At 41.2% G+C, this 71,165-nt stretch overlaps 4 protein-coding genes across 8 annotated transcripts in view; 1 reads left to right on the forward strand and 3 right to left on the reverse strand.

Annotated features, from left to right (window-relative positions):
* The window catches only part of ddx46 (DEAD (Asp-Glu-Ala-Asp) box polypeptide 46), a 15,770-nt gene extending 7,313 nt beyond the window's left edge, over nt 1-8,457 (reverse strand). For 2 of the 4 annotated variants that reach the window (XM_071543073.1, XM_071543074.1), the window contains exons 1-15: nt 8,342-8,457; nt 7,897-8,079; nt 7,589-7,711; nt 6,994-7,081; nt 6,495-6,666; nt 6,322-6,371; nt 6,127-6,228; nt 5,283-5,393; nt 4,603-4,768; nt 4,391-4,511; nt 3,613-3,788; nt 2,970-3,091; nt 2,110-2,188; nt 868-950; nt 198-362 (exon numbers count right to left, since the gene is read on the reverse strand). In XM_071543073.1, coding sequence (XP_071399174.1) covers nt 198-362; nt 868-950; nt 2,110-2,188; nt 2,970-3,091; nt 3,613-3,788; nt 4,391-4,511; nt 4,603-4,768; nt 5,283-5,393; nt 6,127-6,228; nt 6,322-6,371; nt 6,495-6,666; nt 6,994-7,081; nt 7,589-7,711; nt 7,897-8,079; nt 8,342-8,358 — 1,758 coding nt within the window. In that variant the 5' untranslated portion in view covers nt 8,359-8,457. Of the gene's footprint in view, nt 1-197; nt 363-867; nt 951-2,109; nt 2,189-2,969; nt 3,092-3,612; nt 3,789-4,390; nt 4,512-4,602; nt 4,769-5,282; nt 5,394-6,126; nt 6,372-6,494; nt 6,667-6,993; nt 7,082-7,588; nt 7,712-7,896; nt 8,080-8,341 lie in introns of all 4 variants that reach the window. The other 2 variants (XM_071543072.1, XM_071543071.1) reach the window with 2 other exon arrangements.
* A 1,502-nt stretch (nt 8,458-9,959) lies between these two features.
* On the reverse strand, nt 9,960-16,197 carry camlg (calcium modulating ligand). The gene is made up of 4 exons (XM_071543084.1): nt 15,930-16,197; nt 14,282-14,745; nt 13,609-13,674; nt 9,960-13,412 (listed from the first exon to the last, which is right to left on the reverse strand). Exons 1-4 carry the CDS (start codon nt 16,090-16,092, stop codon nt 13,221-13,223), a joined length of 885 nt encoding a protein of 294 aa, XP_071399185.1. The 5' UTR covers nt 16,093-16,197; the 3' UTR covers nt 9,960-13,220.
* Nucleotides 16,198-19,879: 3,682 nt separating this feature from the next.
* On the reverse strand, nt 19,880-45,170 carry sec24a (SEC24 homolog A, COPII coat complex component). Its single transcript, XM_071543075.1, has 23 exons — nt 44,830-45,170; nt 41,356-41,958; nt 38,050-38,229; nt 36,548-36,610; nt 35,841-36,010; nt 34,667-34,854; nt 33,700-33,802; nt 33,032-33,158; nt 31,681-31,790; nt 31,002-31,114; nt 30,095-30,213; nt 29,601-29,656; nt 29,100-29,306; nt 28,748-28,871; nt 27,531-27,689; nt 26,628-26,801; nt 25,436-25,546; nt 23,867-24,042; nt 22,901-23,038; nt 22,562-22,666; nt 22,064-22,156; nt 21,839-21,942; nt 19,880-20,888 (listed from the first exon to the last, which is right to left on the reverse strand). The coding sequence occupies exons 1-23, from the start codon at nt 44,888-44,890 to the stop codon at nt 20,774-20,776; spliced, it is 3,399 nt and encodes a 1,132-aa protein (XP_071399176.1). The 5' UTR covers nt 44,891-45,170; the 3' UTR covers nt 19,880-20,773.
* A 577-nt stretch (nt 45,171-45,747) lies between these two features.
* Nucleotides 45,748-55,882, forward strand: sar1b (secretion associated, Ras related GTPase 1B). Of its 2 annotated transcripts, XM_071543082.1 has the most exons (8): nt 45,748-45,903; nt 48,312-48,351; nt 49,497-49,572; nt 51,827-51,946; nt 52,849-52,914; nt 53,292-53,395; nt 54,060-54,191; nt 55,179-55,882. In XM_071543082.1, exons 3-8 carry the CDS (start codon nt 49,515-49,517, stop codon nt 55,293-55,295), a joined length of 597 nt encoding a protein of 198 aa, XP_071399183.1. In that variant the 5' UTR covers nt 45,748-45,903; nt 48,312-48,351; nt 49,497-49,514; the 3' UTR covers nt 55,296-55,882. The 2 variants fall into 2 exon arrangements, with proteins under 2 accessions (XP_071399183.1, XP_071399184.1); XM_071543083.1 differs by lacking the exon at nt 48,312-48,351.
* The last annotated feature ends 15,283 nt before the right edge of the window (nt 55,883-71,165 follow it).

Raw genomic sequence — 71,165 nt, forward strand, 5'->3', positions numbered from 1 at the left:
TATTCTTTTCTAGGCTAATTTCGATTGGAAAAACTAAATACTGTCAAAAATAGGGCAATGTAATATTTTGGGGGTCAAACATTAGACAAAAAGGCCCTAGAGTTCACAAACTCACCACCCTGGGCACCAGACCACCAGACAAAATGCAACCTTCCTAACAAATCCTTGTCAGTGAGAGAGAGATGAAGACTGTTTACCACGTGTTGTTCCACGTCGGAGCAGACCACGCTGCGGCCTCCCACCTGCACCTCGATGGGCTTGGACAGGATCCTGCGGGCGAGAGCCTCCATGGCTCTGGGGAAGGTGGCCGAGAACATGACCGTCTGCCGGTCCGGACGCACGTTGTCCACGATACGCATCACCTGGTGCAGGAAACAGACGACACTCGGAGGTTAGTTTATCTTGTTTACTCATACACAGTTCTAATCTTTTAATGTTAAATGTATCGTTTTTTCTTAAATCTTTGTTTCTTGGCAATGTAAACACCATGTAAACATGATATTCTGGGTTTGAATCCAACCTGGGATGTCACGTCATCCCCTCCCTCTCACATAATCTTTCCTGTCTCTCTAAACTTTGAGGCAGAAGGCAAAAATGGCAAAAATGGCCCAAAAATAATCTTAAAAAAATCTTTCATCCCTTTGGCATCCTTCGGCAAAAGCGATAATAGCCGAGTCGGGTTGGTAAACATGAGTGTGCTGTGCGTAGTTTACCGATTTCACATTACACATTGAAGTCCTTAAATTTCACATTGTTACCTTGCTGCCTTTTGGAGCTGCCAATGTGCAAAACTGCCTAGTGCAGCTTTAAGCATCGAGAATAACGAAAACCTGTCTGTGCTGATGTATGGATCAAGGCGACACCCACCTGCGGCTCGAAGCCCATGTCGAACATCCTGTCTGCTTCATCCACCACCACATATGTCACTCTGCGCAGGTTGGTGACGCGACCTACACACCAAGGGAGAGGAGCAGAGGGAAAACCGTTCACCTCAAGAAGGGTTGGGTCCTCAAACAGATCCTAGCTACTTTAAAACAACAATCAACTAATCTGAAGAACACAGAAAACCCTTTCCAAGATTAGACTATGTAACACTACTTTAGAGCAAAACAAGGCATCCTAAATTCAGCATATTCTTTTGTGGACTACATTTAAGTGGCCAGGTTTTTTTATTTTTAAAAATGTTTTTCTTTTTTGCTTCTCTGGTCTTGCGTACCATCTCAGGCGCATGTGGGACCTGTAAAGTCAGAAAACAGCCTCAAGATACAATACAAGAGATGGAGCCACATCAAGCATTATCTGACCAAGCGCCTTTTCACCTACAAGGGAAACATATTAGAGATTACCTCGCATGTGTGGAAAGAACAAAACCCCTTTTTATGATTATAACTGTGCAGAATCAAGAATTACCATTATGCAGCATAAAAATGTCAGATATAACAGCTATTATTTAATAAAAACATCTCAAGTGCACGTATTTATGTAAACGCTCCAAGTTGTGCAGGGCTCTACAGTGATATTCATTCAAAAAGGAGCCACATGAGCTCCATAATCAAAGATAATTAAGACCACAGGAAAGGTATTAAGGAGCGTGATCCGTGAAAATAACTGGAAAATGCCTGTTCGTGCTTTGACTCTCAAGTTGCACATGTGCTCCTTTTTAGCCTTCTAGGCAGCATGACTATATTTACAAGAAACAGCATATGCTACTAAAACAGAAACACTGTAGAACCCTGGTTGAGCTTATTCTCTCATTTTATGATACCAACAAATGCTGACCGACCTACTTCCACGTTTCATTACAGCTATTGGACATTTTCACCGACTCTGGCCTGGAGAAGCAGGATCCACGGAGGCAGAACCAGTTCCACCTACCTGTACTTGCCCTTATCTTCAGGGACCGCATCACTGTCTTGTAGATATGACTGATCCCCAAGGCGGTCAAATAATGTCAACAGTTTAGTAAGTGGTACTGACTTGGTTCATTATGTACTATATCACATTGTAATATTTATTCCATGCAAAGGCAATTAGCAAAACGAGCGCGTATTTTTACACTGACATCCTGACAGACTAATGAAGCGGGAAGGTCGGGTGTTTGAAACTCACCGCTGTTGGCACCTAACATGTCAATCATCCTTCCAGGCGTGCACACGATGATCTCAGCTCCTCTCTTCAGCTCAGCAATCTGCACCGCAAAGATGACACCCAACACTATAAATCCATACAGTCATTCATTCAGAGCAATTCTTCTCTAGACAGCGTTATTCCTTGTGATCCAATTCACTGTATTAGCAAGCTAATCATTCCTCAACAATATCACAGGGTTTCAGAAAGCCAAATTTAAGACTATTTAATGCTACCTGGAATTGAATTTAAGACCCATTTAAACACCAAAAAGAGAAACAAAGTTGGCAAAATCAGCCTATTTCTGTTTTAACATATGAAACTTCTTAAACTATAAATGGGCAGTATAAGAAAAATTACATCAGGGAATTAATTGTGTTTAGTAAAGCAGATACAATGCATATTGGTACTAGTAATCCTGTTCTGTATGAATCTAAGAGTAGACATAAAGAGCAGAGAAACTTGTCATTACATGGTGGAAAAAATAGACCTCTAATTTAAATTTTAATACTTTTATTGCCATTACATTTAGATAATTTCTTATAAGCCTTTCAGACATTTTAAAGCACCTGTAGATACCTTGTATCACAGATATGAGTCAAATTTCTCTTGTTTTTGGCTTTGGGAGAGAGTTATCCCAGTTTGCAAATATAGATTGGACTGACCTACACCATAAGAGTGGCTTTATGCGTACTTGAGCAGTATTCACCTTCACCCAATGCATTGCTCTGCTGTGTTAGATGGATTGCAGTCTAATGATTGGACCACAATTCGGCAAAAACAACTCTTTAGATATAACATGAACAGGGAAGGCTAGTGTGTGTGTGTGTGTGTGTGTGTACCTGTTCGCTGATACCCGTGCCTCCGTAAACACACACCACTCTGAGCCCCAGCGGTTTGGAGAACTTCTTACACTCTTTGGTGATCTGCAGAGCCAGCTCTCTGGTGGGAGTCATGATCACAGCTGTGGGAAGGGAGGAAAAGAGACGATAAGATTAGAGTCGGGGCTTTCTGTCTTTTCATTATTCTGTGGAAACACATTTTCAATTTTTCTTTTTTTAAATCAGAAACAACTTATTGGCCAAGTACATTAACTGATTCAAAATTGACTTTAAAGGCTTTTGGCTTGGCTGAACAAGATGATTTCACCTGTTTTAGGTTACTAAATTACAGTGTTTTATGCATCATTACCCTGCACTGCAGTAGAAATGCTTTGGAAGCTTTAAGAGCCAGTCGGTTATTATTCCAAAATAAAGTTGGGCCCATTTTAATCTTCCTTTGACCTACATTTGGGTCCTAAACCCGTTCTTCAAAAAGCACTGGATTAGGACACCCCAACCCCTCCTCCCACCACCCAAGCTCATCCTTTCTGTCTTTATCCCACTTGAATTATTTCAGTCTTCCGTTTGTATATACCCAAGAGAAAATGTTTCAGTAACTGCTAGAGGGAAGCCTAAAGGAAGTATGAAAGGAACAGGCCCTTACTGATGGGTCCCTCGGCCTCCTCCAGGGGCCGCTGGTCCATGATGTGCCGGAACATGGGCAGCAGGAAGGCTATGGTCTTCCCGCTGCCGGTCTTAGCGATGCCGATGAGGTCACGGCCTGACATGATGGCGGGGATGGCCTGGCTCTGGATGGGGGTCGGCTTCTCATAGCTGTGCCTGGGTCGGGTTGGGAGAAAACAGTTAAAAGATGTTCACCAGTACAATGTGTTGCTCACTGGATGTACTGAGCAACCCAGTCTAAGCATCTGCCAGTGTCAATTGCAATCTGAAAACTTTTTTTGACAGAACTAGGAGAGGGGAAATACATTCAAATTTTATGTTTGAATGTCAAAGAGCAGACTGAGTAAGACATGAGTGCCGATGCCTTCATAGTGCATCAAAGCAGATCTTTAGAAATCTACAAAATCCCCTCTCACTAGTGAAATTTAACAATAAGGCTGATGCAACACAGGGAAATTCTTCCAGTAATATCGCCAGGGAATATTTGACATAGACACACCCTGGTACTTTTCTTGGTTGTCAGGAGTAGAGCTCAAATAAGGGTACCAAAGCAAACTGAGCGATAAAATGGGTATTTATTGAGCTGTTCATAGCCGTTTTATAATCAAGCTGAATGCCTTGCTATCCTTTCATTAAATTTACCAATGCCTCTCTTCATTTCCCATTTTCAGGATTATTGTCCAATGACTACATTGCCCAAACAGGTTGCCCAGTCCCTCACAACCACCTCAAAGATCAATATCATCAGTCAGACTCACTTCTTCAGAGCGTTGAGGATCTTCATAGAAGTACCACACTGCACCCAGGTCTTGATGGGTTTGGGACAGCCCTTCCCTTTGACTGTGATGCCCTCCAGTTCCAACCGGTACACGTTCACCTCTGGATGGGTTCAAAGCAACCAGATGGAGAGGGGTTAGAAGGCTGTAAATCATTAACAAAACTCACCATGTCCAGAGTTTTGTTCACATACCTTCCACAGTCATCTTGGCCAGTTCAGGCACTTCCACGTAGAAGTTCTTGCGGTATGACTCGTACTGGATCTTCTGGTGGTCGACGGGCTCCAGGACCTTCCTCTGTTTGGTCTGGTATCCTGTCAGAGCCGTCTGCAGATCCACCTCCTCCTCCTCTGACGAGTACTGACGGACATATCATTTATGTTTTAGTTCAATTAGCAGATGCAGTTATCGGGAGAAAATTACAGTAAGTGTAACAGCAGAGGAAGTTAGGTGTGGGGGGGTGGGGGTATCAAGAACAGGATCAGCAATAAGAAGGTAGCAAGGAAAGAAGGGAGGAAGTGGGAGGTGAGATCATACCAATTAACCAGAATTTAGTGAGTTTTCCCCTGGCACAAAAAAATCTGTATCTGACATCTTCCACTATTGCTAAAGTTAATTCAGGACTGAAATGTGTGTACATCTCATTCCGGAGAAAATGGAAATATTCCATTATAGACACTTGATAAGCACACATTTAAAAAACAAATAAATTAGAGGGAAAAAAAAGAGAAAAATGTTTGAGCAATTTTCGTAAGTGAGGCGCACTGTTCATGAATGAAGAACAAAACTCTCAGTATAAGGGAAATGCATGTTCATCATCTGAAGTTGCGCCCTCCTTCACAAACAAAACATTGAGGGGGAAAAAAACACTCACCTCCATAGCATCCTGGTCATTCTCCATCAGCTCGCCCTTCTTCTTGTGAGTGTGCGGTCCTTTCTTGGTTTTAACAACTGTCACCACTTTGGTTACCGTCATTGCTCCTTTCTGTTGAGGTTGAAGGAAAAAATATATATAAGACAATATATCATTTGGAGTAAAACAGCCAAAAAGACAGTATTTACTAGGACCTGCGCCGGTAAGACAAATGGATGGTGAAGCTAAAAACTGACACTGGACAATAAAAGTGATAAGATGTGGCCAGTGCAGAAAGATGGTGTAGTGGTTAAGTAAGTAAGTAAGTAAGTAAATCTTTATTTAAGACTCCTGCCTCTGAATTCACAGTTCACCCTGCCGTCTGAGCATCAAACCCAGCAGAATCTCTTCTTCTGTGCTGTACTTCTCAGCTTTTCTACTATCTAAAAAATACCAAGGGGTTGGACTACCCATTCTGCATAAAAAACACAAGGGTAACTTCTTAAAGTCAACGTAGATGGTCGATTAACAATGTGGGCCAATAAGGAACAAAAGCTTAAAAGGGGCAATAACTAGGATTTTTTACCCCATAGCCCAAAATGACCATAATACATCTGTGGGGGTTTGATAGGGTTATTGATCAATACTTGACTCAACAATTACTTCACTAAGTGCTGAGATTTCTAGCTTTCAAAACTGTGCAGCACTTTGTTTTCAAGACACTCCCAATGTCCCTTTAATGACAAACTGCTGGTTATGGCTGTAAGTGAAATTGCCCATCTATGTCTAAAAACGTTAACTGTTTATCATAGCCTTGAAGACTGTAAAATTTAATCTGAGGGCATGGTTCCAGGCTCACACTCACCTTGTCGTTTCCTTTCATGGCTCCCATGTTGAACTTCTTCACCTCCTCTTTCACCTCCTCCATGTAGGCGTCCAGAGGATCCACGTCGTCCTCCTCGGCCTCCTGCTCCATGGGAGTCTCCTTCTCCTCCTCCTCCCCCTCCTCCTTCTTCTCCTCCTTTATCTCCTTCTCCTTCCTCTCCCCCTTCCCCTCCACCTCTTCGTCATCCTCTGCCTCCAGTGGAGCCGGCCCTTCCTCGTCATCATCTGAAACAGAGAGTTAATGAAGAGACTGAGGACAGAATACATAATACAGTTTAATGATGGCCTGGGCAGGTCTGAAGGAAAGTAATACTGGTTATTTCTAAGATTTATTTCTAATTCCCTCACCGTCATCATCCTCCAGGCTCCACTTCTTGCCCTGCTTCATCTCCTCCAGCTCTCTCTTGATCTCTCCGATGTTCTCGATGGCTTTCTTCCTCTGCTCCTCCCTCCATTTCTCCACCCGCTCCTTCCTCTTCCTCATCTCCTCCTCCAGCTTGTTCTGGTCAAAATCTTGCTGCTTGGACGAAAAAGAGAATATATTAAAGATCTAAATTCAAAACACAGTATTTTTTTTTTGGGGGGGGGGGGGAATTTACCGTGGTATATACTTTAAAAATACACACAGTTCAAGAAACACAATAATATCTCCATACATTTCCATGATATGTTTTGATGTCAGCAAACATTTTTAAAGAATGTACTGTGTACACATCGTGGAATTATTATTTCGGTACAAACAAGAATGTGAAGAACAAAAAGATTTGATTATTTTAAGTGACAACTTTTTTTATATTTGTTATATTCTTGGCCACTCCAAGACATTGTCCAGCTATGTGAAACTTACATCCTCAACCTTCTCATCCTCCTTCTCTTCTTTAACCTTTTTCTTGTCAGACGAGGTATCGGGGCAGTCCTTCTCCTTGCTCTTAGACCTGTTAAGAGGACAACAGAAAACAGAGTAAGAGAAACAGCAGCATTGGGAAATTACGCATCACGGTTATGCAAGATGTTGAGAAGGATCTAAAAGTTACCCTCAGAAAAAAATGGAGCAAGATCAATGACTATTCATGGCAAGTGCATCAGAAACGGATTTCATGCATTTGGCCTCTCTGCAAGAATGACACTATTAATCACTGAGGGCATCTGAACATGCATCAGAACAGTCATAACCACTACTCATATCAGTAGTTAGTTTTCGTGGGTGTACACATAACCTACACAGGCCGCTTCTGTGATCTATGCATACCCACAATCCACTTTGTCTGGCCCTACACAGGGCCGTTTTGGCATGCAAAATCAACCTTAAATTGTTATCCTATGTGTCAGTATGTACTGTTAAAGTCTGTAAGCTGCACCTACATTGGTGATTAAAGGGATTCTGGTTATCAGAGATGTCTTCGTCTTGAGATGATTTTTGTGTAGTGTATAAGAATTCTCACTTTTCATCCGTTTTCCTGCTCTTGCCGGGGCTGGGGGAGCGGGACCTGCGGCCGCGGCTCCTGCTCTTTGACCTCCTCCTGTCTCGGCTCCTGGACCTCCTCCTTTCCCTGCTGCGGGACCTCCTGGAGCACACACACACATACATACATACACACACACACACACACATACATATACAGGGCGTTTCAGACAGCACTGGACTACAGACCGGTCTCTTTCACTGCTTCTTGCCGTCCCAGTCTCTCTCTCTCTCTTTCACACACACACACACACTCACACACACAGGTTCTCCTCCACTTGCACCCACCTGGGTCTCTTTCTGTCTCTGGACCGTGATCTGCGACGCTCCCGGCTCCGTGACCGCTCCCTCCTGTTTCGGTCCCGGTCCCGGTTTCCGGCCCGGTCATCTTTCTTGGACCGTTTGTCCGGGGAGCGACTCTTTGACCGACTGCCGGACCGGCCCCGGGACGCAGACCGTTTCCTGTAATGTCTAAATAGATAATAAACATCAGAATAGCTACGTAAGCAAACAAACTGAAGATGAAAACACACTAGAATATGAAGAAGTTGTTTGCTAGCCGTCATTCAGCGACCAAAGCCCGTTCAAACGAATAGTTGGTTTGATGTTAGCATCGGCAGCTAAACGTGTTAGCTTGCTAGTGTTAGCTATCAAAATTGATTTGAGAAGTAGCTGCAGAGTTGGTGAAAATCACACAGAGATACACCAAATGCAAATAATAATCCTTACATACCTTGACTCCCGTCCCATTGTTATTCTGACTGCACACAGGTAATAAAAAAACAGTCAATTAGCTTATAACGAAACTTGTACGCTTGTTGCCATGGGTCTTTGAACCTGCTACGTCATCAAACAGCGACCGGTCAAGGCTCAAACGCAGTTGATATAGACCGATCCAGGACGGCAGAGTGCGTCTCCTAGTGCTGGGAGGTCAACACGACAACTGTAAAAATACAATCAAACGTTTTCATGTCTCGGACCTCAAATAGAAACACACCAAAAAAAAAGCCCTAGCCCTTTAAGTTATTATTGTTATTATTATTATTTTTTCTTTTTGTACTATTATTGTAATCTCTTTTCTGTTTTGATTTGTCTTTTTTCTGTCTTTGGTAAGCACCTGATCCTATTGATTTATTGTGATGGTTTCAAAGCCATGAGGTTTGTACATGGATTTGTTCAATAAAAAAAATAAAAAAAAATAGAAACACACCAGTGCGGAAGAGGATTAGGACCACACGTGAGTTCTGAGATTAATCTCAGAATTTAATTTAACTGAATTTCATTTATTCGGAGAACTTTAGTTTAAAGTCAAAATTCTGCGAATAAAGTCAGACCTCAGAATAGTGACTGAATCTCAGAGCTCAAATAAAATTTTCACGTGGACCTAATCCTCTTCCGTACATTCGGTCCACAGACCCCCATTTAATAAAATGTTTACCCCATAGGCGAAGATTTTTGTTGGTGATTTAGTATTGAATCGTATAGCTGTCTCCACTGTACCTGTAGGGAGGTAATAGTGGTGAGAGTGAAACCTATGATACTATACCTGATAGGACTTTTTATACATTGTCTAATTGGGATAATTTATAGTAAATTAAATCATAGTGAAATTAAACTATTCCACATTTTGCTGGTGACCCCCTGGAACCCTCCTCAAGGACCCTTGGGCGTCCCCCGGGCCCCAGTTTCAGAACCACTGCATTACATAAAGTTATAAGGAATGACCTGACCTCAAGACAGAGGTCTGACCAAGTCAACTTTGCTCAAGTCTTAAGTCGGTCCCAGGTGTTGAGGCTCAAGTCTCAAGTCAAGTTTCAAGTCTAAATGTAGATTAAGTCAAGTCCATGTAATTAATGTCAAGTCTCAAGTCTAAAGGTCAAGTCAGAACAAATCGAGAGTCCAGTATCAATTTAATATCTTAAAGAAAATGTTCAATGCAATATGGTTTTAATAGGATAAAAACTTGGTAAGAGCATCATGGGTTTGATTTCTATAATCAGTTTCAACTTCAATAAATTCAATCATTCCATACAAATTCAGAAAACAGAATTTAAATTCAGTCGTCTGGTGGAACAAATCTCATCACTTTCAATCTCATTTACACAAACACAAGATCTTTAGTCAAGACTTTAGAAACTTTTTCAAATCATCAAAGTACAAGTCAAGTCCCAAGTCACCAGAACCCAAGTCAAGTCTCGAGTCTTCTCTTCATGCATCAAGTCAAGTCTCAAGCAATTAAAAGAGCCAAGCCATCATGGGACTCAAGTGTTGAAGTAGTCAGCTCTGATAAAGGAGTAAAAGAGTAAAAACAGAGTAAATATAAAGTGAAGTCTTAAAACAGAGGCACCATGAAACGTTACACAAGTATTTATTTGGTTTGAATTGTCCTGGGTTATTCATTCCGGTATATGTTTTTTCTAAGCAGAGACTGTTACATTATGTGGACACCGATTTAATATTGAATTTTAAATTGCAATATAAGACCCATTAAAAACATTTCAATAACTCAGCACAATTAATTCTGTAAACATTATCAAAAAAAAAACAATCAAGTAAGTCCAACGAGTAGTAAATCACACCAACGCATTTACAGGAACAAAAAAACATTCACCGACAAACTTTTTAATAAATTAATTTGGATGAAATGACGAGTATGGAAAGAGGACGTAACACACCACAGGAGCAGAGAGTATATAATATATGAGAGTATGAGTGAGGCTGAGGACAGGGCAAAGCAAGACGGGACGTTTCATCAGAGATACCCCAGCGCAAATACGAGAGAGAGACATACAAGCATACGAAAAATCCCACTGCCTCACACCGAACAGCAGCGATAACACACACACAACTTTCCAGTACGCCCCGAAACGTTCCCCTCTCCCATCCATCACACACTTCAATATGGGGATATGAATGTATAAAGTTGACTTTTTTTTTTTAAGCTCACAGATGGTGCAAAGTAATTTTACTCCACATTCACGGTGTGTCCCGAAAGACAAAAATGCTTCTTCTAACTTTTCCTATAATGCAGGTGGACCCTTCTGAACACTGTATGAGAGAGAGCGCAAATGGAAAATATAACTTTAAAGCATTGTCTATGAAAAGATCTATCACAATACAAACGCATGTCAGCAGCATCCACCTGTTAAAGGGATAGTTTGGGTTTTTAAGATGCCAATCAGATTCATTAGGAGCTGACCTCTAGTCTAGAGAAAAAAGCTGTTTGCCTCAGTGTTTTAGTTTCTGAGATAATGGATGAAGCCGTGCTACTGCTAGACAAAAAAAAAACCTTCTCAAATACTTAAATACTTGAACTATCCTTTTTAAACTCTACCTCAATCTCCGTAGAAGAGATTAAAGGCCTGTAGTGACTTCCATCAGTATCCCAATGGAGAGATTAAAAACTCTTAATCCTGTATTTATTTTTAGTAATCAGGATGTTCTACCACACTCAAGGCAGGGGTTTCTAGACCTGAAGGGTTTGGACCCAAATTGATCCATAATTAGAGCGCTATAGTGTGTTTTAATGAGGCTGATTGCCGGGGTGACACTGTTTTTCACAGCTAAATATGATGGAGAACTCCTCCCCTAGACTCCCTCCCCCTTACTCTCTATAGACGGCTTTCAGGTGATGTAACTCCCCCTCTGGCGGCCATGTTGGAGGTCCTCAGCTCTTGGGGCAACAGTGGCTGTGAACAGCTGATTGTGTGTCTAAATGTACAGTTTGGCTGTCTCAACAGAATTCAGTAGACATGGTTGATTTCCATTTGTTTTTGACTGGGAACTGATCATTTCACCACAGGTAAATCTGACTGATTTTGTGTTTAGATAATGTCAGCTTGTGAGCTTGTAAATCACAGTATCTGGTCAGCAAACCATCACTGTTTTGTTGTCAACATCTGATTCATACACTAGCTGACATATCTAGTAGAAGCTAGTTCGTAGTGGCTAGTACCTGCATGTTAGCTTTAGCATTGTTTGTTTTGCTAAATGAGCCTGCTGGCTAGTTAGCTAGCTAACAGTTTGTTCAGGTTAACTGAGCTGACTCTTCTCAAGCTATAACTCAAGAGTTTTACAATAGAGACTAGTGCTAGTACAGTTTACTGTGTCACAGTAACCTACATTTAGACACAAACCAACCTTATCAGACTACTCACTTCTACTTAAAATGTTAATGAATGGATCTACACTCACATCACAACAATCTTTTTCCAGTAGCTCTCTTTTTCTAGCCTGGTTGTTCAACATTTAGCCATTATTTGTGTACAGTAAAGTCTCCACTGAAACTCCATGATGACACCAGATGTGGTTTCTCTTTGTAACACAACTGCAAAGCCTCTATAATCTCTATATAGCCTTCTGCTTGAGATTCGGACATGGCAAGAAGTCAGCACAGGTAATAAGGTGATAATGTGTGTATTTCTGCATCAGGGAACAGAAGACCACCTGCTCCTGTCAGTCATAACGGTATTCAGTCTTAAACCCTCTGCTTAACTCAAACATCGACTGCTTCTGTCAGTCATAACAGATACAGAACCTCAGTAACCTCTTCACTGCAGGGTTGTGGTCAAGTCTCTTACAACTCAGTTCAGGAGGACGATCATCTCCAAAATTTCATGAACGGGAAAAGTTTAAACTTGAAATGCTTCTTCTATCCAATAAATAAAGGGAAGGAAGGAAGGAATCAGTATTATGTGGACTGCAGTTTGGATTCAGGTTTTGAATGGCATGAATTGAAAATGTTTTGACCCCAACCCTGCATCACACACTACAGGGCTGACTGAGCATGTTTACAAAAAGGCATTAATAGTGTTGTATACTGGGTTGGAAATCAACTTATTTGCCCACTGGCTATAGAGGCAGATAGATTACAAATTTTACAAGCCACCACCTTTCACCATTTTACCAGCAGAATTGGTTCACAACAGAACAGACCCACAAAACAACAGTTGGATACCTACCAAGGTGTTCGGCAGATTAAGCAAACTTTCCAGCCATAGCCCAAATATACCAGCATTTGTCTGGTGGCTGCAGTTACTTTCCCACCCTGGTTGATATCAGTTCATAATATGACACCCAGCCCCAGCTTATGTACTATCTTTGGAGGTATAAGGAAAATGTAGAGGGCCTCCAGTGTTTCCCATTCGTGTGGCTGCAACTGATAAAATGCGATTAAAAAGTGCTAACTGTTGTGTATGACGCACACGGTTTTCTGTACTGGCCCTGAAGACTGAATTTCCTCTCAGCACAATAAATGGCATTGTATCTTCTTTCCACACACCAACACTTTCTTTCTGTAACTTAACTCCCGCACGGAGCTGCCACCGCCGCCACAAATAACTCGGGGGCCCGGCAGGAAACACTGGACTCTCTGGTCACATTTAGTTTTGCTTTAGTGGAAGCTGAAGCACTGAAGTAATGAGCACTAGTCCGGCTGACGCATGACCCTGATAGCAAGGCAGTGAGGTTTGTTTTCCTCCCTGTCGACCACAAAACTCACGTCAGCCAGCATAAACGAGCATGCCTTGTTTGTAATGGGAGACGGGGGGGGGAGGGTGGGGGGGGGGAAGAGACGACAAGGAGGCGGGGCTAACTGAGGTCCTCCCTGCCAATCAGGGAGTCTCTGAGCCGACGAGCTGCAGGATCTCGTGCGAGAAGATGAAGGTGAAGAAGTAGACGCAGAGGTCAGCGAAGACGTCGCCCATCCTCCTGTAGGTGTCCATGGAGCGGTTGATGACCTCGGCGGGGATGCCGGACAGCAGCAGGGCGGCGGTCAGCACAGTGGTCTTGGTCTTCTTCTCTACCTGCAAAGATGGTAGAACATGCAAAGAGACTGTGAGGAATTAAGACATACGATTTATTAAAGCACTATTCAGTTTTAGCAGGACATTTTTTAAAGCTGCAATATGCAACTTCTCTCACATTAGAATAACAATAAATACATAAAATTCAATTATCAATGGGAAAGGGATCAAAAACAAACATCTAGTGCCAACTCACCTTTGGAAAGTATTTGTATAACCCCATGTAGGCCAGTTCCAGGGTGAGAAATGGAGCAAATATTGACTAGAATGGAAGAATATGAGAGGATCACAATATTAAAACAATTTCATGTTTACACTATAGTCTGTTATCAGCTGACAACAATAGTGAGTAGGGATGCACCAATACTGATACTGGCATTGGATAATGGGCCAAAACAGTGTGTCATATGTGTGATACCAAACCAAAAGCAGGGATTGTATATCTCTAAGGGAAAAAATGGATTACGTCATTAATGTTTGTATAATGACTCATAACTTTTTGTTCGGTGAGAAGTAACTGATTAGAAATGAATATGAGCTGATACTTAAAGTGTAGTGCTTGGAATCAATATTGGCAGTGAAAACATGGCGTTGGTGCTTCCTTAAAGGAAAACATGTTTTCGGAGACCGGCCCATTGGTCAACCTGCCACTGAGTGATGAGAACATAGAAATCAAATGATCATCCATATGTCTCCGGTACATCATTCGCTTCATGCTGCTAGCATGGATCATTTGGTAGATCATATGCTGCAGGTGTCTTTGTTGTGATCACTTCACAGGAAGTTGACCAACGGGCCGATCTCCCAAAAACACAGTGTGTTCCTTTCAGTTTCCACATCAACAACGCTCCTACAGCGACCAGGCTCACCAGATACTTGCAGACAAAAACCCTGACGAAAACGGCGAGGAGGATGCTGCCGATGAGCCTGAAGATTCTGAACGGATCAAATTCCTCTGAGTCAGAGCCTCCATCCTGTGCCGGCTTCTCATTGGCCAGCTGACCTCGGAGTTTCATGGCGTCGTCGAAACGAGACAGGTACTTCTGTAGGCCTCGGCGCGGGGAGCCGCTGGGGTCGTCCGACGCCCGCTCCCCCCTGGGTCTCTGTCGGAGTCCCGCGGCCTCGTCCTCCAGAGCGCCGCCCAGCTGCTCGCTGCAGTCGGGCAGCGGCGAGCCCCTCCTCTCCGGGGTGGCGCTGTGGGAGCGGCTGCCGAGACCCGCGGCCTCCGGCAGGAAGGGAGACGGTCTGGGAGAGGCCGAAGACGACGACGGCCACGTTTCCGTCCTGTCGAGGTCGAGGTGGAAGCGAGGCTCTGAGGGACGCCGGGACGCTCCTGCTGGGCGGAGAGGAGAAGGGAACAGCAGGGAGGGAAGTGAGACGAAGTCAGTGATGTTATGTCTAACTAGAGCTAGGTTTCAGTATGGTAAAGTAATAAGGGAGGTGGGAGTAGCCTAAGCATGCAGTCAACTTTTGCTGGATGAAATAAAGGTAATGGTAATAATAATAGTGATATGTACAGTATATGATACAGTACATATGTATGTTTATATGTTTCAGTATATATTGATATAATGGTATAGGCCTATATGTTACACATATGTTGTTGGTACATTCTCTGCGTAGGAGTTGATTCAGTATGTCCAGATATTTTTCCTGTACAATATGTAACCCTCCATCCACAAGTTCTGACTATGATGGCGATGACAACAGACAATGAGTCAATGCACATTTGCCTTGCATAATTGTAATTTTTTCTTTACATATTATGTTATGAGATGGACAGACAATAATACACTACCCAAATCTGTGTGCACTGTACATTATTTACATCTGTAAGTAAATATATTTGAATGGGGTAGTTTACATTGAATGGACATATACTGAGACACCTTTTATACACATGTATGGCCCTCTGGTTTTCTAATATGAAAATCATTTTTGCACATTCTGTATATTTTAACATAATACTTTCCTTTGCATTCTCATTTTCCTCTGATTTGTTCTATTTTTACATTTTGTCTGTCTCTAAATTCTGCTGCTACTTTGCACTCTCTTAATGCTGTAACTCATACTTTTTTTTCGTAATTTCATTCATACATTTCTACTTAATATGTTCTAGTGTTGTAGTCACCAGTTGCATTTTGCATTTGCATCTGTGATGTATCCTATTATTATTTGCTGCTGCAGTGGCCCAGTTGTCCCATGGGGATACTTAAAATTTCATCTTATCTTGTGCCATGTGGTGTGAACTTTTAGTCAGCGGCCTTCTAGTGTTGCAGCCTGAGCAAGCAACGGCTGTTATTAAGATTTGAATGACGGTGTAAATATGTGGAAGTTGGATGCGATGAAAAAAAACAACGTGCTGACGAACAGGAATAAGATGCTGATGACAGTCACGACAACAGGCGTTTGCTAATTTACAGGCAGCTACGAGCTTATATTAGCCAAGTCATTTTAGCAGGAAAACACTCGCAAAGCTATATGACGGTGTAAGTTTCGCCAGTTATCGTTACGTACCGTTGTTTTCAGATTCATTTTTGGCGAAACCCACGATTCTGTTCATTCTGTCTTCTGAATTCATGAGCAGTTTTCTCCTCCGGATCTCGGCTCTCCTCTGCGCCGCCGACAGAGAGCTCTTCTCCTCGGGGCTCCTCTGGCCGTTGGCCTCCGCGGACTCCATGTTGAAATAAATAAAATACCTATAAAGTCTTTTTCACAGTGGATGCGGAACAACGGTCCTCTCGCTCGGTTAGTGTTGACAGCACAAAGCCCTCAGATCATTGCTTGCTAGTATGGACCTAGCGTTGTCTGAAGTGATGACGCGCACTGATGATGTCATCTCTGAGCGTTCTTCTGATCCGAGGATTAAAAAAAAAGAAAAAAAAAAGCGGGTTAAAGGTGTTTCAGCCCTCAGCGCTGACTTACAGACGAAGGGCGGCGCCATATAGCAACTTGCTAACTCATCTCCTTAAAACACAGAAACATGAAGCCTACGAAAAGAAAATGTAAAGTTTTTTCAACTTTTTATTTATTTATTAACAAACAGCATGGTAAACAAATGGAAAAAAAACATAAACAGATAATGCCAGGGGATCAGAACACTGACAGAAATCATAAATCAGTTCACAAAAATGTTATGCAGGGTACATAAATTCATGGTTTGAATAGCTTTCCTATTTTTAGAATATAGGATTGTTGTAATGTATTGTTTGATTTCATTTTCAAAAATTAAAAAAGATGGTTTATGATTGGAAAACTTAGATTTATGAATATGTGATTTTGCAAGTAATAGAATCAAATTGATGATATAGTATTGATTTGCTTTGGTAGAAGTGTACGTAAAAAAGCCAAACAATACATTTTCATAGCAAAGGGAAAATTCAGAATCAATATATTGGGAAATGAATGTACAGACATCTTGCCAAAAAAATACAAGAGTGGGGACAAGACCAAGTCCAAGAACTCCAAGTCAGTTCATAGTATTCTGTTACATCACCACACAGCCATCTTGATAGGAAAATAACAGGTGATTGTAATAAATTAACAGGTGATCACAATCAAATGACAAAAACACAGCCAATGAGCTGTGTGTATTGTAAAGCGCCATATTGGTAGGAAATGCATGTGACATCATGGGAATACAATGAATATGTGTCCTTGTGGAGAATTTTCTTCCAATTTAGGAAGAATGTCTTGGGAAAAACAAACTTTGTAACGCAAGAAAAGAAAATTCATCTTTACAATGGGCCTTGTGTTTGATGTCACCCTGTCAATTAAGATTCAATTATTAAAATTCATTTTCCTATAGCTTTATCAACCAGCTACTTTAGTATAGATTATTACACTGTTTATTTTTGCCAGCTATAGTTTGGACATAATGTGTCGTTGTAGCAGTGAATCTTGGGGCTTTCCATTTGTTCTCACTGGGTGCTCCAAAAGTCATGTGGGATAAATGTTAAAAGTTAAAAGTTATACTAACGTTGAATACCCAAAGGTAAAAAGGTAGCACACACACAGATCTTCAGGACAAAGTTGACTAATCTCAATTTCACCAATTTATTATGGCCATGTCAACAAACATGCTAACGTTTCAGCCTAGTGGCCTTCATCAGAGCATACTGTATGGTATAGTATTCTAAATTTTAGCTTGGCTGGAAAAATTCCAATTCCTCACTTGGTTTCCTATTCATTTACAGTGAGGATCATATTTGACAATTTACATAAAATATAGGCCTAAACTTTAGACATTCGGGAATAAAATGAAAATGAACAGTCACACAATACTATTTCACAATGCAGGGTCAGTTTTAGGCTTTTATTTCGGCCACAGTGTGAACACAGCGTTGTCTTTCTTTGTTAGTGGGGAAGTTAGCAGGTGTCGCCGCCTCGCCTGTCAGACAGCGCTGAGGGCTGAAACACCCTCTGAACATTAAAAACAGGCACGTCACAAACAGGTCCAGTCATGGGTTACAAAATAAGTTATTTAATAACAATAAACTATTATTTTCTATAGAACTGGAATGAACTCATTTAGCAATTCACTTTGGAGTAGAATGTGTAGTTCTACCTCAGATGTGTCAAAGCATTCAATTAATGAAAGAGCAAAGAAGGAACTTTAAAATCAATAGCATATTGATAAGTCTGATGTTGCCGCTTGTATAACGCTTTGTCGCCACACCGCGGAGATGCTTGGACTGTCATTATTTGTCTATTAATCATCATCTTAATAAAAATGCACAGCTGTTTTTGTGCAATAAATTATTTTTTAAAGAAGGAAAAATATATTTTTCAAAAAGTATTTGCAACACCTTGTCCTTTTTAATGAAACGTGCTGCGGATTTTGATGTGTTGCTGTAGCTATAATATTCACTTTGATCTATGACAGGCTGCAGATCTAAGAAGCAACCTGCCTTCTTTTATTAGATTCATCTGATAAAAAAAAAATGTGTCTAAGAGTGAAAAAACAAAGTTTGGTCGCTGTGCTCACATCTGCAATACAGGAAGCTTTTTAAGGTCACATGAAAACAAACTCTCACTCTTTCACTTTTATATGGACTCACTCCCTCCATGGGACCAGTGATGATCCTACCTTGGGCTGGACGATATTTCAATATTATCTTTAATCATATCGTGATGATATGGTGATTCTGGGATACCGTGACACAATTCTGCTGTCTAAACCAGTGGTTCTCAACGTGGGGTCCGGGGACCACCAAGGGTCCTTCAGGGGGTCCCCAGCAAATTGATGAATTGTTAAACTTCACCATTATTTCATTTACAAGAAGTTAACACAATTAGAGAATGTAGAAGAATGATGATGTTTTGATCATAGTTTCACTGTCATCTCTCTACCTACAATACAGATACTCATGGAATTCTGCACATAATCATATCTAACAATAAAAATATTCTCAGATTTGAGACAAAATCTTATCAAATGGGGGTCCGGGGCCCAAATGTGGACAAAATTAGGAGCCCTTGATATGAAAAAGGTTGAGAACCACTGGTCTAAACTAATGGTAACAAGCAAATCTTATTTAAAAACTCTGACAAAATGAGGTATGGTAGGAATATTATTTGAAAATTTAATTTTTGTTTGACATCACACCTAACATTACCATTAGGTTTAATGGGATAAAAATAAATTTGATTATTTAACCAGATTTTACATACGTGAGCCATATCATGATATGTATCGTTATTGAAAAAAAATCCTTATGATTATCATGTTGATTTCAACCATATTGCCGAATCCTAATTGGGTAAGTAGTATATAATTAACATGCTAGTACTGTTAACTACATCTAATTATTCAACTCTTGTTTTTCCCATTGGTCATTCTCTATGTGGAACAGGGACTATTTCTAATCCTCATCAGTTTCTATTATGGATGTAGAACTTCATGCATGACAATTCAGCAATATCTGTGTCTGTTTATAGATGCCTTTTTGCTTTTTCATTCATAATCTTTCAGACTGGATGAAATCAGTTGCCTACCAGAGTTTTGCCATGAGAAATATTGACTATACTGATCAATATTCCTTTTTGTTAGCTTTGTTCTCACAACCCAAACACTGTTTATCCACAACACAAACTACGATTAAAAAGTCCCAAACATTTTATTTTCTTAGCGTCATTTCACCTTAATATGTTCATACTAAAATCATCAGCATTTCTTTACCTTTATATAATGTAGTATTTTCAATATACAAGTATCAATAAGCATGATTAAAAGATCAACAATGGCTTTGTTATGTCTGTGTTAAAGAATTTCCCATATCCTATTATATTAAAATATTTCATATATAGAGTCTGTATTTAAACAGAGGCTTAATAATAAAAAGTGAGTTCCCATACAAGGCAATTACAGAATTTAATCAGATTGGGAGTCTCATAAATTAAACAAACAAAAGAAAGAAAAAAAAAAAAACACAAACAGAACGGCGACATCGTCAGAGGTGTTGAAGGACAGATGAGACCGTGACAGGATGAAAAAAAGGTTTCCATTGCTGAGTCGACACATTCAAGGCAGCGAATTACAGCGAGGTCGGTCCGCCTTCAAACATCTTCAACGTTTCCGCCATTTACAACAAAGTCTACGGATTTGTTCGACACACGATTATAATGACTTGAGAAATAAAAAGCACACGTTCTGTCCTTCACTACTATGTTAGAGAGTATTGTTAGAGCTCAGGTGTTCTGTGTACAAATGCTCCAGGTGACACCCAATAACAGTCTTTGAGCGTGGACACATTAATCATCCTCATAAACCTAGCCTTAAGCATACATACATTATTTTACTTCTATTAGTAAGGACAACTGTGCTTTTTGAACAAAAAGACTTCACACATCCATTGCCTGTACTGTATCTGAACGATACCTCTGTTAGACAGCATTGTTCTATGAGAATAAACACTGATTCATTCGATCATTGACATATATAATCATCATCATCATCATCATCACCGCCATGGATTTCTTGCTTCTTCTTTTTTTTTTATTTTCATTTTCCAACAGTTTGCTCCAGCTGGGTGGGGGGGGTGGGGAAAGTGCCAAATCAGCATCAGAATCGAGATTTTTCGTCTCTCCGTCCTCGGTCAGTCCGTCAAATAGTTCGATTTGTGACGTTTCACATCAGTTCAGTTCAGCTCCATCGAGGCTTTTTTCAGAGAGATGCTGGACCACAGCTGGAGGTGGAGCGAGAGGCATCCCTGAACATGCCTCCCGCTGTTCTCACACACACACACACACACATTCACGCACGCGCTCACACACACACACACACACAGAGACACATACATACAACACCGATGCGTGTCCTCGCATCGGTGTTCCCTCGTCTCCGCGGTCCGACGGACTTATTATTTGGAGACTTGCTGTTGGAGGTGGAGGAGAAACTCGTAGTAAGACAAGGCCGACTCCGTTCGGTCCTCGATCATGTTCTGCACAAAGTTGGATTTCAGCTGGCTCTCATCCCTGAAAGTCACACAAAAAAGCTTCATCAGTATCTGTCTGGGTGATAATTCAATATTATCCTTCCTTCCTTCCATCCTATCGTCTTTCAGTGGAATCATATTGTGATGTTATGGTGATTTTGGGATATTGTAACACAATTCTACTGTCTAAATTGATGATAAGCAAATTTTATTTAAAAACTCTCACAAAATGAGGTATGGTATATTATTATACGGTATAATAATATATATTAATCAGAATAATCATATTATTACATGGTATATTATTTGAAAAATTCAGTTTGGTTTGACATCACACCGAACATTACCATTTGGTTCAGTGAGATGAACATTAAGTTGATTTAACTTGATTCGTTAACGTGATTCGGCGTATGTGAGCCATATTGTGATATATATCGATATAACAAAAACAAATTGTGATCATGATTATTGTGGTTTAGTAGTAGTAGTTCCAAGTGTCAATTCAAAGTGCTAATAAAGGAACTTGGACTTTTTTAAGACTTTGTAACAGCAGTTGACAAGATCAATAAGTTCAACCTCAATGTCACTCTGTTTTGCTGTTATTGTGCTGAAGTCATAGGAGTTTGGGAATTTTCTTGGAATCAAGTTCAAGCAGTGGTTGTTGAGATGCAAAATAGGAAGAACAGGGCAGGAGTGTCTTCGTCCATTGCCACAGTGTCTGGTAAATCCCTGAACTCACCAACAACTATTCACTATTTTACCAGCCAGCAAGGTTTTTTTCTCCCCTTGAATGGAACAGAATCAGACCTTCAGATGACGGTGGGTTACCTGCCAAAGCGGCTGGAAGAGGAGACAAACTTCCCAGCCAAACTCAAACTTTACCAGCACTGGTGGCTGGTTTTAATTTCTCCACACAGAGCTAGAGACAACTAACACTAGATGCACTTTCTACTTGATTCTACTCTCTCTTCTATGTGGTCTAACGCCCACCTGATGACATGCAGGGTGGGGTAGAAAGGCCTCTGATCCCTCAGCCAGCCAACGAAAGCCCTGGTTCTCTGGGACTCGGCAGTGTCCAGCTCTGGGAGCACGTACTGTTGGAGAAGAATAACAGTATTAGTACAGTACAAGTATTCATCTAGTTTCATTTGACAATTCAGGTGAGGGTGTAATGTAGTTGTATGTGGTGGATTGGTGCAACATGAGGTTTCCTACCAGGTTCTGAGGCACGGCAGTGTAGTTGGGAACTCCCAGGACTTGCGTGAGGAAGTTGGGGTTGCAATTCCTTCCAATCCACAGATACATAACCTTTTGGAATAAGGGGCAGAGTCAATGGTAAAGAAACATGCAAATATTCAGTACAAATTTGACAAAATTGAGCGCTATGGCTCTGACACTTGTACTCCTTCCTATTGGTTGTTTGTAATGTTATAGATGTAGGAATTGAAGCCTCTACTGCTGCACTCATTCTGAATCATTCTGGATAAAAAGTGTGCGTGTAAGATGAAAATTTAAGTGTAGATACTCTTCTAGAGCTTGTACATTCCAATCCAAGCGCTTTAAAAGGAAAAATACACGCTGGTAGTACATTTGTGGTATAATGTAGGAAATCACTAACTGAAGTAGAAGCAGACAAGGGAGTAGCATCCTTTTCGTATCTCTGTTAGTGTGTTATGAGAGCTAATTTCAAAGCCAGGACTGAATCCTCCTCACCATTCCAGCGTCCATGAGGAAGGCTCCCTCCCTGCAGAGCTTCTCCACAGACAGCTGCTGTATCCGGGGCTGAGGGATGGTCCGCTCACTGATGTTCAAAGCCCCCTGAGGATGGAGGAGAGAGAAGAAAGAAGAGAACATTTAGTAACGGAGGGACACTTCAAAATCTCTGTGGGAGATATTGAAATGGAGCAACAAAAGCAGACATGCACTAGGCAAGACTTTATGTAAAAATACACCCATCTTATCAGTTGAAATCACAAAGTGGGGCTGCAACCGCAATAACTGACAATATATCTACAGCTAGAACATGTGGGAATAAGCATTTCATCCCCTCACCTCGTCGGTCAGGTCGTCCACGCGGTAGAGAGCAGGGTGGATCATCAGCATCACGTAGGCCAGCGGCTGGTACTTGAGCTGACACATGGCAAACACCCGGTCATCCAGCCTGGTGCTGGTCCCCGTCCTGAAGGCTATCTGCAGGTGCACACACACACAGGAAGAGAGATCAGTAAAGGGTTAACAGAGGGGTTTCCACAGCTGGGTCCAGAGAATCCACAGGTTCCTGAGAAGGATCCAGTGGGGTCCACAGCAAAATGTGGAATAGTTCCGATTTCAGTGTTATTTCATTCACTAGGTGTGACAAAGTCAACTTTGCTCGAGTCCCAAGTCAGTCCCAAGTCTCAATGTAGATTACCAAGTCAAGTGCATGTCATAAATGTAAAGTCTCAAGTCTAAATGTAGAACACAGAGTCAAGTCAGAGCAAATCAAGCGTCCTGTATAAATTTTATATCTTAAAGAAAAGATCTACAACTTTTCAAAGCAATATGGTTTTAATAGGATAAAAACTTAAAGTGCATCATGAGTTTGACATCTATAACCAGTTTAAACTTCAATAAATTCTGAATTTAAATTCAGTTGTCTAGTGGAACAAATCTCATAACTTTCAAGTAATTTACACAAACAAGTCAAGTCTCAATATTCTCTTCATGCATCAAGTCAAGTCTCAAGTAATTCAAATTCATCCCAAGTCATGTGACTTGAGTTCCCACCTCTGCAGTGAAAATAAACAAAAATGACTCAAAAATCTTAACAAGTGTAGCTCTAATTGAGTATCAAGTTTGGGATCCCCTGGTTCAAGGATAACGGACAAATTTAGAAAAATACAGTGGAAGGACAAGAAGAAATAGAGATAGAGGCTTAGCATGCATAAAATTGGCTGACAGTGCAGTAGATGTTTTTATTTTTCCATGTTCTTTTCAAAGCTGCCGTGTCATGTGCTGGTGTGGTGTGGAGAGGCAGACCTGTTTGAGCAGGGCGAGGATGTAGAGAGGGAACAGTCTGAGGCAGGCGGGGGCCAGCAGGCCGGGCTGCTGGATGGTCAACACGGCCTGGCGGTATGACGCCAGCGAGTCGATGGCCGCATTGGTCATCGCGTCTCTGGCATCGCTGAGGCTGGCCGACACCGAACGGTCCACAGCTACAGAGAGAGAGAGAGAGAGGAAGGACACGTGTCAAGTTGTCAGTTGTCTCCCATTAATTGAAACAGCATTTCAGCTGTGTCTTTTTCCGTAATTTGACACATTTCTGACTGAAACAGGATGTTGGGGGGAGGGACTTGAATCTTGATTTGTCAAAAATTTTGGATTCTTTAAAATGAATAAATCCAGGGCTGAACACCCAAAAATACCATAACATACTATGTTGCCATTTATGTCATGTTGAAAATTGTGAAGTTACAAGTTATATATGATCGATGGGGCGGAGAGGGGATTGTCCAAAAATCTGTTACGGTTGAATTGTTATGAGCACCACTAAAAGTAAGCCATTTTGTGGGAAGTAACAGTAGTGGGATTTTGATATAAAAATTTTCGGTGTACATAACATGTAGAATTTGCTTAAAAGGTGAATCCATTCTTCATTTCATTGTGACAGTAACTGTTTATTTCAGTATTATGTAGTGAATATTCATATTAAATGGTAGAGGCTGTGTACTTTCATTAACAACATTCACACTGGGATTGCCTATACATTTACAGTAGTCGTGCAGTGACTAATGTTCCAGCTGAGAAGTGTGGTGAGAGATTCGACTGAACTAAATGTCAAACTCCTGGTGTTCCATATTTTGAAGGAAGGGAAACAGCAGTGTCTGTTCTATAAGTAGTGGTTGAGTGTCAGAAAAGCCCAGGCTCATCTGACTGCTCTGCATGTGACGGTTACTAGGCAACCAGAGCCGCCGTCACTCATCACCGCCATCTGTCAGAGCTAATAACAGAGAAGTGGGGGAAAAGCCTGCTATGATTATAGCATCCAGCCAGGCAAAGACCATTTACCATAACAATAAAGACTAATGGAGAGCTATCATTTATTCACGTTTTAGTCACACACACCAAACTCATGCTGTATATGGAAGAAAATATTCTTGTTGAAAACATACTATTGGAGTGAGGCTCTGATCCATCAGAAACAGCCTGGTATTAGTATAAATTTGAACTGTGATGAAATGATGACTGGCATAAAGTTAAAACTTAAAGCTGATGTTTTCGGTATACTTGCACAACTTTGCTTGAAATTAGTCAGACATTTGAGGAACTAAGGCTGTGCAATATTCACAAAACATTATGCAATTGTTACACGTGGGCAATCTTATCTTATCAATCTTACATATAAAATGTAATAGTAAGGGGGAAGAGGAAATGTGATGCCAATGCTTCAGGTTTGGTCAGTTTCTCCAACATGCAGTTTGATTTGCAGGCCAGGTATTCTGCACAGCACCAGAATATCTTGTTTCAAAAGTTGCCTAAAACAACTTTATTCTAAGAAAAAATAAAAAATAAAAAATAAGTCCGCCTGTTTGCAAGTGCGGTACGTACCCATACTAGCCAGCAGTCCGGTGACGGCTTGAACATCAGCACCGGCAAAGATATCTGACAGAGAGTTGACCACAGGGAGACACATGGTGTGGACACGGATCCTCCGCTCTCCTGAAGACAAGAAACAGGACAAACTTTCATTATTTCTCCTTTTTACATTTGGATTTGAAGAATCCTCTAGCTACAGAGACAGTTCACGTTTAAGATTTTTAACTTACAGATGTCTTTTTAGTTTAAAGATTTTAAACATGGAGGCTTTCCCCGCAAAAAATATTTTCAGTTTTTAAAAATCTTAGACATGTTTTCAAGGTCAAAGCTAACATTTAATCAGCTTAAATTCAAAGTTTGATTAGATTACCTGTTTAATTACCTGTTCCACTAGCATAACCCTATTAGATGACATAGAAAAAAAAAGTAACAATACTGTTCCATATTAATGCCTATATTACAGTTGAAACGTAGATAAGCTTCATTCCCCAAAACAAATCCCTGCAGTAATTTCCAGGAAATACTCTGGAAAAGCCTCACAGTAGATCTGATCCGACAATCAGTCCAACTACATTTCTATTATAAATCAAATATGTGAATAAGTGTGTGGGCTTATAATATCTGTGTATGTACAATTGTGCATGCGTAGTCTCATGTAGCATATTGGGTTAAGCATAGCACCAACACTGCCACAGTTACGGGTTCGATCCATATGAACATCCATATGAACATCCATATTAAATCCATACAAATGTATGGCAGCCAAATAAAAAATGCATGCAGTCATGGTATTGCAAGTCACTTCGGATAAAAGCATCCACTAAAAGGTGTGTGCACGTTATACAAGGTTCCAACTATGGCCCTGATTTGAAAACCCAGGACTTTTCCCATTACTTTCCATAACTAAGTCGGAGCTTTTCAATGACCTAAAAATGTTCTTCCTTCCTGGTTTATTAATGTCGTTTTTCAAAGGGGTGAACAGTCTGGTTTCCACTCCAGCTGGTCTGCTGTGGAGAAAAACAGCTGAAAACCACTATCTGGTGCAATAAATGTGTGAAGCTGTAAAATACATTCTGGTAAATTCCTGTACAGTGAATTTAGCAAATTCCCTGACTTTCCCTGTCTGGAATACAACCTCTCAAAATTTCATGATATTCCAGAAATTCCATGACCAGTGTGTGTGTGTGTCTCTGTGTGTGTGTACCTTTACTGGACGTGTACAGCAGCGCGGCCTGGAAGGAGACAACCTGCATGTCCAACAGGTTTTCCTCGATGGACATCTGCACAGCGAAGCCGGCGTCCGGGTTTACGTTGGGAAGCGACAACAGATCGGTGGAGCGCACAAAGAAGTTTCCGTGGAACGTGTGGATGGACAGACCTGCAGAGAGAAACTGGAGTTACCAATCTATAATACTCTCATATGCACAAAGGTAGCCCCAAAAAAATCAATGTGTCTGGGGTCTGGAGACGTTTTGTCTTTCAGATTGATTGACAGAGCTTTTACTGCAAGGACTAACAGCCATCAGTCACATTTTAATGTATTCAGAAGCTGAGCAGGCTGTACTGCTGGTACATACTGCAGTAAAAGTGTCCTATATTATTATTTATTAATGTGTTAAGAAAGTTAGAAAGAGCATATGAGGATGGCGTCTTCTACAAGTCATACATTTCAGAATGCATGAGCATTCTGAGCAGAGAGGCTATAAAAAGTACAAACTTTTGATATGGACTTTTTGACAGACACACAAGTAGCTTTCCATATAATTATCACACCAGGCAGCCGCTGTCATTCTTCACAGGGAAGAATACATAATCCAATCATGTGATTTTTCATGATTAAAATAACACTGCAGAAATGTGATCGGGACAAGATAAATAAAAGAGAATAGTAGAAAAGCAGGGGAAAATGAAAACACCTCAGGGATGTGACAAGGAACACAAAAAAGCATTAAAAAATATTTTTTAGAAATTAATGGGAGTTAAATGTCCAAAAAACTGTAACTCAGAAAAATCACACCTCTGCTCACTGAAAATAAATGTGAGATTATGTCAAATCATCTAAAATCTAAAAAAGTTAATAAGTTCCCCATTTTGGACTCCACCTGACCTTTGGTGCAGCGTATCCTCATGACGGCCTCGAAGCCGATCTTCCTGGTCAGGTATCTCTTCAGATCCTTCTGGAAGCGCTCCACCTGCGAGGGGCTGTGCTGCTGGTGGTAGGAGGGGTAGTAGTACACGCTCCCCGCAGAGTATCTGGATATGCAACCTGGGAGGAGAGGAGAGGAGAGGAGAGGAGAGGAGAGGAAGGAATGAGATGTTGATCGTCTTCTTTTCAACATGATAAAAATAGATTTACACCTGACTCTCCTGCTCGCACCTGGTCTTGTTGAAAGAAAAAACCCTTTCTGCTTGCCTCTTATTTCTGTATCTAGCTTTTTTCAATTACTGATGACACATGGATGTTGTAGACAAATTAATGTTAAATTAATTTTAACTGTCTGGGGACTGTTGTTTTGACTCTTGCACTCATTATTGGTTGCTTGCAATGTTGGCAATACAGGAATCTAAGCCAATTCTACTGTTGCACTGTCTGCATAAAACTTTCTTCAAACTTTCCCTGTGACTGTGCCGGGCGATGGCAGACTGTGTACAGATAGAAATCACTGCACAGTGGATGAATATGTGGTTTCTCAGCTGAAAAGGTTCCAAAAATAATCCTGGCAAAATCAGCAAAACTGAGTTCATGATATTTCATTTTTTAAGAATCTACAGGCCATATAATAAAAACTACTAACAACTTTTATTACTAAAAGGTTAGTGTTCTTACTTTGAAGATGCTGCTAGTCGCCTACTATCACTCAACAGAGTGTTTGCTAAAGTGTTACTATGGAGCGCTGCAGCAAATGATCTATTGGGGACTCATGGATGATTTTGGTGTCTATATTCTCACTGCTTAATGGGAGTTGAGTTGACCAGCCGGCCAATCTCCCCAAAAAAAAAGTATTTATTTAAGTTTAATTATTAGATTTTTAATTTTAAACCTTTAAAGGAATAGAGGCATCCGAAAATAAAAGTACTGATTAATAATTATTATTAATGAATCTCACCTCTGTCTAATATTATTTTGACTTTTATTATATATAGAACAAAGTTAACAACAGGCCAGCACAATGTTAACAACAGGCCAGTAAATCATGACTCATGAATCTGATGGCAAACTTTAACTAGCAATGCCAGGTCACAGTAGTGTATTGAGCAGTAACAAGTGGACCAGAAACCCCACTCCCCCCTTTCCCTCCATCTCCCCGTCCCATCTGAACTCACCTAGCGATGCCAGGTCGCAGTACTGAGCGCTGAGCAGGAACAGGTCGACCGCCACCTGCTGGCCGGAGCAGTCCAGAGCCAGCTTCTTGTAGAAGTCTGTGGCCGGAGATAAGTGCTGGATGTCCTGGGAGGAAGACAAGACAATGAGGTCAAAAGACAGTCACTCTAAGAAAATGTGTCAAATTTTCTCACTGGTGGTGGGTAAAGACGGTAGAATTTCATAGGAGCCCCCGCACATACCATTACTGCCATACCGAACTTGAATTTTTTCCTGGTTATTTTTCATATTGAGTACTTTTAATGAGCCTTGGATCTACGAAACCTGTTAAGACTCTTTGTCTAGAGCTCTTACCTTGGCAGATGCCCTCTGGTTGGGATCCTCTCTGGACTTGAGTGCCCCCACCCCCAGGTTGGGCAGCTGGGTCTGAAAGACAGACATGCGCCCCCCGGTGGGCGACAGCAGCTTGAAGGCGGCCTGCAGAGCCGGACCGAGGGCGGACTGGGTCTCCATGGTCTTCTCAAACAGATGTGGAAGGCTCTTCAGCAGATCCTGCACAAGCTGGGAAACAAACACAAGGTTTGAAACTCATTTTTGTGAAATTTGAGAATGATTCAAGTTCTCCAACAGTCGGTCCAAAATGTTCTGAGTGAAATGACATCTTCTATCTAGTTAATGTTTTTCTTGAGAAATAGAAAACACATGGCAGTGCAAATGCTTATGGATTTGTGAGTTGGATAAATGTAGTGAGACAGGCCGCACCCCCCATCCATGCCTGTAGCACATGAAGATGCTGTAGTATAATTTTAGAAAACTTGACATACAATTAGCTTGAACCAAGGTGAAGTTTCTCACCTCTTTGCATTCGTTGAGGTTTACTAGAAGGCTGTCTGGTGTTGGTAAAAATATATCTGTGAAGTGAAAAAAAAATGCCATTAAAAATGCAGTTACAAACACTCCAACATTACCATCTTGATGGGATTGATTCAGACCACACAAACGCAATAAAGAAAAAAAACATTTAAGCCTTTGCTCATGATGCAACAAACTGACTTGAGGTAAAGTGGGTAACTAATAATCTAATAAATACAAAAATAAATCTGATGTTGTATTTCCCACCAGTGATCATATGCAACACCAAAATTTAATTTGGGCAAATAGGGAAAATCCAGCGGGGTCCAACTAGCAGAGACGGGAGGCTTTTCTCTGTTGCTGCCCCACTTTGTGACTTTAAAGGACAGAAAATGGGCCACTTTCTGATTATTTATTGGTTGTGAATTTCGGCACGCAGTTAGTGTCAAGCGGCTGTAATAATGAAAGCAAAGCCCTTGCTGTCGGCCACTTCTCACCTTCAATGTCAGACACAATGAGCATCTGTGGCTGAGAAAGCCCCTCCTGCAGGTTGTAGAAGTGGATGGTGCTGTCAAAGGTGATGAAGCCTACTTTGGTCCGCGAGTCTCCAGGAAGCCTAGAGCACCCACACACACACACACACACATATATATATATAAATAAATAAGCTGGCAGTCAAGTGACAGGGATGACCTTCTTTCAGCTGCATCTAACAAGCGTGAGCCCCATTTTTACACTGCAGCAATCAGTTAAGATTACTACTACTGAACGTATGTTGAAGAATATAGAACAGAACAGCTGGTCAATAATTATTGACACAAAGCTACAGTATATACTGTATCTATCTCAGGGAGTGAAGGAATATTCCACAGCCAGAAAAAAAAAGAGTAAAATATGGGGAACTTCATGGGGATCAAAACAGTGTTTTTGGTTTTTGCTCCTCGCTCCAGCCAGTCCATTAGTCCTCATTCTGGTACCAGTTTAGGTTCAAATGTAGTTTGTGGCACCAACACTGTTCTTACTTGTGTACTTTATTGTGATAAAGCAGTGATTCCTAATATTAAAAGATTCTGAAGAAAATCTAGCTCAAATATGTTTTGTTTCATTTAATTTTTTTTGTTTGTGTGGTGGCCCTCTGCTGCTGAATGAATTAAGGAAACATAACATCCATTAAACAAGTGCATGTATAAATAATAACATATACTCATAATCTGCCAAGGATAAGTGATTGCAAATAACCATATGTCTGTATATCTACACATATAATAAGTGACATCTCAAACATCTGAGCCAGGTTTCTACAATGCCCCCCTGCCATTAGTATAAAAGCACAAGGGGCAGATACATCAGATCCTGGTGTCTTCTCAAAATAGACAATAACTGAGAATATAATGATGTACATACGCATTAATGTTGTCCAGCAGTGACTGGCAGACCACATTCAGGTACCCCGTCTCCACTGCATTGTGGGATACGTCCAGAACGAAGAGGTAAACAGCAGGCTGTGGCGGTCTCAGCTGAGGGCCAGAGGTTTCATAAGGTAAGTCAATGAAACACACACCATCACAGGCAATCAGTCACACATACACATACACACACACAGCTCACCACATAATTTGCAAGATGCATGCAAACACTTGGACAATAAACAACTTTGGCTCATCGGACCCGAGGGCATCAAATATTTCACACAAACGGCAACAATGAGGACATTTAATTTAATGCCCAGTTTCCATTTAAATAGTTTGTTAAAAAATAAATATTCTACCATTTGAAAGAAGTGAAACCTACTATTACAAAATGATTGATGGCACAAAATGAAAACAAACTGAGGTACTTTTAATAATAATAATAATAATAATAATAATTGATTACATTTATATAGCGCTTTTCTAGGTACTCAAAGATAGCAGGTAATTAAATGACAAAATACCACTTTTACAGAGTAGTTCCTCTATATTTTAGAGATTCTGAATGATGATGAGCTTCAAGTAATTATTTTGATGCATATGTTTGGAAATTAACTAATTTATATTTATATGCTGAATGTCAGTGTAACAGTATAATCCCTGCTAAATCCTACCATGTATTCTGAGGGAGCGATGAACTCGATGGTGGCGTTCTGGACCTCAGGTCTTTTGTGTGGCTCTCCATACGATCTGCTGACTGGGTTGTACATGAACTCCTCAGGAACTGCAGCGACACACACACACACACACACACACACACACACACACACACACAAGTCAGGTTATTCTAACAGTCAGATCACAGTACTAGAGAAGGGCAAAGGGTTCCCACGAAAGCAAGATACTAGAAAAATAAGGTGTGGGGAATCACTTATAATGCAAAGAGAAAATCATTTATTGAAACTAACAGTCGCAAAGATGAAAATGTGTACAAAGGCTGTGGAACAGTAAATATGGCTACATAATAATATACAGTATATGGCTAATAATACATGTACAATTTAAGGCGACACATTTCAAATGGATACAATCCTTGCTGACGGAGGAAGAACGTATCAACATGAAACATGTGTGTGGACATAGTATAATGTACAGTATATTGTGTATTTACTGCTCCATGGTCAAATGTACACATTTTTTATCTTTGTGACGGTTACCTTCTTTTTGCATAAATAGTGGTTTCTCCTCCCTTATATTTTCTCACATCTTAACACAAACACTTCCAGGATTAGGATGCTTGATTCCCACTGAAGCCGTCAATACTAAAAATATATGTACACATGGCACTGGATAAAGGTGTCTGCCTGCCAAATGGCTTATATATTGTATATGAACGGCATATACAGACATACATATTGCAGCTTCTAGTCTGTGTGGAATGATTAAACAAAACTAACTCCTGTTATAGATTGCCTGTCTCTCCTGAACCTGAGGGTCAGGTTACAAGAAACAGATCTACAATACTGAACACTGAATCTTAGGGAGCGATCACGTCTACAGTTTCTTTTCTTTGGTATGAACCAGAGTGGAAAGGTCCTGTAACTTTAGCTGAGCATCATGGACTCCGGTGTCCATACCAGTTAAGAACTCATGAAGAAACAGCTGAATATAAGCATCAGTTCAGACTGCAGTTTGCCCTCCCTTCATTGTGTTATGGTAGGCTTTCAAAGCCTGAGGAACTGCTGGCTGTCAGATGTCAACACCAGCCTCCAAACTTGCTTTATGTGAACGCTCCCTTACGTGACAGAACTGTTTTACAATCTATTCCAAATTCAGATCAAAACCAGCACCTTCAAAATAAAAGGAATTTTGACTATGATGGAGTTTGTTATTTTTTCCACTTGTTACTTTATGAAAATGCATTTTGTTGCCACGCCAATTGGGAACTGTTAAGGGCCTCCAGTGTTTTCCAATGACAATAGCCCTTTCAGATGATCGTCTTTCCTTTCCATTTCCCCTCCTCACCATCATTGACTCGGTAGCACAGGTTGCATTTCCACCTCCTCTGGTCCAGGAAGGAAACGAAGGGGTTGATGTAGGTTCTGCAGGAGCGACACCTGACGATGGTGCTGGACGTCACCACAGGAAGTTGCTGCACAGGAAGAAACACAGTGCAACCGCCGTGTGACATTTCAGCATAAACGCCTCGAGGCAAACTCATTTTCTTGGCTGCAAAGTCGTCGCAAATGGCATCCAAATAAAGGGTTTCATTTAGCTCTACATCTTCATCTCAAGTTCCTTCTGTGTCACAGATAGCACAAGAATGAAATCATTCTGACAGCGAGATTTAACTCCGAGACATATTTAGTCAAATCCTATACTGAGAAGAATCGTCAAAATCGACCCTTAATATTAAGCCATTTCTAGTCTGGTCTAGGCGTTTTATCTACAGGATGCAGGCTTTTTTTTTTTAACTATTACTCATTCAGGGAAGAGCTGAAGCACATACTCAGAAGTTTTCTGGCACTACCTTGCTTCACATTCATACAGTAAAACCTATTCACACCTAGGAGCTTTATTCACTTTTCTCAGCTAGTGTTTAGGACTCAACAACCTTCCTGTCACAAGTTACTGCTGTGTGCGAACAATGTGCTTAGGGCTGGTTTGAGTGTGGAGAGCGCTTGCTGTGGTACCGAGAGGTCTTTGAAGGGGTGGAGCAGCAGGCCCAGCGGCAGCTTGGCTTTGTTCAGCAGAGACTGGGTCTGAGGGATGCTGGTCAGGGTGCAGCGGAAAACCCTGGAGAGACACAAACACAGAAGTACTTTAGTGCTGCATGTGGACGTCCTGCTGTTCTTGCTATTCTACACGTGTCAGCACTGTACGACATTTGGGCGACTGGATCAAATACATCAGGGATCGGCGTTGGATTGGATCCATTGTTGGCTAGAAATTCCCTTGCTGATTTTTTGCCAATTTAATTTTTTTACCTTGACTGTTAGCAATTTAAAAACGTAAATGTAGCCAGTGCAAAAACACTCAAATGGGGAAGCAATTGCAAGGACAAAAATTATGCTCAAGCTAATTTGAAATGTGTTTAGAGGCAGAACATAAGGAAGCCTAAACACAGCCGACATTTCACAAAGCCTTTCTCAGTGTGCTGGTTTAGTCCCATTTGAGTTTTTGTGTTACTGCTTTCTCTCGGGAATGCACCACTACCTGATACTTAGTAGTTTTTTTTTCTTGACTGCAAGGACTTGTACAATAGTTTAGAATGTAAAAACGCCCCCGAAGACAGTTAGTTTTAACATTCTTAAAAATAGCTTTCACATTCAGCACCATGAAATTCAAGAAAAAATAATAATTTCACAGAAATTCACACCAAATCTACTATATCTCGGTTTAAAAAAAATAAAATCCTGATCCAAATCACAAAAGTTACTTGTATTTAAATTACTCGTTACTAGTATAATAACAATAATGATGAACTACTTCATTATTAGTAATTTTATTTTCAGATGTAATAATATAATATTCAAAACAAAATTAAGAGTTAACACATAACAACTACAATAATACAAATATTACTAAAATAACAGTGATAAAACATAATCAAATAAAAGACAGAATCAATATAAAGCCATGCAGTCCATCCTGACTCACTCTGGGTTGCAGTTGATCTTCTGCAGGTCCTGGGGCAGGCAGGGTGTCGGGGCAGGGATGGGGCCGGCCGGCAGCAGGTTCCTCTCCTGCAGCAGGTTCACCACCCGCAGGGCCTCGGGGGTGCTGGACTGGAGGCTCAGGGCGGCCAGGGAGGGACTGAGCTGGGCCGGGCCCGGGCCACCAGGAGGCTGGGAGAGGGGGGAAGAGTCAGTCGGGGAGAAGAGGCACAGGTGCTATTTGGTGGACCCATTTACCAAATTTGTGAGAGCCACAATATTTAGCATGGGTGACCCTGGCAGTGCTATTGCTATGTATTGAGGGTAGGATTTGACCGGTAGATATCTGCTAATATTCAATATCTTAAAATTTGACCAATGATGCCGAAAGATCACACTCACCCAAGAATTGTATTCTTGGCAGGGTGGAAAAGCCTCTGAATAAGTTAGACCAAGGGATGGTGAATTTTTCCATTTACAAAGATATTAATGAAATTGCTTTTGGGGTCAACAGCTCCTTAAGGGCAGGCTGACCCACTGCACCTATTCAATGATGAGGGGAAACTCTGGGATACATTACCGTCTTTAAAAAGGAAAATTTACAAAAAAACATAACTGAACATTTAAATGAACACATAAGAAGTGCAAACAAAATAAAATTTCACTACAGATTTTACAGATGTAGCTGTGGTCAGGAAGGAAACTCCATTGTATCGGTGGTTGACAACACTGGCTGGCTGATATCTGATGTGTAATAAAAGGGCAATATCGGGCCATATGTAATAAAAGCTGTATCGGCAAACTGATACATTGATATAACTGTATAAAAAAGAATCATATGCAGGCGTGAATGCAGGCATCAAAGCATCAGTTCACTAGCTGAATTTCAGTAAGCTGTGAAAGCTTATTATAGCTGCCAACGTGTCAATTCAAATTATTCTGGTCTGCTTTCCATCTGTGAATAACGCACACCAGCTCCTTATAAAAAAGCAGCAACTTTAGCTTCCTCTAGAGGCCTGCATAGACTAAAGGGTTTTGCATGTGTGCTAAAAGAAAAGGCAAATGCATGACAGACGTAGCAGAGCATGTCACTCCACAAACAAAGAGACCCGGCACACTGTTTATGCAAAATGCTCCAACAGTACAGTGTCAGAGCGCTGCTGTGTGATCCAGCTCACCTGCTGGTACGGCTGAGGTGCTTGGGTGTAAGGCTGCGTGGCGGTCTGCATCGCAGGGTGCATGGGGGGGGCGCCGGCGCTGGGGGGCGCCGAGGTGTTCTGGTACCCGGGGGGGAGGGAGGGGTAGTGGCCCAAGTGCCGGCCGGGGGGGCCAGGCTGGGGCGGGCCAGCTGGAAAGGAGACAGGAACAGAAACTAACTTAGAGTCATATCAGTAGGAAGAAAAATGAATCAAAGCTGTTCAGTAGACAAAGCATTGATTATTAGTAGGGTTAGTTATCAAAAAGAAATTCTGAATCCATAAGAAAATAAAAGAATTGTAATTGATAACAGCATGCCATGGCTTTGGGATGCTCCACTCCTCAATTAGTTATATTTTTGTGAAGACAAATCTCTGCTACAGGTGCTGATTTTTCAGTGTTAAAAAAAGCACTAAAGAAGGAATTTACTGTGCTCATTTTAAAAAGAGAAGGAAAAGAAAGGTGTTTATTGGAAACCCTTAATTTCCTCTAGTAATTAGCATAAGAATTGGTATTGACAGCTGAAATTGAATCAATGAGCAGAACCAGAGACAATGTCCATTTACCAATACACAGCATCTGCTTTAACTGTCCCTTGTGCCATTAAACCAAACCTTAATGAGTGAGTTTAGACTTTACATGCAGTCAGTGTCAAAGCAATTCAATACGTGACAGAAACCGGCCTTACCCATTTTGTTGTCAACATGATTGTAGCTGTTTGGGGCTTGAGGGCCATTGCCAGCCACGGGTCCTGTGTCAGTGTAAACAGACGTGATATGAATATTTCCAGTGGCACAACCCGAACGCTACTTCCATCACAGTGTGCTAACCACAGACGATGGAGATGGAAGGAATTAAGCTACAAGAAATGTGACAGAAATGGATACAAGGGGTACTAATACACTATCGACAGCGCTGGAAAAAACTTGGAGAAAAAGGTCATGATGGAAAGTGGTGTAGCTTAGGTTGTATCAAAGAACTAGATTCTCTAGACACATGAAACATCTAGTTCTTTGGCAGCTATAAGTATATTTATGGGTCATATGGGAGATGTGGTGAGAATGAACGAGAGAAAGAGAGGTGATCAAACTACAAACCTAAGAAGGGATGCACTGATACTGAGGAATAACCAAGCAAAAATAGGATATTACAAATTAATGTCTGATAACATAAACCACAAGTAACATTTCAGAAATCAAAGCAAAGCCGCTTGATTTCCTGCCTTTTACACACATAGAACTATGTTAGAGTTCTCCTCCAGAAAAACTGATTCTCTCTCAACCATTTTTGTCCAGTGAATTTTGTAACATTCTACATGGACTGCAGCTTTGTATGAGCCAGTACTTAAGAGCTTTGTATTTGGAATCAGTTTGAGGAATCAGTGCATCCCTGGACACAATGAACAACAGCACGGAAAGGACAGGATGAGCACCACGGCACTGACATAACAGCTAATAGCTATTGACAGACTCGGCCACACCTGGACATTCAATATCCCCCTCCTGGCAATCGGGCTCAGTGGGGGACAGAGTGCTGTTAACTGCCCCCCCACACTGAGCTGGCATGGAGAGGAAGGAGGGAGGGAGGGAGGGAAACAAGCAGGCGATCAGAACAAAAAGGGCTGGTTTGTACATGGACATACTGTTCCTGCCCCAAAGTGACACAACACAATGGTTATTACTGATAGCACTCTCATCTTACAATCAGCACAGAGCCATGATACGCTTGTACTTCAAACATGTGGTATACTTGTTGCAGAAACACATTTCAGCAGGTTTGTATGAAAAGTAAGACACACAGGCTTGCTGTCTGAACTGGTTTAACTCTTCACACACTGTGTGACCATCTGCAATTGGTCTAAAATATCATGTGATTGGTTGTGTAGTCTTTCCAGTTTACTGTCTTTGTTTACATCTTTGTGCTAACATCTCGCGGTCAACTCTTTCAAAATGAATCGTTTGGAGGCTGGGTTTGTTGAACTTGTTAGAGGCCATCTGCCTCTTTATGATCACTCAACTGGCTCAACCGGTGTGAAATGTAAATAAATGTACAATGCAAAGCTGCAGCAAGTAGCCTATACAAAAATGTGTATGTGGCGTTGAAAGTATACCGCAGCCTTTACAGGCCATCACACCTGAGGAGAAAGCAGGTAAACAAAAAGATGCCAAGAGCCAGATTTCAGAAACTTACCATCTGCCTTGGGGGGTGGAGGGGTGGCATTGCCCATGGGGGGTCCAGTGGGGGGCGGGGTGGGTTTCATGGTTGGTGGGGGGCCTGTGGGTGGGAGGCCTGTGGGTGGGGGTCCGTAGGGAGCCCTGCCTGGTTGGTATGTGTTGGGAGCCATGGGATTCATTGGTGGGGGAGCAGTGCCTGGTAAATAACACCAACAACAAAAAAGAACAATCTTAAAACAGTCATTCTAGCAGTAACACAAGTAACATAACTTTCACCAACAACCTCCTCTCATCTCAGGTGAAATTCCATTTTTAGTCGCATCATTTAGGCTGGATCACAACCTATCAACATTACTGCATCATGTAAAACAAGACCACTTAGCACGGCTGCTGCATGTCATGTAGAAGCCAGTTAGGAGGCATCGCTAAGTGTCTGTAACACTATAAGCTCTGAGCGGAGGTGAAGACAACTGGTGGTGCCACTGACCCACAGCTAGCTAATGTCAGAGAAGAGCAACTGAGACACATCCACCTCTATGGCCAAACAGAGGCAAGGCTGGACTGAAGGGTAAGATCAGGAGTGTCTAGCACTAGAAATCCTATGTTTCATATGGCTTTGGCTTTTATAAAACCTTTTTAAGACAGAACAACTGACTAGAGAGCTACTTCCCATCCTCCAGTCCTAACCTTAAAGGGGCCCTGTAATAGGAATTCCATTTTTCTTCTATTTATGTACATATGTGATCAAAGATGTTTGATGAAGGCATCGTAAAAGTTTTATTTTGTTTGAGTTGTAAAGTTGTTGCTTTTTACAGGCAGTTTCAGACTAACTATAGTCAACACATCACGACTGGACTTGATTGTCTGTGTCATTAAACAATTACTAAAATCCTTCCAATCAGGCAGGTTTGCAGCAGTTGAACTCTTGAGTTCTCATACTCATCCTCTGGGAACCCATGTATGGTAAAGCCACACATGGTGCTAGGAGGATAACATACGTGGATGTGCTGAAGAAGGACACTGGCTATGCCAGCGCTGATGAACTGCGCTCTAGCATGCTGGACCGGGATGTGTGGAGAGGAGTCATCTCAAGAGCCCGAGTTGCCCCAGTGGACTCGACATGATGATGAACTCTCCTTTCAATAGCTTTAAAGGAGCTGGTGTTTTAGACCAATCAGTATCCAGTACTTTGATTGGTATGCCTGTGAGATCTTAGTCTTCAAATTCATTCAATAAAAACCCATTTCCCTAACCTACATTTATTTGCAAAACGTCATAAAGAACATCACAATCAAAATCATAAAAACTGAAAAATATTGGACCTTTAACGGGATCATCTGTACGGCATAGAAGCTCCTTGATCAACTTACTGATGTACAGCGAATGGTAACACCTCTTTCACCTCTGTATATTTGGTGTATATGCAAATGCTTTTTGAAATTATACAAAGCCAGTTTGCATAGTCCGCTAAAAATACAATGTACAAAAACATTACCATGCTCCGTAGCAAACTAAATAAATACTGGAACCTTTTACCTACCTTCTCGTCGCACAACAGCAAGTTAATCCAAGATCTTAGGCTATTTGTAAAATAAACATATTCCTTTGACCATAAGTAAGTAAATCATTTAAATATACCCAGAGGGAAACTTCATCCTACTCACAAGGCTGGACAAGACTTGACCAGACCTGACAAATTGTCCCCCAACTGAAATGACAGTTGGGGACAATTTGTCAGGTTGGTTATTTATTCTTAGGAATACCTAGCAGTAACAGAAAAGGGTAATTTCCAATTATGAGGAAACAGGAAAAGTGTACAGTGTTTTTAAAGAGGTAAGGAGGAACAGACTTCATTAGACTAGTGAATTAAACTGGGGCTGCACGATTATGGCTAAAATGAAAATCCTGATTGTTTTGCAACAGATTCTGATGATGATGATGACTATCAATTTTGTGACAACTTTGTGATATGAAGAACAAAATTTTACTTTAACTCATTTTTGCATCTCATATCAGCATTGTGACGTTTTGCAGTGAATATTCCAAATGAAATGTATCAATGAGAAATTATTTTATGATAATTTTAGAAAATAAAATCACCATATATAATTGCACAAAAATGTTCAACTGAGTAATGTGGCCTCTGCTCTAAAAAAATCCAAAAATACTTCAAATACTCCTCAATGAAGACAGCTGTTGCTAAACTCTCCCCTTCCCCTTGTCACTGAAATCACAGTGTTTCCTCTGTATTAACTCAGTAATGGTTCGCCATCACAACAAGAAATTTACCACTACTGCCAGAGAAAATCTGAAATGAAACAGCGAGCATAATGTATCCAAATTTTCCATCTGAACCACAATGAGATATAGTCCTAGAATGAATGTGTGCATTCTGCCAACATCACTACAATCAACACTAGAAGCACAACAGGAAGGGACGTGGAATCAAAGCTAAAATTACCCCCCAAACACCACCGCATTGCTACATAGAAATTACAGAGGCAACTATAAAATTCTTGTTTGGCCTTTGTACAAACGGAGAGTAAATTAGTCTCTCTGCCTAGAAGTGAGACAGAGGGAGCAGCCAGCCAACCGGCTCAGCGTGGGAGCAGAGGGCAATGTCCAGCTCCAACACATCACTGCTAGATACGCATATCAGTAGCACATGGCAGTCAATGAAGGACATTAACAGGAAAGAGAAAAGACAGAATAAAAGTGCTATGGAATGGTTATTGTTCCCTATGAAATGAAATTTGGGAGGGGTGGGGCACTATGGGACTGAGATTTTGATGAAACTTGGAGGGATGATGCATCTTGGCACTGTGTTCTGCCGTTTTCAATGACACAGATAGGATGGATGTGGCTGCTATAATTAAAAGGTCAAAATTTCAAACTCCGACAGGCCGCAACTCCTTCACTGGCCTGACTGGCCGAACCTGGAGGGATGATCCATCTTGTTACTGATTGGCCCAAAGGGGACCGGCATCGTTCATGGGGGACAACATGTTTCACGCGTTATAATTGGGACGTTGTTTCTTCTTCGTATGATTATTATTTTGATACTGTAGCGTACAATTTTCATTTAACATTCACACTTTCACTACTGTGCTCTTTTGATACTGTTTGTTTACTATAACCTGTTGTGGTTACTGTTTCTCTGTTGCCATGCCATGTGTGTTTCTTACTGCAAAGAAATTTTCCCTACGGGACAATAAAGTCTGTAAGTATTTTTACTGAGTTTGACAGTACATAGGCTGGTAACAGTCTTCTGGCCTATAGTTTTACACATAACCTTCGCCCCATGCCCCAGTGGCGTTCCTACCTGGCTGTGTGTATCCATGGAGGGAGGTGGGGGGCATCCCTGGCACCAGGGGTTGTGTGGCATTATGGGAGACAGGACCTGGAGGTACAGAGCTGAAAGCCGCTGACGACTGTGGTGGCGCTGGCGAGCTCGGCGCCGGGTTCACATGATTAGCCATGGGGCCGCGGGGGGGCGCACTCATGGGAGCGGGCGCCCCCATCGGTGGAGGGACGGTGCCGTACTGCCAGGCAGGAGCCGCGGGCTGCTGCTGGGGGTTTGGGTAGTAGCTGTTAGAAGACACAGCAGGCGGTGGAGGGGTGGCCTGAGCAGGGGGCATCCTGGGACCGGGGCTGGGACTGGCCGACTGAGGGGGGGTGTGGGGCGGTGGACCCCCCATCGGAGGCCTGGTCAACAGGTTCTGGCCGGGAGGAGCCTGGTAGGAACTGACGGGGGGGACAGGTTGGTAGGAGTTGGCTGGGGGAACGGGCTGGTAGGGCCCAGGGTGGTAGAGTCCGGGGCCAGGGGGCATGGGAGCCTTGGCCTGCATTGGGTTGTATGGAGCAGGGTGAACCATGTAGCCGACCCCCGGTGGCTGCTGCAGCGCAACTGGGTTCTGTGACGGACCTGGAGGACAGAGCAAGAATAATAAAGGCATGTTAATGTCAGGTCAAAGGTTCATGATAATTAAAGAGAATGGACTGGAATATTGAAACACATTTCAACAACTATGTTTGAACAGTGATTCAATATTTACCCAAAAAAAACACACAGCCACTGTAAAATGCTGACGGATAAAAAAAAATATCATCTAAATTTACTTTTCATTGGCCTACTTTTTGATGATTCAATTTGAAGCTGAGGCACAGGTCAAAAAGTTGAATTTGAAAAGCAGATGGCACAGTAATGGTAGAGGGGGCAGTGAGTGAAATGACTTAAATCCTCCAAATGACCAGTGAACTGACACAGCTCAGGATATAATCTCTTTACCTGGATTTAATGCACCATGATCTGCCTGTAGTGACAGTGAGTAAGGGGCTCTGAGCCGTGTCTGACCTACCTTGTCTGAACACAGCAGACAGACACCACAGATGCAAAAGAGTGCTTTGCTTTTTCTAATCAGATATATCAACTTCCCTATGCTGATTAGCATAAGTAGAAACAACTTTCAATTAAGAACACTAGGATTGGATATTGTGCAGATATCATGCTAAAATGGGGCACTGGTTTAGCAATTTCCCAAAAACCAAGTATCAGTACAAACAGTCTAGCATATCATGCCATATATAAAAGCAAAACAACTTTTTTTCCTTTCACACATAGATGGATGCAAGATCTTGCCAACAGAAAAAAAGGATCTCAAATATTTGTTATCCATTGGCCCAAATCAGTAAAACAAATGGATCGTAGGGCTGGGCGATATGGTTGAAATCAATAATCAATCAATTTTCAAATAATATTCCTACCATACCTCATTTTATCAGAGTTTTTAAGTAAAATTTGTTTGTGATCATCAATTTAGCCAGCAGAAATGCGTGTCACGGTATCAAAATATCTTCATATCATCACGATATGATTCCACTGAAAGACGATAAACGATAATATTGAATTATCGCCCAGCCCTAATGGATCGGACTGGCACTTCATATGGACCAATACATAAATTATAATACTCTGAACTGGAATCCGCCTTAAATCCACAGCATCAGTGCATCCCTGCTTGCAACCTAGGTGATTACATAATGGCAACAGATTCACTACTATCCACTTAGCCTTGCACTACATAACAGGAGAGCTAGGATAAGTCGATAGAAGGGATTAGAAAACAACTCTTCTCAATGAGCAAAGAGGGACGAAGGCATATAATCCACTTCAAATCTTTGTCCTTCCTGAGACCAGGGGAAACCTCAAGAACTAAAGCTCCTGCTCAGCCGCAGCTCTCGGCCAATCAAACAGAGACTGGGACCAGGAAGACCTCAGAGTCAATCATAAATCAGCTCATTAAAAGGTAAACCGAAATGAAACGTAAAGGAAAATAGTTCAAAATCAATGACTAGAAATCAAGAAACAAGGAGCCAATCAGCATTAGATCAGTCAAAGCCATCAGTGGAACAGAAGGAAGTTTAAAGACTAATTCATATTAATCAAATCATTTGTTATAAACCTGATGACAGGGAAGGTTTGGAACGGTAAGCACTCTGTTAATGTATGTGATTTGTTGGATGCTTATCCAAAACATTTTACAATACGGTTTAGAAGGGGCCCCAGAAGCCTCAGTGGGAATTTAACCTCAAACCCTGACAGCGTTAGTGGGTTTGTTTCTGTCATCTACCACACTGTTTTCAGATTGATCGGCGCTCAAGGAACACAGCTGGATTAAAAGCCTTAAATGACCTGTCTGATTCAAGGGAGATAAGAAAAAGATTAAGGGAGAATGTGGTGAATGAACTATTAGAAGTTCTGAATGGAGTTATCTACAGCTTTGATGAACAACTTGAGGCGTTATAAACTCGAGCTGCAATTGCTTCACCCTCAAGGACAAGAAAATGCCTCTACAAGCATCAATAAGAAAAAGCCCTTTGAGGCTGCCCATGGTCACACTTTTGTCAGCTCTGAAGTGAGTGAATTCAGATTGTCTCCTTTCCCTCGCATTCTTGGAAACCCAATAGACATGTGTCAGCAGTCTGACACTGAGGTAGATTATGGGCTGAGTCTGAAGAAAGTTCTTCGGATCATATCTGGATCATCCCCAATGTGCCACATGTACAGTTAAACGTAGGATACAAACACGCCAGGACTCCTTAGCCTGCTGGAAATCCGTATTGCACAACAGTGAGGGAACATAATAGTCTTGACTATGTGATTACTCACTGACAACGAAAGTGCCCACGAAAAACCCTCAGCAGGCAAATGTCACGGGACCCAAGCCAAAGCTGGATAGATGTTTAGACATGACAGGAAAAGTTCCCTCAGTTGAATGCGGGGTAACAGAGTAGCTAACGGGATGAACTTAGTATCAGCTAACGTTGTGCTAATTGGGTATTGGTGGGGCCACCTAATACCTGGCGTTAACGGTAATTATCCTCGCTATCAATGCGTTGTTTTGCCAACCTGTTGGTTTGTCATCTTGACAAGCGAAAGTTCTCGCTAGCTAGTTGGATAGCAATGTAGCTAGCGTTAGCTTTTCGACCGCCCCTCTGTCCTCACTGACTACTGCCTTGGCCGTGCCTTAACGTCACTAGCATCTTAAGCTAATTATCAATAGCTAAAGATGTAGCTGACATAAACTAACTATATCTGACATACCAATCTTACTTGGTAACGTTAACCAACGACGTTAATAAGATAGTCAGTTAGCAAATGGACATGTAGACAGCTCAATCAGAGCCAACTGTTGCTAGTGTGTTAGCTTATTACTAGCTAATTTAACTGGCTAACGTTACCTACCTAGCTCAGCCAGGTAACGTTACGAATTGATGTGAATTTACTATTGCTCACCATTCGCGTATGTCTGTCCTCCTCCTGCCCCATTCTGAGAGTTGAACCCCGTAGTTGACATCTTGAAATAGACACCGTGATCTAATTTTGAGATGCCTGGTTGGCGAATAGCTAGCTGCGTCTTTAGCTAACTAGCTAACGTTAACTAGCTGGCTGGCGCGGGTTAACGTAACCTGGCGACGCGATGAGATGTTCGATTAAACAGCGACTATATCGCCGTCTCGAACTTTCTTAAAAGTTAATTAACTGACTTGTTGACTATCACAGGACCATGGCTATAGCCGATCCCCGTTCAACTACCTACGGGTGTAGGCCTTGTCAAGATAATCGTGTGAGACACTTCTGTTCTTCCACAGGAAGTTGGGATCACCCAGCAGGATCAACGTAAACCCCGTCGGGCATGCGCAGTGTGTACACGTGGCATTTCCTCTTGTGCTCTGGAATTTCAGTGTACTGGAAACAAATATGAGTGAATGGAATCCCCGATGTGTAATGTCTGTGCCGTTTCTTTTTTTTTTTTAGCATTTTCTTGTGTTATCAGTTGTGGCTGAACCAGTAAAATATACACTAATATACACATAAGTGGACTTAATGAAAATCAGAATAATGAGAATAATGATTAACAGCAGAGCAAACTGAATATAAGTGACTGTGTAGAAAAGATCATTCACATGGCTTTCCATGATAGACAGCAAAATGTCATAATCCATCAAGTTGGAAATAATGATTTATGTACTTCAGATGGTCCGTCATATATTTTAACCAGTCTATCCCAGTAAAATATTTTAGCGAAAAGTGCCAGTTAATATTAGTGTGGTATTTACTAAATGAAACCACCGTCTCAATTCATTTTTGTTCACCTACCGGAAAGATGACTGTGAAACATAAACAGGAAGCGGCTAGGCAGAATTTGGGAGTTGTTGGACAGCCATTGCAGTGTCGTGGCTCAGTCAGTAACAAAACACGAAAGCAGAAGAAGACCTGAATTTGCAGGCTGTCTTTTGACCGGGGGACCAATTTTCATGGTTATAAAAGCGAACACACTTAGTGAATTCATCTACACGTAACTAACGGGTAAGTTTTCGGATAAATTATCTCACGAAAGATCGGAAAAGAGTGCGTGTGAAAGCTCGGCATCTCTGTTAGCTTGTGCGGTTAGCAAGTTATCATGGCTGCTAACGATGCTACGCTAGCATTGCTAACACCAAGTTGGCTAACTCGATAGCTAAAAGGAAGCCTCAAACTGTATATAAACTGGAGCTAGCTCGCTGATATGTTTTTTTTACATTTATATCTGCGAATGAGAGAAAACGTGCTCTCGTTTTCACTAGTTCCCGATGTTTTGAGCGCCATCGTTAAGTATTTTCTAGCTAGCGGCTGGCTAGCTAATGTAGCTACCCCTTTTCTCCCTTCGCTACTGGAGCCTGTTGATGCAACGTCGCCTCCTGGAGAACATGACACGTAGCTACTGGCTTCCAGCTAGCCAACCTGTTAGCCCGGCCTCACCCTAACATTAAGAGATAAACGCTAAACCTCTATGTTTTACTATGATCTCACCATCATCATTCTGAAAATTTGACATTTTAGATTTTTAGCCAGTGCGGAATGTGCTGGCGATCATCAATGTAATGTCGCTGCTAGGTTAAATGTTAGCTAGCTAACGTTGAATGTGATTATTATAACAAGACTGGTTTGACAGCCGGATCGGACCGCATCCATTCCTTTTATTTTTTCACATACACATCTGTATTTGGTCTCTTTAGAGTAGTTTGGTACTTGGCTTTTACGCTTTTGTGTGGAAATTATTATTGATTCATATTACTTGGCTGAAATAATGGAATAGGTAGAATCTGTGCCTCTCTGGAAAACTTGGAACCCCACTATTCAGATTATCTTAATTTGTTATTAAATGTTTTAGATGTAATTATGTAATGGTTCCTTATTATTCCAATATCTGCATAAGTACGTTATTTTCAAACTGTGAGGAAACTGTTTGCTTCAGAGATTGAATTCAAAGGTAGAATGCTTTAGAAAACTAGCAGTGATTGAAGTGACTACTGTATGTTAATGAGGGCAAACTGTCAGAACCTGCAGCTTAGGTGATTTGTTTGAATTAACAAATGCGGCTCCTGTCTCCCCCTCTGTAAACTTTTGTTGCTGAAAATGTTTACCTGAGGTAATTGTCCTTAACCTGACTGACAGATATTTGTTTTGCAGAGGCCAAAGTGTTCAAGTCAGTTATATCTGAAGGCATTACTAGCGTGACCACCTTCATTTAACAACAACATATCCTTTAAAACCGGTCTTTGTTGCTGTCTGTTGGTGAACATTTTCATTGCCACGGGCTGGTTAATGCACACTTTTTTGGTTTGCTGAACTCTCAAGCTTTGATAGGGTTAGGGTTGTGTGTGAGCTAGGCATGCGGCTGTATTTTACTGTGGTTGTTGTAGGTTGTAGGTCTGTCAAACCGTTTCACCGGCATCCACAGCTGTATCACGCCACACGTGGGAGCCGGCTTCCAGTGCCAACCCACAGTGTCGTAGCAGCCAGCTGGTGCGAGCGGAGGGAGCAAAGGGGACTGGAGCGTAGTTGCTGACGTGTAATTCAGCTGTATTTGCATGGTCTTGACCTTTGGCTACCATATACTTTAGCCCTGGACTTGTTTGCATGTTATGCAACGAGGACTACAGGTCGGCCCCGGCTTACCTTGTTCTGATGCCATTCTAGCTGTCACAGAGATGAAGAAGCAGAGATAGTGTGTGTCTACTATGGCAAACATATTGGTGTCGTGGAAAAAAAGCTTTCCTGTATCCAAAAGCCTCTCCTTTGGTCACAGAGGAAGTTTCTTTTCCCTCTGCCTTCTTTTTTTTTCCTTCTCCTTTTTCACGAACAAGAGACACTTATGTCTGAAACGTTTGATCACATGTCTCTCGGATGAGTGAAAAGGAAGCTCGAAAGTGAATGAGAAGAGAGCGTTTCCACACAGAAGCACCAAGCTGTTGCATCTAGCCAGACAGCAGGCTGTTGATTTTATGTGGCTAGAACAGGCCCTGTTTCAATTCCATTTTGTTTTGATTGAAACACAATCTGGTTAGGTTATCTTGAGTCAGGATCTAGTGGATCTCGGGTCTAGTCAGGATAATAGGCTGCACTCTCAAGGCCCTCGCAGATAGGCTGTGTCGAACAGAACGCATGTCTTGGCTGTTAAGAATCTGTCAGACTGTGTGTGATCATTGCTCTGAACCGCCTGTCCTTCTGTCCAAAGAGTCCTACAGGAACAAGATAATCATGACTGTAGAAACCCAGCCACTTACTGTCATTGTTCTTATCACAAGTTGCTAAAATCTCTGATAGGTTGAGGCAGATTGCTTCTCCTCACAACTGAGAGACCTCACGTTTATGAGGTCTGTGGGGAGCGGCGCCTTACTGATTTCCCTTTGTTCTGTAGTCTGATACTTAAACTTGTCATTTTGTTCTCTCAGTCTCTTAGGTTTTCCAGGAACATTCAGCAGTAAGCCATAGGCAAGTAACAATATATTATCAAACATGAGGGATATGTAGTCGTTATTTAGGCCTAGATTGTGTAGCTGAAAAAAATATTGTGATATCAGTCATCGTCAGATCTGGATATCAATCCAGTGAATAATAATTACAAGTGGCTGTTGAAATCCCACCATTAAGACCATATAAAGTAGCCTCACCGAAACACGTTTGATTATGGGATAATTTGTCTAATTGTTTTTGGTCAGATTCTTATCATTATTATTATTATTCCCCTATTGTAAATGGCTCTAGCTCCTAGTCTGATTGGTCAAAAGTTTTCAAATTTGGCGCACACATCGCAATTCCTGGTAAGCAGGTCTCCAAGCAGTTTTGTCGTTTTTGTCATTTGGCATGCTGAACAAATTTCAAATTGGGACCCATAAGGTCCGTCTGGGTAGATTTTCCGCCATCTTGGAAACTTTGAAAAACCTTTGACAGTCTTTTCCTCCTGAACCGTATGTCCAAATGACACCAAATTTGGTATACATGGTTCATGGACATGCCCGAACAAAAATAAAACTTTTCGGAATGATCGGGTAAAAAATGGCTAATAAAAGTTATTAGCCAATCAGATTCTGAATTCAATCTATCAGAAGTCCACTTCACAGTGGCCTATGACCTTGAAACTCAGTGGGCACATCGCTGACTGCACCTTTAGGGACTGCACCAAGTTGTGTTGGTGTTGATAGCCCAAAGAACGACCACACGGTACTGATTTCAATTTGTGCTAAGCTAACCGCTAACACCAGAAATCACACATTAACAGCATCTACTCATAAACGGTGACTTGCATTCACTCCCGATCGCTTGTCGACACCTCTCGCACCGGTCCTGAGTGATTTTCAGAGGCGGTTGCTGTACTGGGCGGTCACACGCTGTGAATACCTTTCGAGGCTGCTTGCAGCTTTAATTTTTACTTGATTCCCAAGATTTTGAACCCCGCTATTAGGTATACGTCACATCATGTCACAAGATAGGTTTGTCCTCACAGCCAAAATAAAATGTCCTGGCTGACGTTCATTATTATCATTGTTTTGTTTAAGTGTTTGTCCCTGTGTTTGGTCTTCTGTATGAATTCATGTCTTCTTACCTCTGTGTTTTTTTTGTTTTGTTTTGTTTCTCAGGATTCAACAGCTCCGGATATGTCATTCCTATTTGATTGGTTTTATACTAGTTTCACTGGCGTACTGCAGTTTCTAGGTGAGTACTGGTGACCAGACACACTAACACACAATTAACATCATTTCACTGTTAAGAACTGTAAATAGGTGATTGCATACAAGGCTGACTGCTTTGTTATTTAAGTGGAAATTGTAGAACCCATGTCTAACCAGAATGGTGGAACCGTACAAAGCTTTTGCTAAAGTTATTATGTAACTCTGTGGATGAGGTTGTAATTCTAGAGGCCTTTATGTGAGTATGTCCTGATTAATGTCTTCAGTGATCACAAGAGCAGCTTCAATTGTTACAACTGCTGGTCTCTCCTACATCTTGCCCGGGTGTTCAGTGAAAAGGTGGGCCGATAGTGTTGTACACAATAGTAGGCTTTGTTCCTAGAAACCCATGTTGTCCCTCTTGTGGTAGAAGGCAGTAAGAAGCAGAGTTTCTACAGGTGTTGGTTTACTTTGTGCCTCACTGCCAAGCTAATCTGAAACACAAATACCCAGATAAAGAGGCAGGCACCACTCCTTAAAGGCTGATGCACACTACTAGATTTCATGGAAACAAACAAACAGCTAAAGCCCTTGTCAAGATGAGGGTATTTCAGCAGTACCTTAAACACATGCTGTTTACAAACGTATGCTAGAAAATAAGCAAAGATGTCACAAGAGAGTTTTTGGCCTGTTTCCAGTCTGGTCCATTTGGATAAAAGAAGCACAATGGTGCAATCAACCATGGTCACCATTCCTTTAAATGCTTCTGTATAGTTTGAAATGGCTCTGTGTAGCTGATTGGTTAGAGCACTAATGCTGCCGGGCTTATGGGTTCGATTCCCACTGGGGCCACCCATGCTACAGATGTATGCACTCATGTTACTGCAAAGTGCCTCGGCTAAAAGCATCGACCAAATGACATATGCTGTGTGGATACGAAAAGGCACCCAAAGGAAATTCCTCTGAGAAACGTGACATCGTGTGATTTTTCACTCCAGTCTTCTAAATTGGTCTGTGACGGACTGATCAGATTGAAATGTGGTGGAAAATCTCGTAGTGTCTACCAGCTGCTCTCCTCCCCAGAGTCTCCTGCTCTAGTTTCTCTGTCAAGCGCTGCTGTAGTGAAGTGGTTGCTCCTGCTCACCCTGTCAGACAGGTAGTGTGGTGCTGCTGTTTTTTTTGCTCCTGTGAGTAATAATGACGTCCAGGAGAGCTGAGTCAGTCAGTTCGACATAAATACACTGGTATCACTACACTGACTCAGAGAATGGTGAATGCGTTACGTAGCCCAGTCGTGACTCGTGACCTCGTTCTAGATACAGGGGAGAAAAGAAGTTGAGGAAGAAGTGGGTTTGAGTTTCCTCTATTTGTTCAGCCAGTAAAATGAAAATAACAGTAAAATCTGGTCAAATTACCCCTTAAAGCAAAAAGTGCTTAAAAAGCTTAAAAGTGTTTAAAATTAATGGTTTTATTGTGATAAACATTTGACTACTATAACCCTAACTGTGACCAAAAGATGACATGAAATCAAAAGTAAAACATACAGTACTGTGCAAAAGTCTTAGGCACCCAAGAGTTTTTATGCAGATTGTGTCTTAGATGTTTATTCATTTTTTTCTGCATTAGTGTGTCAGTAGACCGTTCTTTATAGTACATTTTTTGATATTTAGAAACTTTTAATTTAATTATTTTTGAAAACATCTTCATTTTACTTTTTTTCTTTTACATGTGACTTTTACTAAGACTTTTGCACAGTACTGTACTTCCAAGCACCCGTCCTACATAAAATTACAGATAAAAACTTTTTTCCCCCCTCATTACGCACAATAAAGAATGCAAGGGCGTAAGTTGTTTTTGGGGAGGGCGGCTCATTATTTTTAATTTTCTTCAATGTTCATGCAGTGTAATTATAGTGATTGGCTGTGTCACTAGGTGGTGCGCACCAGCTGTGTTTTTCATCTCGCATAAAAGGATCTATTTATACGTTTGTGAAGATCCTGTGCATGCCTGAGAACAAGTCTCAGCGTGACAACTTTTTATTGTCAAGTGTCACCTTTTTTACCGAGTCGATTGATTGACTGATTGATTATAGGTTCAAAACCACAATTCGTAAACCCTGACAGCCTTGAAACTTATTAATTTTCTTATCAGACTGAGCACCTGTTTCCACATGCGGTGACAGTTTTCCTTTTTGCGCAGGTTCCAAAGACTGAGCGTTGATGTATAATGCGATACGACCCATCTGAAAAAGATGGATCGTTTCCAAGTTTGAGTTCTCACGTTTTCTGGCTTCGTTTCAGGACTGTACAAGAAATCCGGCAAGTTAGTATTTCTTGGCCTGGACAATGCTGGCAAGACGACGCTACTGCACATGCTCAAAGATGACAGATTGGGACAGCATGTGCCAACTTTACATCCGAGTGAGTCGGTGCTACACTTACGCACTCACGCACACACAAGCACACTCAGTCAGTTATTTGTTGAAAGCCAGCCATGCAAATAAATGCAGGCAAATTTGGACAGTTTACTCCTAGACACTTCTCGATTTGCCATGGTTTGATAACTCTTAAGCAAACTACTGTTGAAGGCCATTTTTAGTTTGCTGAAGCGGTTGTAACCTATTATATTTCTATGTACCTATTATTGGATTATTATTATTATTATTATGTATTCAGTCCAATAACTCAGACCTAGATTGGTAACTTTTCCCCTAATTTGGCACATATAGTCGCCGTGACTCAACCAACACAAAGAATGGCACTGATTGGCCCACAGGGGGTGCTGAACATTTTTGCCTCCAGGACCCATAATGACGGCCATAATTGTTTTTGCCGCCATTTTGGATTTTTTGAAAAACCTTTTAAAAATCTTCCTCTCATTAACCACAGATCAGAACGACACAAAATTTGTCAAGTAAATGAATTTGGTGTGCCTTTACTTAGTTTGCGGAAAGCTAAGGGACCGGTTTAAAAACTCAAATCATGACATAGTAATCAATCCACTTGGAATTGTTCAACAGGTTGGTCAGAAACATAATTTTCAAGATACCTACCAAGCCACATCTTCATTTGTTGAGATTGAAGAAAATACAGCCAGTTGATCTTCTGTTGTGTTGTGACAGCAAAGACTCCAGTACCCACAATGCCTCGCAGGGCAATAGGGGGACTTTGCCACTGCTTCACAGGGGCTTGAACTAAGGCCTTCTGGTTGAAAGACTACAATCACTAATCACTGCACCACCCTGCTGATCACACATGACTGAGCTGCTTGACTTTTCAGATGAGTTTTGAGCTTTAACTGTTTTGTTTTTTTTCTCCACCAGCCTCGGAAGAGCTGACGATTGCTGGCATGACCTTCACCACCTTCGATCTTGGAGGCCATGCACAAGGTATGTGTGTGTGTGTGTGTTTTGTATTCATAATGTGTATGTGTTCAGGATGCTGTGATACCACTTGTTTACTGCTGATATGATCCGTTTAGTGTCGCTGAATAATAATGATTGAGATCAATTTTAGTTCACGAGGAAATGTGTGGGTTAGGAAAAGTAAATCATGCAGCACAGAAGGGGAATTCTCCTCTATCAACAACCTTTGCTTACTATTAGGCTAATATGAGATACCATGGTCAGTGTCCAAAGTGTGTGTGTGCATGCACACGTGCCGTTTGTTTTGTTGTTGCATGTGTCACAGCAGCACAATGCAAAACCATCTTACTGTTGTTTTTGTTTCTCTGTGTGTGTGTGTGTGTGTGTGTTTGTTCACCCAGCCCGCAGAGTGTGGAAAAACTACCTCCCCGCCATCAACGGCATCGTCTTCCTTGTGGACTGTGCGGATCACCCCAGATTGGCCGAATCAAAAACAGAACTTGATGTAAGTACCTGCCTGACCGCTATCACACAACAGAACTTTTTTTTTTTTTTTTATACGGTGCAGAACTCCCCTAACATCAAATCACAAATTACGGGTCTAATTGGTGTTTACCACCTCAGGAAAGTTGAGATAATGGTAGTTAAGTTGGTGTCACACTAAATTAACTTTCAAACATTTCTCTGTGATTGTCTTAATTTTCTCCTACTGATGGTTTTGTACTATTGGAGAAACCCCGCCCCTCCAAGCAGGTTATACACAAAGTTACTTCAAGTTAATTAAAGTTACTATTTGGCCTTTCTGATCCTGATGTCATATCCTAACAGCCTTTAAAGAACAATATCAGCGTGTTTTCAGTTTTTTTACTTGTTTTTTTTTTTGTTTTTTTACATTTTCCATCCCTTTAATGTTAATTGTGACAGTTTCTACATGTATGCACCAGGATTAAAGATATTTTTAAATCAGTTTTGCCAAACTTCTGAGGCTCATTGGTTGTAAAGGCCAACCTCGGCACGTTCACGCCTGTTCTCTGGACTTGTCGAAAGTCATTCTGAGAAATGTAGGAAATAACTGACTCAAGTCGAAGTAGACAAGGCAGGTTGAAGAAGAGCGACAACCTCTGGCTTTATGGTTTGGCCCAAAAGTAACTCCTCCTCTGTCCTCTCAGGCACTAATGACAGACGAGACCATTGGAAACGTGCCTATCCTGATCCTGGGCAACAAGATCGACAGACCAGAAGCCATCAGCGAGGAGAAGCTAAGGGAGATATTTGGATTGTATGGACAGACAACAGGCAAGGTGAGGAGAGACAGCGCTCATCTGCCACCCAGTCCACTACTAACCCCCCCACATCGTGTTAGAAAGCAGTTTTCCTTATAGTGATGTTTCACCGGGGTAGAACATTTCCAATTTTTTGTGTGTGTACCTCACAGCATTCATGAATGGCCAACTACCGAAATTGGCCACTAAGGGGACCTGTAGTCAGCACTACTTTCTTACTTTCATTTTGAAAACCTACTCCAAAGTATTGTAAGTCTAACAAAACATCTTGTACAAACAAGATAAGATGAGATTCCTGTGGAGAAATTGGATGAAAAGGGAAACTTCAAGACTGCATCAGAACCCAAAGGTGGATTATGGGAATTTGGGTCCCCAACCCAAAATATTCTGGAAACACTGATGTCGAAATCACCAGGCTCAGTTACATTGTCAAAGCGTCCCTGCAATCCTGGTTGGATAAAATACTGTTAGCTGGTTGGTTTGTTGCCTAAAACACAGTAAATGTTGTTATTTTTTTTTAAATATGTACACCCACCTGTAAAAGAATTTAAAAAAAAAAAAAAAAAAAGTTTTGGCTTTCAGTAAGTGCAGTAGGTTTTTGTTTTTTTTCTTAACCCTTACTTCTGACACTGACCCCAATAAAGGTTATAATCTTTAGCTTTTGAAAACTGAGATACAAGCTCTAATATTGAAAACCTCCGGTGAGAAACGCGTTGCCTCTAAGCCATGATAATAAAGGCATTTGAAATTTCATGCTTTTAGTCTTTTTCCTCATTACTGGATTTAGAGTGTCTTGGCCTTTGTGCAGACAGCAGAATTTACTTTTTTCTCACCGGAGGTTTTCAATCTTAGAGCTAGTATCTCAGCTTTCTACAGATTTGTTTCCTGTCCCCGAACTAAAAACTTCACTACTTTTTCTTAATCCACAACAGCACCAAGTGTTACTTCTGTCTCCCTTCTTCACCTGTTTGCTGAGTGAAAGAAACTGATTCTTTTCCCCCCCAGGGCAACATTGCCATGAAGGAGCTGAACACGAGACCACTGGAGGTGTTCATGTGCAGCGTGCTGAAGAGGCAGGGCTACGGAGAGGGCTTCCGCTGGCTCTCCCAGTACATCGACTAACGCAGCCACGCCCAGCACCGCCGCCGCCACCACCACCACCATCAGGGGGGCGCTCGACCCGACCACCCAGGCGCCCACCGCTGCCACCAGTACCACCATACTCAGCCCCATGTTCGGTTAAATAAGTCTGCCTCCACCGTCAGAGAAACCAGTACAACTTGATCCCAATAGACTTTTATTGGTCGAACATTTTGGTACCACACTTACAAGCATACATACTTACATAAATACATACATACATACTTACATACGCACATAAGCTCATTTCTATCTCTCTCTCTCTTTCTTTTTCTAAGAGAGTAACATAGCATTGGTTCCACAGCAGAGGTGTTCAAATTCAGACGGATGAATCTTTTCTATATCGTTTCCTGCCTTCTCCCCCTCCCATTTTGCCATCTGTTGAGTGTGACGATAAATGCATTATAACTGTAAATCTGTACATGATTCTATTGGTATACCAACGACTCCCGACCCCCCTCCTCTCTCCCCCCTCCTTCAACACATTTCAAGCGATGAGAGAGCGATTATAGTTGTACACGTCGCAATACACTTTTTTAACAGTAAAGAAGACATTCAGCCTAGTATTTAATCACTTTAATCACCACGTTTTGGTTTTGTCTTTTCTCACGTTTTCTTTTTTCTTCCTTTTTTTTTTTTCACATGGGTTCAATAGACATAAGACAAGTGTGGCCACGTATACAGCCTTCACCGTAAAGATGTGTGTCTGTGTGGCTGTTGTACCCATTTATTAAAATGGAGCAGTGCATTTATCTCAGTGTATCGGAAATAAGATCCATTTTGTTTGGAAGTTAGGATATTCTCATTCAGGAACAGGACTTTTCTATCTTGTGGGCACAGTAGCACTGAATGGATCTAAGCAGTCTGTCGGCTCCCTTTTTTAGAGAAGCGTGGGGTGGAGAGAGACCACACATACAGCAAACAGGAGGAGATTTTAATACAAAGTAATATTGGCTATAACCGTCTTTCACCCATGTGAGGTTTGATAATGAAATTGCATAGATAGCACAATGATCAGATGATGAAAAGAAAACTATTTAACTGTGAATGAAATTATTGAAAAAATAAAGTAAAATGAAAAAAAATAACATGCAGTAAGAGAGGAAGGAGAAACGAAAACAAAAGTTGGTTGGCAGGTTTGTAACATCTAGTAGTTGTCAATGTTAGAAGTCCATCTTACAGATGAGTCTCCATGCAGCGCAGACCTTTGACAGGTGAATCTAGTGACCAAGTGTAGATAATGGAGGACACACTTCCCCAGCGGGAACAGATAGATAGGCCTAAAACACCTATAAGAAAGGGACCATATATATATGAAATGTACATGAACATCGTACATGGATTTTGTTTTTTTATAAGCGGTGTCCCTTGATCTATGTGCATTACCAGAAACTATTATGCATGCCTTGTTCTTTTGATTTTTAATCACCATTATTCCAGAGAGTACAATATGAGGGAAGAAGATGCCAAAATTTACAATGTTAAGGAATTTGAGAGCTGATTGTCATGTTTTTTTTTTTTAAAGGAAACAATGGAATTGCGCATAATACACACTTTTCTGTTCCTGTCCCTTTGTGTCTCTTTTATTCCCTCATGACTACGTGATAAGCTCTTCCGACAAGGGAGGGACTTGCTGTTGTTTGCATCATAAAAAATTGTAATAAATGTTTGCAATGAATAACAGGCTTAACACTGGTCCACAATGAAGACTTTGTTTTTTTTGTCATTTTTCTTTGGTTAAATAACTGCGTTCTTTTCTCTCAATCTGACAATTATACCAGTAATATGTCCTTTATACAGTAGTTTGTGTATGTAGCTAATGTACATAGAAGTATGCATATAATAAAGTAAAGAGTGTATAGGTTATGGAAAACCGTTAATTTGTAAGCTCTAAAATGTCCTAAAAAGCCCATTTGCTGCACATTAATTGGCCTCATGATGATAAGCACTGTACAGTCTCAGCCTCTAGAGGGCGCACATGGCATGGAAAATGCTACTTTTAGGATTTATAGGAGTGCTGCACAATTTATCTTCATCCTTTACACAGATGACAATGAATCATACTTGGTATGAATGATAAGAAAGTAGTTCTTTAAATGACAGTGAGTAGATGAACATCAAAATATCTTTCAAGGATTTCTCAGTGGAGCTTGGCTTTCCCTGCCTTCCACTTCACACCAAGTACAGTTGCACCACTGTCTGTTCTTATCAGGGTTTGGGCCATTCATGAACCGAATTGAGAATGCCTGGTAAATTCCAGATCAATTCCTGGAGTTGGAATTGGAATGTGAATGTCACCCAGCTCTAAGTAAACAGAATTGGGATTGAATTGGAATGACCGGGGAATTAAATTACATTAAATTCCATGAAATTGAATTTCTAAGAGTTTGTCTTGACTCGCTTAACATTATAAATCAAACATTATGAATCAAATAAAAGACAGTTAAACAAATTAGATACATCCAATCATAATGTATGTATTGTGATTACATGTTGTTATGCATCGAATACCAGCTGAAAGGCTCCTTTAACATTTTATGATATTCAGTAGTGATAATATATAACACTACATGTAATTTCAGATATGTAGTTGTACCAAAAAACATGGAATTTCATTGAATTAAATTCAACTTTCTGAAATTCCAATTCAATTCTGTAGGTTTTTTCAAATTCAATTTCCACTTCCTCATTTGAATTGGATTTGATGAATTCATTCATGAATTGATACCCACCCTGCTCCTTATGAAAGGTCATATTCTCTCTGTAATACCTACAAAGCCATTGTTAGTCCCTTCTCCCTCACATCAGATCATCAATAGACTCCATGTGTTTCCCCTGCACATTGCAGCACTCCCCAGTCATGACATCAGCCACACACACTCCCACAGCCACCAGTGGGGAGCAGACAGCCAGGAGAACGGCCAGCAGCAGGTGACCGCATATCCCACAATGCCTCTTTCCTCCCCCCTCTCCCTTATCTCCCTCCTCTCCCTCCACTGTTGCGCTCACAGTCGGGACCGGGTCTCCAGGTGTGGGCTGGGCGGTGAGGGGTGCAGGGTGGCGTCTGGGGCATGGCTGCTGGGTGCTGGAGCAGGTTTGCAGCACCTGTGTGTGTCCTGGTTGAAGCCGGGTCTGGATAGTCCGCCTGCTGCCTGTGTGGCTGAAAACCTGGCTGTCCGACGGGCTCCACGGGTCCAAGGGGGCGCTGGAGTCTTGCATACCCGGGTTTGGAGCTCCCTGGCCAGGGTACGGTGCAGGATGCTCCCCTGGGCAGGCCAGCTGGGTGTGGGACAGGGTTTCTGTTCCCAGGACCAGAGGAAACTGGCTTGGCATGATGCAGGACAGTGTGAGGAGGAGATTCAGCTGGTTGGGTTGTTGTGATGAAGACGGAAGTCTGGGGAAAAGACAGAGGACAGTCCTCTCTTTTGAGCCATTACACAAAACCCATATGCTGTCTCCATTAAGGTTATTGTGGTCAAATAAAACTAAGACGAAAACTAGGTGTTAAAGTTAAAAGTTAACTAAAATAAAAATTTAAATGACACTGAAAAAAAAAACATACAACTGAACTAAAACTATCTTGATACTACTACTAAAATAGCATCTTTATATGTGCAAGGTAAAAAGGGAATACATTTTTGGCATATTTATGTAAATAAATTTTTTTAAATAATTTATTATTTATTGTTTGTATTACACAATACCTGTTGCAAACAAATTCAAAATACCTAAATAAAAACAAAACTAGAAATTAGTAAAAAAAAAAATAAAAAAAATAATAATAATAATGATAATAATAAAAATCAATACAAACTAAATTAAAACTACCAAAATCACAGAGAAAACCAACTAAAGCTAAACTGAAATTGAAGTAAAACTTGGAAACTAATCAAAAATCAAACAGTACAATAATAATCCAGGGGAAAGTAATGATCCCTTATTATCCCTATGTATCAAATGCAGTTCAGTCATAAAGGCGAGATGTAGATGAAAGCATTCATAATGTGTTGTACACAGTGTATTTAAACATGCACATGCTGTTATATGGCCTATGGTTTGCTGCCATTTGTAAATTAAACATTTTGCCCTCATTTTGAAATGTCAAGGACACTCAGGTCCTACATCTCCATTCTACTAGAATTAGAACATTTTTACATAACATAGATAGGTCTGTGTATAGGTCATATTTTTGAATATTGCACAGTATTATTCATTTATTAGACCTTATAATATTTATATAAAGTAACATTCAAAACATACAAATAGTTTACAAATTAAAAAAAAGTCAATTAACACCCAGAAGAAGAAAGGATGAATGCAGATCAGTCTTAGCAGTATCAGTAGTAGTATGTAAAGCAGCAGTCCCACAGAGTCAGAACCCTCTGGCTGTCCTGCTTACCTTCAGCCCGTCTCAAGTCTCAGTCGGCTGTGCAGAGCGGTGGAAACTGATTCTGCCTTGTCGTCCCTCCCAGGGATTTAAGGACATGAGACAACAGGGAGGTGACATCCCATTACCAGTGACTTTGCCTCCCATGTCCCGTCTCTGCTCCAATCAGCATTCAAGACACACCTTAACCAAGTCACAACAAACACAAGGAGAAGACGAGAAGGGCTGGACACACACAATACATACAGACAGATGACTTCATTCGAAAGCGCTAAAAATATTACCTGATGTGCTTGAAAAAACTCTAAAAAGGTACTACATTGAAAATAGAAGGCACAAGGTGGCTTATAACTTCAATTATATTCAATAGTGAGTTTTAGATTCCTTTCAGTAATCATTTTGTCAGAGTGGGAGACAGAGTGGATTTTTCTAAAGATGGATATCTAATTTTGAAATGAAAACTCTTTATGCAGAACCTGACCTTGCATCTGGAGCTCTAGTAAGCGTGGTGAGGCACTAGGCAACGTTTTTGGGGCAATGTGGGCGAGCAAAAATCGCTCAGGCAACAAAGTCAGAGACAGAGTCAAACGCTTTTTAAAAATGTTTCCATGCAACAAGATGTACCTTTTGATTTGATTTTATTTTATTAGGAATTTAAAAGCACAACAACTCAAAAGAGTATCATGACACCAAATCCCAGAGGATGGCACTTAAAAGCATTACTAAAAACACTTATTTCCAAAGTGGTCCTCGATGGAAACAAACAAGCACAATACATAAAAAAACAAACAGGTTGATGATACCTGCCTAAATAGTTGCTGTATGTGTCTTCACTCTTAAAGGAATACACCAAGTTTTTGGATTATTGGCCCCTTGGTCAACTTACTCATTAAGTCAGAGAATATAGACACCAAAATCATCCATGTGCCCCCAGTAGATCATTTGCTCCAGTGGTCTATGACAACAAAAGAATAATTCATAAATAAGGTCATGTTAAAATCGGATGGAGAGAAAAACAGCATCATCACTGACAGCTGATATAATAAATAATGGCGGTAGTTGCTCAAACATGATCCTGTATGAAAATAGAAAAAGTATTTCATGAAAAAACATTTTCATGAAAACATAGATGAGACATGAAATGCAAGACACTGCAGCCCCGCCAGCTCGCTTGCTGTAAGTCAGTCTGGATCTGAGCCTGAGCGGTGACATCACCACTCAGGTTTATTGCTTATAGCTCACATACAGAGTGCAGGTCCTTGTTTACCACTTAATCTAGGGTAAACATTAAGAAACGCTAGAATAAATAAAGAATCGTTACCATCACTCTTAATTTAGACCAACTCAAACACAGAGGATGACAGTTTAATAGTAATGAATGCAGTATTCTGTATTGATCTGACAATCTAATGATCATGAAGCTGAATTGAACCCATTGCTGTTTCCCACTGATCTAAGAGTTTATATGGGACAGCGCCAAAAATCACCCTTACACAATGTAACCAAAACACATTTTTGTCGTAGGAGTAGAGAGACTGAGCATCATCATCATCATCATCGTCATCAGTCTGTAACTATCAAGATTGCAAGAGCGATTTGTCTTTGTTCTGACATAAAAGCAGAAGTCTGACATAAAAGCAGAAGTGTCTCTGATGAAGGAGTTTCCCCTGAGATGCCAAGCATTCGCAGACTCAAAACACAATGTGAAGTAGAGATAATGGAGCTCAGGCGGGTTTTTTGTTAAGATTTAATCATCCAGCGTAAACATGAATGCTCTTTTTTTTGGCTTCCTATTCATACAGTTCCACACATTCACACCTGGAAGCTGCCCAGTACAACTCCACTCATCTACTGCTGATACCAGTCAGTCTGAGGCACAGAACTTGAATGGATAGAACGGTCATGCCCATTCATTCGCTAACGTTAGTGCTCAGTTGGGTTTTGACATCTGCACAGTTCTCAAGCAAGTGTGACAGACTTTACGGCCTTAATGCCCAGACTTGCATTGTCACCATAGCAATCATTTTATGCTGTAGCCTACTAGCCAAATTACCATGACAAACAGTGGAAGGTCCGTTCTATCCATCAAGTTCTGTGGGCTGGGGATTCGAACTGGGGACCTTTATTTTTATTTCAATATAGGCCTATTATGATTAGTTTATAATTACATATAATTATTGTTACGACGTAGACTTAACTGACTTCATTGTATGATTATAGAGTACTGTCTCATATATTGTGTGATAATCCTGATCTACATCATTTTTTGTGTTAAATTAAATATTAATGAAATATTTAGGGGCACAGCTTCAATTTAAAGTAGGCCTAATCTTAAACTTAGGTTGAGCAGGTGAGACGAACCGTTACTGTGACGTCACCAGCTAGCTTGTTGGAAGATGGCTGCGCCCTAGTGGCGAAAATGCAAACTGTTGTTTATTTTTCTATCAAATCTATGTAGGTGAATTTCAGACTTGAATGCAGTGTCCTGTCTTTTCTGAGGTAAAATGCAAATGAACCAGAGTAATATTATCAAATGCTTCATCTCCACTTTAATGCCCAGACTTGCATTGTCACCATAGCAACTAACCATTATCCATGATCACCATTTTACCATTTTATGCTGTAGCCAACTTACAATGACAAACAGTGGACAAACATTCTATCCATTCAAGTTCTGTGGGCTGGGGATTCGAACTGGGGACATTTAGGTTACAAACACACTCCTCTATCCTGCCTGACACACACACACACGCACACACACACACACACACACACACACACACACACACACACACACACACACTCACACACAGAGCAGTAGCAGCAGAAACACAAGAGCAACAGTAAACACTTGATATCTTCAGTTTACTTCGTCAGCTAAAGATCAGATGTTGGAGATAAGCGTGGGGGAAATTTTAGCATGGGAACCTTGAATTCAAGATTTTTTCCCCTCTCTCTCTCTCTCTCTCTCTCTCTCTCTCTCTCTCTCTCTCACACACACACACACACACACACACACACACACATTAGAGGAAGTTGTCATAGGAACTTTGGTATCAGGTTAAGAAGAATCTCTCTCTACAAAACACACACACCCACACCGCCCATACACATACACACACACACACAGGTGCCAGGTTTGTTTGGGGAAGTTTGCTAAAAAGTTCTATAAATAGCACAACAGAAGATGATACTGGTATCAAATTGAAACTGCATTTAAAGCGTGTCTTGTTTCCTTGATGTGATGTATTTCCTGTTGAAACAGGATGTTGGGGCTAGGATGGATCATTCAAAAGTGTAAACCAAGGGGAGATCAGTTAGGGAGAGAAAGACAGTTTTATTTGTTGGGTGGAGCAGAGGGGCGGGACTGTTCAACACTCTGTGATGGTTTTATTGGTTGGAATTTTTGTGTCATGTCCTGGAACACCACTAAAGATTTTCTCTTTTCCAGGAAGTAAAAGTAATGAGATTTTGACATAAAAATAAAATAAAATAAATTTGTTGTCATGTTTTTAGCATAAATTGTCAAAGCTAAAAAGACAAAAAAGTAATTTTTCATTTCAGCGTGACTTTAATAGAGATTTAAAGGGGCAATAAGTAAACATTTTACTGCCTCACAACTACTGTTCGACTGCAATGGGTTTTAAAAAGCTGATGCTGATACTGCTATTTTTTGATCGCTTGTATGTATTAATCGGCGACAGAGAGTAGCAAAATTGACATTTATTTAGGCTATTATGAAAATGTTTATTAGTGTTAGAGAAGTTATATTTTGCCATATCCTGTTTCGACTCATTGTTAGCAGCAAGAGGCAACTGACAGCTGACTCTGGAGCCAGTATTGTCTGTGGGTCCAAGTACTACAGGTATGTAAGAGACAAATTATATATAGGTCCAAAATCACTGAACTTATCCTTTAATACTAACATCAGTGCAGAAGAATAATTCTTACTGCTACACCGACCACTTAGCAATAAACTCTGTTCACCTATAACACTCCCAGTTCTGTTTCTCCTGTGTGTAAATACAGCCTTGCCAACTGGGCCTCATCTAGAGAAAGGACTTATGATCAAAATTGATCTTAGAAATGCGAGGAGGCGGAAACCCACATCAATACTGTTATTTATATACCTTGAACTTGACATAAAGAATTTCCCCCGGGGAGCTGAAGCTCATTCGCACGCATTCAAACTCCTGAGGCACTCTCAATTTATAGACTGAAGGTTGCGCGCACGGCTTTGATTCGGTTAAAGCCGTTCTTATAAATCAGGTGTATGCACAATTTGAAAAAATGATCTTGAGATGAAGTGAAAAATTCAATTCAAAGTACATTTTAATAAATGAGGCCCCTGGGCCGTATGGCTGCAGTCATTAAGTTCACTTTATCAAGACTCTCAGTGCAGAACTACTGATTGCAGATTACTGAACAGTGGAGCCTGAACCCCCTCACTCATCCAGGATGGGAGTTTTCAGAGATTAAATAGACAGAACAAAGAACAAACTGAGTATCCCAAGGGTTTGAATGAGGAGTTAACATATGACAATCTTAACTCCTAAGAAGAAAGAAGCAGGACAGCTTGCTATAAAACAGATTGATGGTAATTAGGGATGGGACGATATATCGGAATTCAATATATCGCAATAAAAAAATGTGGCAATACGTATCGTGGGGCAGAAAAATTAATCGTGATATTAGCTCCATTTTATTCTAATGTAGTAATCACAAATGAGACGGCTTGCCCATCACAAGTTCACAAACTCTCCATCCAAATTGTATTACTGTCACTTTGTAATGACATTTTTAAATTGTTGTTTACATTCTAGTGAGACAATGGCATCGCTAGAAAGATTTGTGTCTCAGAAATAAACATAATTTGGACATTTAACTTTTATTTATTACAGCGTATCGTGGTTTTATCAAATCATGAACCACATCATGAATCGTATCGTGAGATAAGCAGATCGTATCATCCCTAATGGTAATGTGTCCATAAAATGTGACTGCAATCGATTGTTTTGTCTTTTTGTGGACACTCAAGATTGTATATATGTAAATATGACTGTTGTATTTCCTTTATTATTTATTTTATTATGAATAATAAAGGAAATAGTTGTTTTCTCTTTATTGTTTATTATGATCTGAGCTTGATTGATAATTGAGGATCCTGGTTGTTTATAAAAATGGGTCGCTCCCATTAGGGAAGCAGAAACGCTGAGGAAGGCTGAAATTAGTTTGTTGCTGTTGCAGCTGTGCAAATTAACCTATAACACTATGCAAGTGCAGACATTTTCCTACAGTTTAGTTTTCAGAGATTTTCATTTCGGGTCTTTAAGACACATAAGTTTGTTTTATATTTGGGTTCATATTTATCAGTGTGAGTAACTGGAGAGCCAATAAAAAGTCCACTTTAGTCCAGAAGTGTGTTGAGCTGGACAGGAGGGTGGAGCGAATGAGGGATTAACAAATGGAAAGATGAAAGAAGGCTTGGAAACCATCAGTTGGAAACTAACTACAGTTGCCACAGACAATAATTCTTTAAAACAAGCTACAGTGGTCTGTTTTTGCCTCCATCTTCCTCTGTGTCTCTTTCTCTGTTTCCCTCTCTTTCATTTTCCCCCCAATTCAATTCACATGCTTTATTGGCAGAAGTCTCTCTCTCTCTCTCTCTCTCTCTCTCTCTCTCTCTCTCTCTCTCTCTCTCTCTCTCTCCCCATCTATCTCTCTCACTTTCTCGTCACCGGACATAAGCATCTATGAGAGCAACAACCAGACTCTGTGGAGTTTTTTTTTTATGTAGCGTTTGGCAGTCAGAGGAGAGGAGAGAGTGTGTGTGTGTGTGTGTGTGTGTGTGTGTGTGTGTATGTGTATGTGTGTGTGTGAGAGAGAGAGAGTGAGAGAAGAAAGAAAGCATGTGTATGATTGACAGAGATGAAGAGACAGGGACAGATTGTCTATGTGAATATGAATAAAACAGTACAAAGATCCAGTTGAGAGTATGCATATGTGTATCAAAGGAGTGTGTGTGTGCGTGTGTGTGTGTGTGTGTGTGTGTGTTTGTGTGTGTGTGTGTGTAGTATGATTCAAGCAGTGGTGGAGGAGAGAAATCCTGCTGTTTAAGACAGAGACTGAGCGAAAACAAAAGTGGGACAGAGAGAGAGAGATGCTGTGGTAAACAAAGACCTTTGTTGTTTGCAACTTAAAAAAAAAATCCCCTTGGGTAAGACAGTCTGGGGTGAAGTGACCTCAGAGCCGAAGCATGTATGGCATGCCTCCGTCAGAGCGAAAGCCTTTCTCTCCTCTGATCCCGCTCCATAATCTACTTCCTTGTTACCGAGGAAAGAGTGGCACAGCAGGCAGGCCTCATAATACAGAGGAGGGCAAAATAACGGAAACACCCCACAAGAAAGGATTTTGAAGTAACTAAATCACAATTAGAGGGAAAGATGCTTATGTGCCCAGATCAGGTTTGGAATATTGCCTTTACAGTGCAAAAAATCTCCATCTTAACAAGTCATACCTCCGCCAAGGATATTATGTTTTCAGTGCCATTTGTTTGTTTGTTTGTCTGTTAGCAGGATTACAGAAAAAACTACTGGCCCGATTTTCATGAAACTTTGTGGAAGGGTGTAGCATGGGCCAAGGAAGAACCCATTAAATTTTGGTGCAGATCCGGATCCGACTCACGAACAAGCAATAATAGCACGAACTTTGGCGGAGGTCTGAGTGCCCTTCTAGTTGAGTCCTAAAATCGTCATTTTCTAAAAAAAAAAAAAACAAGTGAAAAAATCTGCCAATGGGGTTGGATAATTTCACTTGTTTCTAATGCAAATCAACTTGTTTCAAGAGTTTTGTAGAATGAAGTGTCATTTTCTTAATTGTAGTGCAGTGATCTGCCTTTTTTCTGACTTGTTTCAAGATACTGACAGTCCTTTCTAGAAAATTCCTGAAACAAGTAAAACTGCACTGGAAACAAGTGGAGATATCTTCAGAGATCTTGATTATTTATCGATGGAAGACTCTGAAATCATGGAAAAATTGTGCAAGAAGGAATTTGCTTTTATGGACTATTTAGAGAAAGCCTGGACTCTCAGAAAGCATATGTTGTATAAGTAGCTGCTTTGTATTGTATTAGCTGTCTCAGTTTGAGCACTTTGAGCACACTGTAGGGCTCGGCACGCCTACAGTGTTCTGCCTGAACTTATGCGATGCTCCATATAGTTTTTATGTTATGAAAACGTGTTGTAACAACTTTGTAGTTTCCCATGTGGGATGGGCCATTTAGATGGTACGACACGAAAATAAAATTCGTTGATCATTACAATGGGGGGCGTGTGTGCTTCATGTCTTGTTGAGCTAGGGAGGAGGGGTCAATTTTGAAAGTTGTATTTATAAGCCACAACCGGCAAAATCCTACTCAGTATCCTTTTAAGTATAAGTTTTCAAATCAACAGAGCAGTGAACAGGGTTAGAGTTAGTAGAGTTTGTTAGTTTTGTAGAGTTTCAATGACACCAAATAGTCGGTGCCTGAATTTCAGGTGTATCGGTCAGAAAAACGTAAAAACTTGGCAAGGGGAACAAGCTTGAAACGGACAAACTGCAACACGGAACATCAAGGAACTCCACCGAGGAACACTTCCTGCACCTTATGGCACAAACAATACTCCCTCTTGTTGCTCCCAAACTCTGAGATGATAATTCCCCCCAAACACACACTGCTGAACAAATTCAAGAGAAGCTTCAAGAACAACGAGATGAAGTCAAACGCCTCCCATTGCCCCGCTTTCCTTCCAGAAGAAAGGTCCAATATCTCACAATCTCACAGTTCAGTATGACAGCATGAAGGAGAACTGAAGCTGTTCTGAAGGCACAGGGAGGCCATACTCATTATTTGGTACTTGATATTCATATATTGTTAGGTGTTGCTGTTATTCTGTCCATCCTCTCTCTCCAGCTCCTTGTTTTCTCTCCCTACTTCTCTCTCTTCCATTCTCCTTCCCCCTCTCTCTCTCTCTCTCTCTCTCTCTCTCTCTGTGTTTCTCTCTCTCCCTCCCCATGTCTTTTTCACCTTCCCCTAATCAACAGTCTGGTAAATATCTCTGAAAGGGAGGGTGGCGCGCACACACACACACACTGACACACACACACACACGCACACACACACACACACACACACACACACACGAAAGAGTACAGCAAAAACACTGACAGCTATTTATAGTGGCAGGCAGGGAGAAAGGTACACAGGCCACGGAGATGTGTCCTTCACTGCTGCTGCTGTGAACAATGCTGTTTGCCACACACACACACACACACACACACACACACATATTTGCACATATGCCCACGCTCATACACACACATGCAGTGACCCGTGCAAAGAAAATACACCTCACGTACACATGCCCAAACCTGCATACAAACACATACAAACCCACTTACACACACAGGCACATACATACTGTATATATAGAAGTCTTACACACATGCACACACACACACGTGTATTCAAGCACATGTATGCACACGCCCTAACACGCATGCAGGTATCCATATAAATGTATAAATGTAAACACATACATAAACGCAAGCCAACTTTCTGTGTGTCTGACACACACACACACACACACACACACACACATACGCACACACACACACTAAAACTAAGTGCCAGTGCCTCCTAACCCCCTTCTCTCTGGTTGATGAAGACTCTAAATATATAAACGTTAAACAGTAGAGACAGTAATAAGAGAGAGGACTGTGAACTCTGTCAGCAGACACAAAGCACATCAAAGAAACCCAGAGAGAGAGAGAGAGAGAGAGAGAGAGAGAGAGAGAGAGAGAGAGCGAGAGAGAGCCCTGCGGCGGTGTGAGGGGATAATGCAACCTGCTGAAATACCTTCTTCTCCCCCCCGGTGGTAAACAGAGCAGGGACAACTGTTGTTTTCTCTGGAACACTCCTGCTTTAACATCTCAATACACTCACAGTACACTGACAGATGGATCACGCACAAACACACACACACACACACACACTCACTCATACACACTGCATAGGGCCACTAAGCAGGGAACGTTGTTTATTTGGTATTGGAGTATATACTGTATATAGAGAGCCCATCATATTCAATCATACATTAAAAAAAAGCTGATTTGGTTCATTCACTGGGTTCTGAAAGGCAGAGTGGCTGCTGAACTTCAGCCCAGATTGGCCCGTTGGTCAATTTACCTGTTTACCAAAATCATCCATGTGTCCCTGGTAGATCATTCTCTCTGGTGCTCCATCTTTAGCACAGTGGTTTTCAATCCCAGGCCTCAGGATCCAGAGGCCTACTGAGTTAGGGTTAGGGTTTTCATTCTAGCCATCTCATCAGGGATTATTATTATTATTATTTTACACATGGGACACCAGGTGAATGCAATTAACTACCTGGTAGCGTACCAGCAGAAAACCAGCAGTACTCTGAGTCCCGAGGACCATGAAGATCGCTGATGTTATGGTGCATTCCATTGTGCTCGTGCAAAAAAGTGCAACAGAGCGGTCATTCAAGTCGGAATTCCCAAGTCGGAAATTTGAGCAAGATTCATTCCGCCCGAGTTCTCCAACATAAACACAGCTGACTTCAGAGCATCAATTTGTACTTAGTAAAACTTTTTCACTTCAGTTCAGTCAGAGACACTTGCGTCAAGGAGTTTAGACCACTTACTGCAAATGGTTATGCAGTTGTATTTGGCAGAAAGGTTCTGGTCTTGAGGATGCTTCCCAATGAATCCAGGCAGCATGCATGAGATTCTGCGGGGAGCACAATTAACCCCCAAGGCAAGTAGACATACATCATACAAACAGACATAATTCAGAGAGAGCTTACACAACATCCTATGTACAAAACAGCAGAGTGAGAGTGCGAGCTGACAGATTATAAAGACCGCCTTATTGACTTGTTTGAATGTGATTGGTGTTTGAGAGTCAGCTGGTACAATCAGCTGGGGAGTTGTTTTGGATGAAACAGCTGATAGCTGATCAGCTGGGCTCGGCACGCCTACAGTGTTCTGCCTGAACTTACGCGATGCTCCATATAGTTTTTATGTTATGAAAACGTGTTGTAACAACTTTGTAGTTTCCATTTGTAATGTAATTCAGTTGACTTGTGCTTTGTTACTAGATAGAAGTGCTAACGTTACTAGAGCTGTCAGATAGCTACCGTTAACGTTAATGGGTAAAGGCTGTTGCGCCCTCTCCATGTTGTGGGACTAACATTATCTCAAAAGTGATAAAATGAGAACTTGCAGCACCTCTAAAGCTAAATGGTAAATAATCTTAAAGGATATGCAGCAAAGTCTGGTAGTTTTGTGGCAGAGATTTACACAAAATATGATACAACAATAAGGTACTGTCTTGACAATGAATAGATGGCTGCTCACCTGAAATAGTTCCAAAAACAAACAATGAATCTATAGGCCATATAACAAGTAATAACTTTAACTAGTTGCCTGCTATCACTCAACATAGTGTATGCTAAAGTGTTAGTGTAGTGGAGTGAAATCTGCGTTGTGTATTCTCTGCTAGTCGCCCAAATCTGCCGTGTCTTTGGCCTGGTGATTACAGTGAAAATAAGGACCCTGGCAGGCAGCCACACAGTATCACAGCCAAGCGCCAACGGACACAGGGACATGAAACCGCAGACTGGGGAAGATTGTAGGAGGCTTACTCCCCAAGTCTGCAGGGGTCTAAGAGGGGGGGGGGGGGGGGGGGGGGGGGGCTTGTCACATTAAGGGGTCAGACAGAGGGTCCCAGTGGATTGAGAGTGGCATTTGTGGAATCACATTATATCCTGCTACATTAGCATGGTCTATGATCTACTGGGACACATGGATGATTTGGTGTCTATGTTCTGTGACAGCCCTCCCACTCTGTTGCTTGCTTCCTGGTTGTGCTTCCATTACAGGTGATTGACAGGCAGAGTTGGGAGTGTCATTGGTGCTGATGTGGGGCTCCTGGGATGGGTGGATCCCAGGTTATTTAAGATGGCTCCTCTCTCTCCCTCATTATCCCTCTCCTCCCCACCCGTCTGGATGGTTTGAGCTTATGTTCCTCTTTTGGTTCTTTTTCTGCACCACACAACACCCCCACACCAGACGTTACGCTCATCCCTGCAATGCATTCACTACTGATGTTACATAGGTACACACTTCTTTTCATTTTGGATAATTTAACTATTTAGTTTACAATAAATTATTTGTTGTATTACTTTGAAACATGTGTGGTCTACCTTTTTGTCAAGTCCATTGAGCCCGGGCTGTGACAGTTCTCATTACTGGACAGGTAAGTTAACCAATGGGCCAGTCACACAAAAACTTGCTGTATTCCTAATTCATATGATGATTAACCTTACAACGTAAAACAGATAAACTCAAATCGCACGAACACAAATGTTCACCAGTGTGTTCCAGTGTGTGCAAAGCAATAT

Source organism: Centroberyx affinis, unplaced genomic scaffold, assembly GCF_046629955.1.
Source record: "Centroberyx affinis isolate AG114_WGS23_722 - 3 ecotype Tasmania unplaced genomic scaffold, CSIRO-AGI_Caff_v1 ptg004218l_1, whole genome shotgun sequence".
Lineage (NCBI taxonomy): Eukaryota > Metazoa > Chordata > Actinopteri > Beryciformes > Berycidae > Centroberyx > Centroberyx affinis.

What these genes read in the sequence shown, in the direction of transcription:
- camlg (XM_071543084.1), bottom strand. Translation starts at nt 16,092, where the DNA reads ATGGAGTCCGCGGAGGCCAACGGCCAGAGGAGCCCCGAGGAGAAGAGC. An exon ending in TTTTTGTCTGCAAGTATCTG is followed by an intron (nt 13,675 to 14,281) that starts GTGAGCCTGGTC and finishes CTTCCATTCTAG; the next exon opens with TCAATATTTGCTCCATTTCT. An exon ending in TATACAAATACTTTCCAAAG is followed by an intron (nt 13,413 to 13,608) that starts GTGAGTTGGCAC and finishes CCATCTTTGCAG; the next exon opens with GTAGAGAAGAAGACCAAGAC.
- sec24a (XM_071543075.1), bottom strand. Translation starts at nt 44,890, where the DNA reads ATGTCAACTACGGGGTTCAACTCTCAGAATGGGGCAGGAGGAGGACAG. An exon ending in AGGACAGACATACGCGAATG is followed by an intron (nt 41,959 to 44,829) that starts GTGAGCAATAGT and finishes TCTGTCCTCCAG; the next exon opens with GTCCGTCACAGAACCCAGTT. An exon ending in TGGACGACCTGACCGACGAG is followed by an intron (nt 22,667 to 22,900) that starts GTGAGGGGATGA and finishes CTCCATCCTCAG; the next exon opens with GGGGCTTTGAACATCAGTGA.
- sar1b (XM_071543082.1), top strand. Translation starts at nt 49,515, where the DNA reads ATGTCATTCCTATTTGATTGGTTTTATACTAGTTTCACTGGCGTACTG. An exon ending in TGTGCCAACTTTACATCCGA is followed by an intron (nt 51,947 to 52,848) that starts GTGAGTCGGTGC and finishes TTTCTCCACCAG; the next exon opens with CCTCGGAAGAGCTGACGATT. An exon ending in AATCAAAAACAGAACTTGAT is followed by an intron (nt 53,396 to 54,059) that starts GTAAGTACCTGC and finishes CTGTCCTCTCAG; the next exon opens with GCACTAATGACAGACGAGAC.